We start from the raw sequence: 72089 nt of genomic DNA, 5'->3' as shown, positions 1-72089 counted from the left end.
CATCATGAAGACATATATATAAACTGTCAAGTAAATTCTGCATCTCTTATACTTTCCAAAAACACTTACAGGGGACCTTGTGACATGTCAAATCTGTCTGAATGTGTAATAAGGTATTTCCATGTTTGGGTCAGGTTTTAAGCCTCACAGAGGCCCACATATGTATCTGAGTCCATAAGTGTAGCCTTTGAAAGAACTCTTGTGAGAGGAAGTATTAAAGTACTTGAACATAGGGCTTGTCACAAGGCCCATCACAAGTTCTTACAAGTTTCCTTATGACAAATGTTGCAACCTTTTTCTACCATTCACTGGAGTAGGAAGGGCAGGGCATAGGGGGCAGGGCGCCCCGGGCAGCGAGATCCCAATAGGGTTCCATCTCGGCGCCCCCTGCCCCCAGAACGCGCACCACGCCCCTGCGGGTGGCGCCCCCGCCCCAGAACGCGTGCCACGCCCCCAGAATGCACGCCAGCCACGCCCACGCCTGCTTCCTGCCCCCAGTGCCGGAGCATGAAGCTCCACCACTGCTACCATTCCTTATTCATCAGCACAATAGAGCTATTGCATTAGCCCCAATATTTTTAATCCCTCAGTGTGGAGTGTGACAGGCATGATTGTAGCAGATCAGGATATCACCACAACACCCAGATCAGGATATCACCACAACAACCAGATCTGCAGCAGCTTCTGAAGGTTAAAGGCATTTGGTTTACGTCAGTACATAGTTTAAAGCACCGTCAGCAATAAAGTAAATGATTTAAATTTAAAATAAAAAGTAGTCACCCCTCACAGTTACAATGCCTAGCAACCCTTAACAAACGACAGTCCCCAGAATTCTTTGAGGGAAAGAATGTGTTTTAAAGGTATAGTGTATACACAGCCAAAAGCATAATCTCGGCTCAATGGGGGACCTTTATTGCTTTTACAAATAAGTTGGACAATGACAGACATGTTCCTAAGGTGTTTTCTAATGTATGGATTTTGCAAGCCCTTCGTTTTACATTCTATTCAGTTGTATGTATTGGCCTGCCACTTGTACAAAGGTTGTACCTGGTTGTGTTTCATTGAATTTTATTTGTGTTTTCTTCTTCTTTTCTTGTGTTCTATTTTGGAAACCAATAAAAATTAATTACCAAAAAAAAGAAGAAGAAAGAAAGAAAGAAATTCAGCCATAAGAAAATTACACAGCCTTATAGATTTTGGAAATTTAAGGAGCACATTGTTTCTCTTCCCCCACCCTCTAAAATTGTTTATATAAAAAACACAGGCAAGTAGAGAGAAAATAACTCTGTAAATTATCCCCCCCCCTCTTTTTTTTCTTTTTTTTTTAGATATAACTAATGAACACAAACTTACTCTACACTGTACCTTATTGTGATGGGGTTTTCTCTCTCCTGCTCTCTCTCTGATCTTCAGCAGCTAAGTGTGTTAAATTAGGCCAAATATTTTGCTCTGTGTCTAATGGATTAAAAAAAGCTCCAAAGAGACCTTCATTCTGCAGTAGACATAAAACAGCTGATAAGGATGGATTAGAGAAAAGCTACTTTATCGGAAACTTGGAATCATGCCATTCTCCATCCTGAACAGGAAATGCAACAAAAAGCCTTACTTTTTGTTTACTAACAATCTTCAGGAGAGCAACTACCATCCAGTAAAGTAACATTTTCATCTTCGCTGCTACATACGTGTCCCGATTTAAGGTGTTGATTCTGAACTATAAAGGGCTATCACAGATTTGGACCATGGTACTTAGCAGAATGGGACGCGGGTGGTGCTTTGGGTTAAACCACTGAGCCTCGGGCTTGCCGATCAGAAGGTTGCCGGTTCGAATCTCTGCCAAAAGGGTGAGCTTCCGTTGCTTGGTCCCAGCTCCTGCCAACCTAGCAGTTCGAAAGCACGTCAAAGTGCAAGTTGATAAACAGTTACCACTCTGGCGGAAAGGTAAACGGTGTTTCCATGCACTGCTCTGGTTCGTCAGAAGCAGCTTTGTCATGCTGGCCACATGACCCACAAGCTGTACGCCAGCTCCCTCGGCCAGTAACGCGAGATGAGCGCTGCAACCCCAGAGTTGGACACAACTGGACCTTGTCGGAATACGTTTCACGGATCCGCCATGGATTCATATTTATGTAGTTATTTAATGAGGTTTTTCGAGATCTATTTTTTGTATAACTACGCACAAAAGCGAAAGTGAAAGCATGAATGAATAGTGTGGTTCACTTATGAGATTAATCCGCCTTTATTTTATAGTTCCGGTCATGTTCAAAGTTGTTAATGAGCGTTAAACTTGCTTCCCGCCTTTTTGGAGGGCAGCGACAGTGATTTTATTGGTTGAGGCATTGATGATGATGTCACGTTTGTTCCTTAATAAAAGGCAGAGGCACCCCCGCTTAGGCACGTTTTTCCTTGGTTTCTTTGGTTTTAGTCAGTCGACGTTCTTTTAAGTTCAGGGTTTAGTTTAAGGGTATTGGGAGCGGGCTGGACGGGTTGGATGGGTTTTTCTTTAGTTAGAGTTAGATCGCGGAAGATCATTCGGTTTAGTTTTAGATAGGTTCCTTTAGGTTAGCCTAGGGTTAGGCCCGCGGAAGATATTTCGGTTTTAGTTTTATTTAGCTAGCCTCGCGGAAGATTGGGCGCGCAGGGACTTTAAGCTTAGGAGAACTTAGCTTAGGGGACGAGCCTATGCGGGTTCTGCCGAAGCCACTAAAGATACAACCGGTGTCTGTCTTCCTTTGGGGTTAAAAGGGGGAGTAAAGTAAAAATTTCAATTTCTTTAAGTTGGCCCGTCTATTCAGAGTCAGGGTATATATTTTATTTCACGAGGCAACTTTTCATAAGAAGGCAATTAGGAACTCACACACCTTCGGAGTCATCAATTGGCTTACTCAACTTCCTTCAGATTGTGAGACTTGGCCGGCGACCGTGCTCAAAAGCACGCGGAACGCTGGCCGCTTTCCCCGCAACTGGTACCTTGTGCATAACCAGTCCAAGGCTGTGCACGAGGAGCTCCAGCACCCAAACCCCGACAAGTGGTGCCCCGTGTGAGGCAAAGCGTAGTCGAAAATCGCTTCCACGAAGACTCCGGTTAAAGGCAACATATCGGAAGTGGCTCGGAAACAGACGTTGAGAGGTGAGGTATAACGGCCCGGTTTATCCAGGATTTCGCTGCAGTAGCGCGAATCCACCGCTTGCCCAAAATAGAGTAAAATTTGCCCCAAGGGGTCCCCGGGTAGAGCGGCAAGGAGTTTAGTGTAAGCCTACGGGCAGGGTAAGGTCTTCCCGAAAAAGCCTACGGGTGGGAAGGGTTTCTGGCAAAAGCCTACGGGTGCCAGGGTTTCTCGGTCAAAGCCTACGGGTAGGGCCGGTGTCTCCCGAAAAAGCCTACGGGTGGGAGGGAAAGGTTTTCTGGCTAAAGCCTACGGGTGCAAGGTTTTTCGGTCAAAGCCTACGGGTAGGGCCGGTAGCCCCTAGTAGAAGCCCACGGGTGGGGGTGGAGGTTTTCTGGCTAAAGCCTACGGGTGCCAGGTTTTTCGGTTAAAGCCTACGGGTAGGACCGGTGTCCCCTAGTAGAAGCCTACGGGTGGGGGAGGAAAAGTTTTGGAAAAGGTGCTAAAAATGGGCTCCTCACTCTCAACTGCTCAAGTTAAATTTTGTGAAGATTTATTGTACCTCTTGAAAAGAAATGGTCACCCTGTCTCTGAATCAGAAGTAGAGCTTTTAGTTAAAACTATTGGGGAAGTTTGCCCTTGGGTCCCTAAGGAGGGAACGAAAGATCTAGCTTCATGGGAAAGGATCGGGTTAGAATTTATGGCCAACCCGAAAATCGGAATTCCTGTACAATTGGTATGGAGCAAAGTAAGAAACTGCTTTCAACAAATCGCTCCAAGAAATGTTTTGCTTAATGGAACAGTGAATTTAGGAAATACTGCTCTTAATAGTGCCCCTGTGCTGCCGCTTGCGGTTGTGCCATTTTCGGCCCCCTCGCAGCAGCCAGTTCAGGCCCCGTTGTCGTACACGCACTCGCCCTTGTCCAATTTGTCATTGCCAGATTCATTGCCGCCTGTGCCGGTGCAGCAGACGCCGTCGGCCTTTCAAGCCCCGCCGCGGACTGCCCCACCGCCAGTCGCTCAGCAGTCATCGCAGGCCTTTTACCAGCCAGCGATCTCAAGTCAGCAGCAGCCGCGGACCTCGCTCCAAGCAACGGTCCCGCTTCCTCCATCGCAAGCCGCGCTTTTGCCAGCGATCCAGCAGCAGCAGCAGCAAGCAGCTTTTTTGCCAGCAAACCCTGCTGCCCTGCAGGCCGCGCTCAAGCCAGCAGCTCCAGTTTTGCAGCAAGCTGATTTCCAATCAACAGCAATCCAAGCTTCAATGCAAGCAGCACAACAGCAATTTACCAACCCTTCAGCACCTCCGATGCCAATGCAGATTCCAAGACAAGATCAAAGCCAAACAATGATGATCTAGATGCCAGGACTTGCAGTACAGAGCCAACAACCTTATGCTCCAACTTCAAGTCAGCCATCTTGTCTTCATCCAACTTCAAGTCAGCCATCTTGTCTTCATCCAACTTCAAGTCAGCCATCTTGTCTTCATAGTCAGCCATCTTCAAGGCATCCAGATGTCAAAGACTCTTTAGCACCATCTAGTGGCTCATCATTTGGAAAGCATCAAGAAGATTTAAACTCACTGATGCCACCTACAGATCCAACAGCAATGCAACCCATCTGCAGAACTCAAGCTTTGGAAGCAGCTTTGGGACAAATAGACTTTAGTGCTGATCCAATGCACATCTTTCCAGTGATTCGTGCCAATGGAGGACAACCTGCAAGATATCAAGCCATCCCTTTTGAAACACTACGTGAACTGCGAAAAGCCATACGCGAAAATGGACTTCAAGCTCCTTATACTAGAAGTTTACTTGAAGGACTGTCCACTAGTAGACTTCTGCCATCTGATTGGAAGTTGATACTTCGCACCTTCCTGTCGCCTACAGATGCTCTTCTGTGCCTGCAAGAGTGGAAAGAAGTAGCAGCCAGACGTGCAACGCCACTCGCCACAGAAGATATGCTCACAGGATCAGGACATTACTCCAATCTCAATCAACAGCTAGCCATACCTGATGCTGCACTCGTCACCATAGCAGACATCGTAGTCAAAGCTTGGCGCAGATTACCCAATCGCACAGATGCCAGCTCAGTATCAGGATTCGCTGCAGTTAGGCAAGGTCCAAAAGAGCCTTATGGGGACTTCGTGGATCGCCTGATTGTTGCAGTGGAACGCCAGATAGAAGATCGTCATGCCAGAAACATGCTGACAAAACAACTTGCCTTTGAAAATGCCAACGATGACTGCAAGAATGCCCTAACAGCAGTTGCAGCTCGTCCAGATGCCACATTGACTGAGATGCTACGCGTCTGCCAGAATGTTGGTACCCACTCCTACAAAGCACAACTCTTGGCAGCTGCGGTACAGATGCCACGTCAAGACAGCTCTACGCCAGTCAAGAAGTGCTATGGGTGTGGAGGCGATGAGCATTTCAGGTCGCAGTGCACGGCAACACCAAGGCCTTCTGCCAAGCCACCAGAGAGATGTCCCATCTGTCAAAAAGGATTTCATTGGGCGAATGATTGTCGTTTGAATCCACAAAATACATCACCTACCTCATCTCCAGTTCAGGGAAACGGTTCTACGGGCCGCGCCCCGGCCCCGGTAAAACAATAGGGTGCAAGCTCAAGAACATCATGAAGGTCAACCATCCCAGAAAGATGAACAACGCTACTCCTTATCCAGGTCATCAGGAAAAGAGAGTGATCCAGAGGGATGTCTACTCTTCAGATGTCCAGAGAAAAGATGTGACCTCATCAGACATTCAGGTTCCAGAGGTTTCATCGTCTGCCTTACCTATTCAAAGGGTTCCAGTAGAGAACACAGCATTCAGTTCACCTCCTGCTAACCGCCTTTCAGTTCCTACTGATGTTAACCCCGCTTCACAGCAAGCAATCACAGTCAAGTCTCTGATCGCAGAATTGCCTTCAACGTTGAGAAGACATCCTACTGAAGTCAACCTTGCAACACCTGAGCTTTATTCACCTTCAAATCAAGGTCAACCTATCGTTGAAGAACATTTGCCCTTGGTGAAACAGCAGTGTTCAAGTTGCAACCCAGCTGATGATCACTTTCCATGTGGCCAAAGAATACAAGTGAGTGAGCCAGCTCCCTCTTGTGGAAGCTTAAACATCACTCCAGTTAACAATGTCCACACCTTTGTGTCACCTCCAGCTTTTAAGCTCAGCCTGCCACAACCAAACAATTATCATGAACAACAACTTCGACTGCCTTGTGTCAAAGAAGAAGTTCCATCCTGCCAGTTTGATGCACAACTGACTGAATGCCAGCAGGTTCAACAGCATCAGCAACTCTTACCAACGGAAGAACCTCAAGTTTGCCAACTCAACGCCAAGCAGCTTCAAAGTTGCCAACTTCAGCAGTGCAAAAAACCCGAAGCCAAAAAGATGTCTTCAGACACTGCCAATGAAGAACAAGAAGCTTCTTCTGTCCCAGGTATACCACTCTTCTTAACAGAGGACTGTTACTTTTCAAATCCATGGTTTGCTCAGCAATTGCCAACATCTATTCGTGGTCCATTCCCAGACACTTCGATTTGCCTTATTCTGCCTAGGATGGATCGCCTCCCTGCCACAGTCACACTGACTGCAGGCCTAGTTCGAATCACAGATTCATCGCAGTTGCTGATTCCAGGATTTTCAACTGTTCCTTGTGTCCTAACAAAAGGTTTGGAGATTGCCAGACTCTATTTGCTTACTTCTACGCCTACAGCTCCTGTAGACTCTTTACCTCCTCAGGCAGCAATGGCGCTAATCAAGATTACAGAAGAACGCCCTCATCTCGTCTTAGAAATGGGTGGACGAAAGATCAAGGGTCTTCTTGATACAGGCGCAGATGTCACAGTGATCGCCAGAAAGGATTGGCCTGACCAGTGGGCAACGACTGTCACCCAGGAAGTCTTCGGAGTCGGAGGTTTCGAACCCGCCCACCAAAGCGTGCATCCGATTACCTTCCAGTCAGACTCAGGCTCCATGGTGCAGCTCCGTCCACTTGTTATGGATGTGCCTATCACCCTTTGGGGTAGAGACTTATTGTCTAAAGCAAGAACTGTTGTCCATACGCATTTTTGATGTGGGCCTTTGCATCAGCGCCAGTACATGCTCTTCCACTCACGTGGAAGGAAGGACCCCCTGTATGGGTCGACCAATGGGCGCTGACGTCAGAAAAGCTCGCTGCAGCAGAGGCCCTAATCAAAGAGCTGCTACACCAGGGTCGTGTGCAACCCTTTACTCTCCGTCAGTACCTCATGGATAAAGCTCCACAGTCATTGACCTTAGAGCGTTCCCTTGATAGTCTTAAAACTGTCCTTTGCAGAAAGCCTATTGCAAAGTTCTCCTGGAGAGTTTCACTGCTTGGTAAGGTGAATTCTCCTGTCTACAAGTTCTGTTCAGCAGCATCTTCAAGCGCTCTCACGCCGTTGAAACTTTCCTTTGTTTCAGTGATCCAATCGCCAACCATGGGACGTTCCTTGCTATGTTCCGTGCTGTCTTTCGCATGGGCATTCTGTTGGCTGATTTTGAATGGTACTCACCGTGTCTACAGATTGCTGCCATCACTTCTTGCAGCATACCTGTTTCCAACCAAAACCGCAAACCCTTTTCACCTGCTTTCTGTTGCTCTCTACCTGATTGCAAATATGCTCCGCATCTCCCCAGGTATTCTTTTGGAGTATCTTTTCCTGCATCAGCCAAGAACTCTACTACAGGCTCTTCAGGCGGTTCCTCCTTGTGCTCAGGAGTACTGTCTTCCGCAAGGAATTCTTCATCTAAAAGTCAAGTCAGGTAACCCTTGCGTGGTACTTGCCAACCTGCATCTTCAACGGTAGCCCCTTGTTGCTTAATCCTTCTCAGCGGAGGACTGTCCTTACTTCTGCGGAAAAAACCCCTATTTCCCACACCTGTTTGTGTGTTCAACTCCCATTCTTCATTCAAGAAACACGCTGGACTAACCTTGCGTGAAACTCGATATTCCCTTTTCATCGCAAGCCGTGATGTCTAACTCTGGTTGTTAGCTACTCGCTAACTTCTCAACTTCCTGTCAAGTGCAGCAACTCTTCAAAAGTGCTCAACAAACAGCACCAGTTGAGTTCTGGGCAGTTTGCCTTACCCTCCTACTGCCTAGGCCTTTTGTTTGCTTCTGGGCGGCCTCTGGTTCCTGGCTGCCTGGATTTGTTCCAGTTTCACTCTTTCTCACACTCACTAGCAGATCGCTATGATTTGCTTGCTTAACCTTCTTTCCTCTACAGGTGTTCCTGTATCCCTCGTATGCAGAACTTTATTCAGGAACTTTTCCTGTGTTCCATGAACTTTTCCTGACTTCCAGGATCGTATATACCTGAGTAGAAGACGACCGGCAACTCATTCATCGTCTTCATCTTCCTCTCCAGTGTATTTTGCAGTTCTAAAACTGTCCTGTACTTTTATTGTATTTACAAAATTTGTATTTTCAATTTTGTATGCTTTTTGAAATATCCGCCTCGCGTGTTACATGTGTTTTCCTTATAGCTTGGTAATTAATAATATGGGTGTTTATGTATACAAAGCTTTTCTGCAACGGTTTCCATTTAGAGCGTCACAATTTTGATGATATGGAAATGTTTACGTAAGGTCAAAACATCGTCTTTGTGCAGTTCTAGTCATAGACATATTCATGCATATATGTTCAATTTCAAGAATCCTGAATCTCCACGTTGTGCTTACAAGAGTTGTAGTCTAAATTGTGTGTTTTGATATTTGTATACCTTATTTGAAATGCTTTCCTTTGGTCAAAGAATTGGTCATTCTCGGATTTGTTCAAAGTATATATGTCAAGTCTGGTGACATCCTACCCTCTTGGTACCCCTTTTTTCTTTAAAAAATCCCCCTCTATATGCTACCTTTGGCAGTAAACCAGGTTCCCAGCTTTTCCCTTCACTCTGTTTCCTGCTGTTGATGGGAGACCCTTATGTAGGTGGTTTAAATCCCATCTCGTTTTTGCTGGAAACCCTTGCGTAGATGGCTTAAATCCTTTCTCATGGCTGGGAGACCTTTACTTAGGTGGCTTAAATCTCAACTCATGGCTGGAAAGCCATTACTTAGGTGGCTTAAATCCCCTCTCTGGAATCGGACCCTAGTTCCCCGTTACCTGTGGTCGCTGTGGTAAGTCCAGAATCTATCTCCCTGAAAGTTCCCTCGATTCTGTAGCCTCAGAGCCACAACCCTTTTCTGTTACCTTATCCATTTTTCCTCAGTTTTCCAAATAAAAAATAAAAAATGGGGGAGGGGTCTGGGTAGGCAATGAAGCCCCAGCTCTAGTTATATTTTATTTTGGGTCCCGGATCGGGACCTCTCTTATGTTTGGGCAGTCGTTATCCGTTATTTTTAATTTTGGACCTGTATCAGGTCCTCTCTTGTGTTTGGGGAGTAATTTGTTGTTTTACGCTGCACGCGAAAGTATATATGCTTATGAGGTGATTTGTTGTTTTATGCTGCATGATATATATGCCTAAAAGGTTTATAGTGTATCGGATCGATCACTTTTTATGTTCAGCCAGTGGTTTGTTATTTTCATGACTTTATTGCTACATTATTGTACAAGTATTTCCTCCTATGAAAAGGTGAATGTTGATAATGTTGGTAGTGTTTATATCAAAGTCTATATCAAAACAAATGGTAATGTTTATGTCAGGACAAATGCTTATGACGTCTTTAACTTTTCTTTCTTTATATAACTAAAACAAAAATAATTTAATTTAAAACAAAAAAAGAAAGATGATATGTCGGAATACGTTTCACGGATCCGCCATGGATTCATATTTATGTAGTTATTTAATGAGGTTTTTCGAGATCTATTTTTTGTATAACTACGCACAAAAGCGAAAGTGAAAGCATGAATGAATAGTGTGGTTCACTTATGAGATTAATCCGCCTTTATTTTATAGTTCCGGTCATGTTCAAAGTTGTTAATGAGCGTTAAACTTGCTTCCCGCCTTTTTGGAGGGCAGCGACAGTGATTTTATTGGTTGAGGCATTGATGATGATGTCACGTTTGTTCCTTAATAAAAGGCAGAGGCACCCCCGCTTAGGCACGTTTTTCCTTGGTTTCTTTGGTTTTAGTCAGTCGACGTTCTTTTAAGTTCAGGGTTTAGTTTAAGGGTATTGGGAGCGGGCTGGACGGGTTGGATGGGTTTTTCTTTAGTTAGAGTTAGATCGCGGAAGATCATTCGGTTTAGTTTTAGATAGGTTCCTTTAGGTTAGCCTAGGGTTAGGCCCGCGGAAGATATTTCGGTTTTAGTTTTATTTAGCTAGCCTCGCGGAAGATTGGGCGCGCAGGGACTTTAAGCTTAGGAGAACTTAGCTTAGGGGACGAGCCTATGCGGGTTCTGCCGAAGCCACTAAAGATACAACCGGTGTCTGTCTTCCTTTGGGGTTAAAAGGGGGAGTAAAGTAAAAATTTCAATTTCTTTAAGTTGGCCCGTCTATTCAGAGTCAGGGTATATATTTTATTTCACGAGGCAACTTTTCATAAGAAGGCAATTAGGAACTCACACACCTTCGGAGTCATCAATTGGCTTACTCAACTTCCTTCAGATTGTGAGACTTGGCCGGCGACCGTGCTCAAAAGCACGCGGAACGCTGGCCGCTTTCCCCGCAACTGGTACCTCGTGCATAACCAGTCCAAGGCTGTGCACGAGGAGCTCCAGCACCCAAACCCCGACAGGACCTAATGGTCAGGGGTGCCTTTACCTTTACCTTTATGTGACCATTTTAAATAGGATGTAAGTATACTGAGCAAACAAATGACATGAGGCATCTTCAACAGCCGTGATGTCAAAAAATCCTCGCACCAGATATCTTCCTGACTCTGAGACAAGTTGCATAACTTTTGTCGCTAATGTTAGAACTGGTGGACTGTGGGATTATTTCACACACACACACACACACACACACACACACAAAAACCCCAGTGGTTTCTTGCTTTATATAAACACTAATCCCTGTTGGCAGAGCTCCATTTAAAACCAGATTGTAAGCAAACACAACTCATCTCAAATACAAAGTGCAGGGCTATTACGTGACATCTCTGACTTGTCATAGACTCAGAAGAGAGCAAGCACTGCAGTGACGGCAAGTGCACTGTAAACAATGGCTGCAGTCTGAATAATGTGTTCGATCTGTTTCTTTGAAACACCATTTAGTGGAAGAAGGAGGGGATCTCCCAACACATAAAGACCACTTTAGAAGTGCTCTCCACCTTTTCGAATGTGAAACTAGTAGTTCAGCCTTTTCCTTTGCTTAATTTTTTATTAGTACCGTGCTTTTGTATGCCGATGTTTTAAATGACCGAAACAATATCCAAATGCTTCAGACTCATAGCAGACCCACTGAAATAAATGGATCGAAACACAGTAGCTAAATCTATTGGTTCAATAGGTCTGCTGTGAATACAACTAATCTTGGGTCTTATTCCAGCCCACAAGTTAAGTGTGGCCCACCAGTGTGGCCCACCAGTCTCCTTCCATTTTTTAAAAATAATATTTATTAAGAATTTTTCCAATTAAATCCAAATTACAATACATGATTAAATTTTTCCAAACTCCCCTTTCTCTCACCAAGGGGAGCATACAGTCTCCTTCCAGGTCATATTCCTCACCAGCTGTGCTCCACACCCTTGAGCGCATTTGCCTGGTTGGAATATTTCCTTGAACTTTGATCATTCTTCTTGCTTAAGTAGACTGAAACCTCCAGCTTTTGCAGAGCTGGAATGGAGCCTACTGTACAAAGGTAAGAGTTGTGTTTGCTGCTCCCCTCCCCTCTGCCTCTGATCCCTACCTAAAACTGGCACTCAGTCCCTGGGAGGTTCCCTCTGGGGAATGTGACCTGTATTCTGAAAAGGGTCCCCTGCAACATTGTTATGGTGTGCCTCCCCCTTGTATCAGTAAGGAGGAAGACTGGTCTATTAATATTTTTCAGTAATGAACAAGCACACTAATGCCTTGGAACCTGTACTGAATTTTTTGTTCCTCTCTACAGAAACCGGGAATAGCATTTTTGACTTTTGTAAAATGTAGAAGAGGCAAAACAAGACACAGGGTTTCCCTTCTTACAGGGAGACATGACTGAGAAATGAATGCCACACTCGGAAATATGAATTCACAAGATAGCTGACCAGTCAAATAACTCCTGCCAGCCACTTTAATTCAGAAGCATCATACCACGGTTGTTGGCATCTGTCTCGGGAGACAATGAAGCGTGTCTCCGGGGGTGGAATCAAACCACTGGAGAATCACAGCACCTGCTGTGGCTGCAGAGACTGGTTGCTTATAACTGCTGCATCCCACATTGTTTTTGCTGCATTAGCAGCTCTGAAGAGACCTCTCCAGAGGAGAAGCCTTGATTGTGTGTATGGAGGTCCTGGGATGCCCAGACAAGACCTCCTTCTTGGCCTCACTGATGTAGTCCAAAGGACAACAGAGCAATACGTTTGGCACCAGCTTGGCTGCAAGAGTTGCCAGAAGGAGGCTTACAAGACACCATCCAACCGTCATAGCAGGGCCGTATTTAGCATGTGTGCCGCTGGGGTGCAAAGATCCGCCCAGCAACCCCAAATTTAGTTAATTTTGCATGCATGGCATTATTGAGAATGACAAGCACCGCCGTTGTGAATGAGCACACAAAGTCAAAAGTTCTTTAGTGAAACAGTAGGTATACATTTCGGTAATACCTACCAATAGGTATATATGTATTTTGTTTTTCTAGCTTGATCAAAATTACTTATTATTTCATAACAGGTAGATAGTTAAGAGCTTAGGTGGCTTCAGCGGCAGGTGCCTGGTGCCCACCCCCCCACGAATTCAGTGCCTGGGTGCCCCACACCCCTTGCACCCCCCGGGTAAAGATGGCCCTGTGTCATAGGGACTCCACTTTGAATATGTGTAGGGTTTACTCCTTAGCCTTTTTTTTCTCATGAAAGTGTCCCACAAGGTACAGTCGTTTTCTCCACTGTACGTATAAGGTTATTATTACCACTGTCTAAATTTGGGTGGTCATGTGCAAATAGAGCACATGGATACAATCAAGCCCACACAGCCCCAGGACTGCATTAAAGTGACTGGTGGTAATACACTCTGGTGGTTCGGAGAAGACTTGTCTGTAAACTGTTTGCATCTTCTCTAGTCTTTCCAGGGAGGTATTTCAGGGAGGAAAAGATTATTTTATTGAGTATAGTTGTTGTATGTATACATGCAATAAATTACCTTGTGTCATACACAAGACCTCCCCTTGTTACATGTTGGCCCTTGTCCCATAAAACTGTTTACTCCGTAATTTTGTCTAATGGTTTCCATAAAAATGGTTTATAACACACACAAAATCAATAAGTGCACAAGTAATTTGTGTTCAACAATAAACCATTCTGAGAGCTAATGGATTCAATTGTCTCCTATGTACAAACAATCATATTTCTTCAGATTCTCCCACTCCCCCTGAACTGACTCCTGTATAAATTGCTTGGTAAGCTATAATTTCCACGTTTTATATCTTCGGCTGTGCGCTGCAAAAGTGTAGAAATTACTGACATTTAGCCATAGTATTTTGAGTTGCATTAATGAGTTACAGTGATACAAGGGTGATTTGAGGCAGGGGGATAATAAAACCAGTGCTACCTTCAGACAGCACTAAATCTGGGAAATAAATATAGTCAGATAACATACCTGATCCACTCTCCAAGGGGGGAGTGGCGGGTAAGGCCCGCCCCACATAATTGATCACATGACATGGCACACACACACTCACACACACATTGAATGGGATTTCCCATCAACTTTGGAGGGGGCTCGGCCCCCTTAAATATTTTATTGGGGAGTTGAAGGGACCTTGGCCCCTAGGAGTTGGCTCCTATGTGTGTGTGCATATGTTTTTTAATTTCCCCATAACAGTGAATAGGGTAAGCACTAAATCTTTTCCTGAAGCAAGATTTGTCCCCAAACCAAACTGGGCAACCTCTGAAGCACTTTAAATTGAATCAAGATGTCCCCTCAAAGAACTGGCATCCAAACTAAATCTTGTGATCAGTGCACGCGCCTAATATCAACCACATATCCTAGAATTAGCTTCTGAAATACTCCAGTGGATGAATGAATACAAGATCCATTCTGTTAAGCTGGCAGCTGAACCATTTTTATATATCAGATGCATATGGACTTTGATTACTTGCTCAATTTCATTCATGGAGGGGGGAAAGTGCTCTCTCTCATTGCTACTCTCTATAATAAAAATATCAGTGGATGTCATAATTGATGAAAGGGTTCTCTCTGTCCAGCACTCAAGATGCATGTAACCAGGCTGGACTTATCCCAATAATAGAGATATCTCCCACTGAGGGACATGTGAGTTGCATACCAGCTAATGGCATGAGCAAAGATATTTCTACTGAAAGATTAATCATTTGTTTTAAAAGGCACGCTTCCTGCATAAGACAGAATTTAATTTAATTGGAACTCCTAAAGTACTCATAGTACAAATGCAGTAATTCCATTCCCATGCTTCACACGAGTTTCTGGTTTTCCCTTTCTATGGTTATTGTTTGATGTTAACAAAGTTGGAGAAAGGAAAATTACTTGTCACGGTAATTGCTGTCACATGTCCATTTCCTGAAGTGAGCTTGAATGAGGTCACTTGGAAGTTACCTAGAATGGAACCATTTCGGCAATGCATACTGCAGATTGAGGGAGCAGCAGTCAGGATCACGTCTGCAGCAAGACAGGAAAATGTTTAAAGCCCCTCCAGCTCCTGAGCCAGGGTCCTATTCTGGATTGGTGCTTATACGTTGGCTGTTTGTGTCAGGCTTCAGGGAATCCTATCCCTCCCATGGTGGGATGCCAAGAAGTAGATAAACAAGAAGAGTTATTACCAGAAGTTTATTCAATATTCACAGAGAGCGAAACAAAGGACTGCGGTCTCTCTTAGATAATGGCATGCTCCAATTAAAGTCCTACCCCCCCTCAGTCCCTCCTATTCTGCATCACACCTGCATCGGCTAATCTGAGCTTTCTGCCTCTGGGCTCTCTGTTCTACTACCCTTAATGCCCGTCTGGTCCTGGGAGAGGGGGGCCAGGAATGCTTTCTAGAGACACTGATTCTGTTAGCTGTCTCTCCCCTGGTGCTTGTTCTCCCTCTTGCTCCACTCCCAATATTTCCCAGCTTCTCCCCACTGCAGCTTCTGAACTATGACCTTCTGCAAACCACTGTTCTAAATCTTCCTCTTCTTGGGAAGGGGCAGGAAGGGGAGACAGTCCCCACCATTCCTCCTCAGTCCAGCCCCTGACATCTGTCACAATCAGAAAACTCTTGCACCTAAGGCGAAAGTTGCAAGACTAATGTGACATATACTTCGACTTGGATTTGTGCCCAAAGTCAGAGAGTTCCATGACTGAACACGGAGCTTAACCTAAATCTACTAAATCTCCACTCCTTTCAGTTGCGTTGTTAGATTGATGATGATGATGATGATTTTATTCAATTTATATACTGCCCTATACCTGGAGGTCTCAGGGCGGTTCACAGAAAAGTTCAACGTAAAAACCACAATATATATAATCAAAATAAAAACAACAACCAAATAACAACCCTCTCCCCAAAAGAGTCACATTTTAAAAGGGCATAGGATCTACTGCTACAATGTCCGTCAAGAAGGCTGGGAAGAGAACAGGTCAGGGCTTAATCATAGCATAGTGGAAATATGGTGCTGGAGGAGACTCTTGAGAGTCCCATGGACTGCAAGAAGATCAAACCTATCCATTCTTAAAGAAATCAGCCCTGAGTGCTCACTAGAAGGACAGATCCTGAAGTTGAGGCTCCAGTACTTTGGCCACCTCATGAGAAGAGAAGACTCCCTGGAAAAGACCCTGATGTTGGGAAAGATGGAGGGCACAAGAAGAAGGGGACGACAGAGGATGAGATGGTTGGACAGTGTTCTCGAAGCTACTAACATGAGTTTGGCCAAACTGTGAGAGGCAGTGAAGGATAGGCGTGCCTGGCGTGCTCTGGTCCATGGGGTCACGAAGAGTCGGACACGACTGAACGACTGAACAACAACAACAACAACAAGTGGAAATATCCTGCCACTCTGGAACAGCTGTTGTAATTGAGTGGATTTCCATAGGAAACTCTGGAGTACAGCTGACCCCTACAGAAAGTAGTGCTAAAAGTCAGCACTGCCCAAGCGATCAGTGGTAACTTCAAGGCCCACTTGGATGTGGTTGGATTTCCTTTCTAGCACAGCTTTCCGCACTAGAAAAATGGGTCACCTGGTGCCATAATGGTGTGAGGTGAATGGGTGATGCCTCCCACCTGTCAAATGGGAGCTGCTTTCAAGAGGTAGAACTCTGAGGGAAGAGACTCTGTTTGCAACCAGGGGGTTATATGGTGTTGGCAGGGTGCTCTCAACAACCTGCCTTCTATATTCTGCACCAGCTACAGTTTCTGGGTTCCTTAACCAAGGGAAGCCACACACACCCCGCCCCGCCAACATGTTGCAGTAATCCAGTCTTGAGGTTGCCAATGCGAAGATCACAATAGCAACATTACAATAAAGCAGTAATATCAAAGGCAGGCCTACCAGATAATCTTCAGACAAAGCATTATCCACCTAAAAAGCCTTCTGGGTTGAATAAATAAAAAAGGTATTTGCTAACTGGCAGAAGACAACCAGAGAAGGGGTCACTTCAAGCTTGGTTGGGAAAGGTTATCCATAATATGGGATCAACCAATGAGAAAGCCTAATAGATTGTGCTTTACTGCTTACGAGATCAAGTGGGGGGGGGCAAACTGTATTTTTCTTCCTGCTGTGAGAGGTTGAAACAAGAGAGCAGCTACAGGTAGCAGTTGCTGCCAACCACCCTAATCAGTACATTTCCATTCTTTGGCAAGCTGTGACCTGCATTTCTCCCTCTGGCAGCCAAAGCTTATTAAAAGGGAGCTTGATTGCTGCGGAATCCAAGGAGCCAAAGGCAATGCAGGTAGCATTAACTGTTACTGGCTACAGAAAAATACCCAACCCGATACAGCAGTGAGTTTTAGAGAAGAAAGAATGTCATTTGTTTCATTATTTAAAGAATTCTGATCCAGTTCTTCAACCCACAAAGGTCCCCAGAGCTGCTTGCAGATCACTAAAAGAGAGACTGCCTCTGTCTTCAGGTGTAATATTTAAAAAGGCAGGACAGAAAGGGAAAATGGATTGGGAAGGAGAAGGAAATAAACAAACTTAGGTCCAAGTTCTTAGTTACAAGTTTATATTTATTTATTCATTCATTTATTTAAAACCATTTCCGTACTACGTAAAATAGAAAAATATCTAAAAGCAGTGTAGAGGAAATTCAACCAGTAACAGGTTATAAAAAAATGACCTGGGTGGACAAAGCCCAAGTAAAGAGGCATCAAAAGTTGCTCAACTCTCAGCTATGCCTATGTAGTGGGTATAGGTTTTTATTAAATGATAGTGCAGAGATATTGCTCAGAGTATGCAGCTTTTATTATATTCTAATGCAGAGATAAATTGAAGATGTAAGTAAATGGATGTAAGACTTCTAAGTCCATAATGAATGGATCTGTGTCATGATTTATTGGGACTGAACCAGGTGAGTCCACTTGTGAATTTCAGTTCTGCATATTCCTCCTCCATTGCTAGGTGAGAGTCATTCTGGGGACTTTCTGCTGGCAGGAGCCAGTGGGGATCCTGCTACTAACATTTCCAACATTTGACGAGTAGAGGGGTGTGTGTGTGAATTTCTCTGGTGTCACTCAGCAGGCAGGAGCTGGTGGGAGTCTGGCAGAGGTAGGTAGGGACACACACACTTCCCAACCTGGTGCAAAGAGGGGTTGGGTTGTTCTGCCAAGTGAGCAAAATACTAATGAGAGTTGTGCATGGCAGAGCATGGCCTAGAAGGGGACTGCAGATGCTTCACTCCAATCAGAAAGGATGCATCCCATTTCACCATTTGAGGCAAAATGGGAAGCTGTCAAGTATGGGAGTTCCCCTCTCCCTTCTGGTAGCTCAGAGATAAGAATTAACGAGCATTTGCTAGTTTTACAGTCCTTTTATTACAGCATTATGTTGCAAGCGCAAACAGGCAGCCCTCCGCAAGGATATCAGTTGCCTACTCTGACTCCCTCCCCCACTTCCGCAGCAAGAAGCACGCCAAAGGGAAGTCCCCCCGCCCTGCACATCTCCTTTGTTCTCTAACATGCTCAGACCTCCAAGTTCGGGGGGAGGGAGGGGGTTCTCCCGCACTCTCGACTGATGTATTGCCCAGCTGCTCCCTCCCTTCTGGTTGCTTAGCTACTATTTCATAGCTGGGTAGCTCCTCTCTCAACTGAGCAGCTTCTGTGGCTGCCTGTCTCTCTGCTTCTAGAAACAATGGAAGCCCGGGGGAGGGGGCAAATATTTCCCCTCCTCTTCTGTTAGGAGCTGATCTCTCTGCGATTGCATTTCCCAATCTTCCGTTCCAGACCAGCCCCTGACAGAAGTGCTGCTTGTGCCTCTCCCACCACAACCTATCTGCCCCTGTGACCACCACATGCGCTGCCGCATCCACCACAGGATCTCATGTGATTTCAGACCCCAAATTGGTGCTGCTGGTGGAGGCAGCAGGGTAGACAGGGCACTCAGTTGGGGGGCGGGGCACATTTCTGCCACCTGAAGCAGCAGCCTTCTCCTGCCTAATGACTGGGCCGTGACTCCAATGTTCTAATGGCATCTTGCCTGCCACAGAACCAGCTGCCTAGCAGGCAAAATGAGACCAGAAGCATTATAAAAGAATGGTGAAATCCTCAGAAGAGAGGAGCCTTTAAATGTCACTGTTCACTTTTCATTCATGTCTGACTGTTTAAGGTTACTCAATTTCTGCTGAATACTAATCTATAGTAATAATAATAATATAGTATGGCTTTCCTCTCATTTAATGGTGATGCAGTTCATTGGAAAAATGAGTTCCGCATGATGTTATCTAATATTGCACAGTGTTTCACTTTGTCCTGACATTTGAAACGCTTTTAGAGATATTTGAGGCACATGCAATGCACCCAGACTCTTTCAAAACCTATAATTGGCTAATGCTTGTGCTCACATGGAAAAACAGTATTAACATCATATCCAAATATGACTGAATGTTCTGATAAGAGGACAAAGGGTGACTTTTTACCAGGAATCTTTAGGTTTCTTGTTTGAAAAGAGACTAAAGATGAGCTGCACAACATGTAACAATGTCCCAACTTTGCACTGAAAAACAGCTCAGTCAGAAAAGTACAGTTGTACCACTGGTTACGATTGCTTCAGACTGCGTTCGTCACAGGATACGAACGCGCCAAACCCGGAAGTACCGGAACGGGTTTCTTCCGGGTTCGGCAATTCACACATGCACAGACGTGCAAAATGATGTCACGCCCATGCACAGAAGCACCAAATCGCATTGCGCACATGCGCAGATGTGGTGCTTCAGGTTGCGGACCTTTCAGGTTGCGAACGGGGCTCTGGAACGGATCCCATTCGCAATGAGAGGTACCATTGTAGTGGCAAGCAGAGGTGCTAGAATGAGAGGGGGGTAGAATCATAGAATTGTGGAGTTGGAAGGGACTACTATGATCATCAAGCTGGACCATCAAGAAGGCTGATCGCCGAAGAATTGATGCTTTTGAATTATGGTGCTGGAGGAGACTCTTGAGAGTCCCATGGACTGCAAGAAGATCAAACCTATCCATTCTCAAAGAAATCAGCCCTGAATGCTCACTAGCTCAACATCAAAAAAACTAAGATCATGGCCACTGGTCCCATCACCTCCTGGCAAATAGAAGGGGAAGAAATGGAGGCAGTGAGAGATTTCACTTTTTTGGGTTCCACGATCACTGCAGATGGTGACAGCAGTCACGAAATTAGAAGACGCCTGCTTCTTGGGAGAAAAGCAATGACAAACCTAGACAGCATCTTAAAAAGCAAAGACATCACCTTGCCGACAAAGGTCCGTATAGTTAAAGCTATGGTTTTCCCAGTAGTAATGTATGGAAGTGAGAGCTGGACCATAAAGAAGGCTGATCGCCGAAGAATTGATGCTTTTGAATTATGGTGCTGGAGGAGACTCTTGAGAGTCCCATGGACTGCAGGAAGATCAAACCTATCCATTCTCAAAGAAATCAGCCCTGAGTGCTCACTAGAAGGACAGATCCTGAAGTTGAGGCTCCAGTACTTTGGCCACCTCATGAGAAGAGAAGACTCCCTAGAAAAGACCCTGATGTTGGGAAAGATGGAGGGCACAAGGAGAAGGGGACGACAGAGGATGAGATGGTTGGACAGTGTTCTCGAAGCTACTAACATGAGTTTGGCCAAACTGCGAGAGGCAGTGAAGGATAGGCATGCCTGGCGTGCTCTGGTCCATGGGGTCACGAAGAGTCGGACACGACTGAACGACTGAACAACAAAGCTCACTAGAAGGACAGATCCTGAAGTTGAGGCTCCAGTACTTTGGCCACCTCATGAGAAGAGAAGACTCCCTAGAAAAGACCCTGATGTTAGGAAAGATGGAGGGCACAAGGAGAAGGGGACGACAGAGGATGAGATGGTTGGACAGTGTTCTCGAAGCTACTAACATGAGTTTGGCCAAACTGCAAGAGGCAGTGAAGGATAGGCGTGCCTGGCGTGCTCTGGTCCATGGAGTCACGAAGAGTCGGACACGACTGAATGACTGAACAACAACAACAACAACAACAACAACAACAACAACAACAACTATGATCATTTAATCCAACCCCCTGCAAAGCAGGAATCTTTTGGCCAACATGGGGCTCAAACCTGTGACCTTGAGAGTCTCATGCTCTACCGACTGAGCTATGTAGTTTACTAAAAATGGCCTCTCCCACAGCTGCTTCCTCTGCCTCTGAACACTTTCCAGTGATGTGTTTCTTGGTGTGTGCTTTTACATTAGGTACATATTAAAAAGTACATCAAATTATCCTCCTAAAACACAGTATGAGTCCTTGAATTGTGCCTGGAAGCAAATTGGCACCTGACACATCTAAAGCGCAATGCCTTGCAACAAGGCAATCTAGATATAATTAAGGAATGTGTCACCATGGGCCATGGCCGGCATCATCCAACAGATGTAGTTGGTGCACTAGTCTACAAGCTGGGCAAAGGTACACCTGGCTGCAGCCGCCACCTGAGCACCCAGGTGCAAAACTGAGTCCATATCTGATGAAGTGTGCATGTACACGAAAGCTCATACCAAGAACAAACTTAGTTGGTCTCTAAGGTGTTACTGGGAGGAATTTTTGTTTGTTTGTTTTGTTTCGACTACGGCAGACACAACCTTGATGGCAGAAAGTGAGGAGGAATTAAAGAACCTTTTAATGAGGGTGAAAGAGGAGAGAGCAAAATATGGTCTGAAGCTCAACATAAAAAAAACTAAGATCGTGGCCACTGGTCCCATCACCTCCTGGAAAATAGAAGGGGAAGAAATGGAGGCAGTGAGAGATTTTACATGCTTGGGTTCCATGATCACTGCAGATGGTGACAGCAGTCACGAAATTAAAAGACGCCTGCTTCTTGGAAGAAAAGCAATGATAAACCTAGACAGCATCTTAAAAAGCAGAGACATCACCTTTCCGACAAAGGTCCGTATAGTTAAAGCCATGGTTTTCCCAGTAGTGATATATGGAAGTGAGAGCTGGACCATAAAGAAGGCTGATCGCCGAAGAATTGATGCTTTTGAATTATGGTGCTGGAGGAGACTCTTGGAAGTCCCATGGACTGCAAGAAGATCAAACCTATCCATCCTGAAGGAAATCAGCCCTGAGTGCTCACTGGAAGGACTGATCCTGAAGCTGAGGCTCCAATACTTTGGCCACCTCATGAGAAGAGAAGACTCCCTAGAAAAGACCCTGATGCCGGGAAAGATTGAGGACACAATGAGAAGGGGACGACAGAAGACGAGATGGTTGGACAGTGTTCTAGAGGCTACCAACACGAGTCTGACCAAACTGCAGGAGGCAGTGAAAGACAGGAGTGCCTGGCATGCTCTGGTCCATGGGGTCACGAAGAGTCGGACATGACTGAATGACTGAACAACAACAGCAGCAGACCCACATGGCTACCTACCTGTATCCATAAACCCTGTTGGACTGATTTATTTCCCTCTCCTGGCTTCACATTCTGTACCATATCAACACTTCTTTAACTTCATCTCTGAAGTTCTACATGTCCCGTGGTTCCATCGAGGCAGAAATTTGCAGAAGTCCCCCAGCAAGATGAGACAGACCCCCAAACAAAGGAAGGCTTGGCTCACCCCATTTTAACGTCTTACTATTTTAGGGGGGGACGCGGGTGGTGCTGTGCGTTAAACCACAGAGCCTAAGGCTTGCCGATTGGAAGGTCGCGAATCCCCACGATGAGGTGAGCTCCCGTTGTTCGGTCCCAGCTCCTGCCAACCTAGCAGTTCGAAAGCACGCAGTGCAAGTAGATAAATAGGTAAACGGCGTTTCAGTGAGCTGCTCATGCTGGCCACATGACCTGGAAATTGTATGTCAGCTCCCTTGGCCAGTAAAGCGAGATGAGCGCCGCAACCCTAATGGTTGCGACTGGACCTAATGGTCACGGGTCCCTTTACGTTTTATCTAAAGGGGGGCATAAGACCATTTAAAACACCATCAAAACTAAAGAGCCCCTCCCAAGTCCATTTGACGTAAGTCTAGGTTGGCCACTTATGGATCCCCAAACAAGAGGTACATAGTTATGCCAAAATTTGATTATACAGTACTGGTTGAGATGCACTGGTAGAGATGCACATTTAAAAAAATCATCACCATCATTTAGATAGAGTTACAATGCTGTACATCTTGCCATCATGGGAGAGCCTATGATCAGGTGATCTGTGTGCCTAAAGGAAGAGGAGGGGATCCTGGATACAGATGACGAGGAAGGGAGAAGCTCACTCTGCAAGGCCCAAACAAAATAAAAAAATAAAAAAGCCTTCCAGTAGCACCTTAGAGACTGAAGAAGTGTCCATGCACATGAAAGCTCATACCAAGAACAAACTTAGTTGGTCTCTAAGGTGCTACTGGAAGGATTTTTTATTTTTTATTTTGTTTTGACTATGGCAGACCAACACGGATACCTAACTGTATCTGCAAGGCCTGTGTGGTTTGGACATGAAGTGGCGCTGTGCCGCCTACCGGCTTGCGAATGCTGAATCAAGAAGGAGCTGAAGCATAAAGGGTTGCTGCTAACAGAAAAAGCAGGGTTGGTGAGAGGGACGGTGGCAGGAGGATTTGCAAAAATGGCACACATGGAATGTGTGTGTCTGGCTCAGGGACAGCCGTCTGGGACCCGGGGAGCTTTGAAGAGTCCCGATTGAAGAGTCCTGCTGCAGAGCTGCTGTGCGTTGCCCCCACAACGCGAAAAACCGACTGCGAGGTGCAGGCTTTGCAGGAGAGACATTATGAGAATCCCGGGTTCCCAAATTTTGTCCTGCTCCTGCCTCTTGGTTCCATCCTCAGTGCCCGCTACCCTCTAAAAAGCCTTATTCAGAATCGCGGTTTGTACTAGGGAAGGACCACAACAAAATTCGAAACAGTAACAATTAATTGCCCGTCTCTTCAAAATCAAATTAAAACTACAGGTAGTTTTAACAAAGTGGATGAACTTGACCCCGTGGTAGCCGCTTTTTCAAAGGCCGATAGTACACCTTCAGCGCCCCCTCCAGGTAATCCCACTGCGCCCCTCCAGGCGGCGCTACTGCCCACTTTGGGCACCACTGGCAGTTCGTTAAAAAGCAGTTCCATGAGCTCAGCGTGGAATCGTTGTTGTTTTTTTAAAGCTTTATTATTCGCCAATACAACTATTAATACATTCGCATATTACAAACAAAATAAACTAACATTCACTCATTATTACATTCACTCATTTTTACAAACAAAGTAAACTAACATTCAATCATTTACAGAAAAACAACAACAACAACAAAAACAACAGATAAAGAACAGAAACGGAAAAAAACAAAAAAATCGACCAGTCTTCCCTTGCATCCTTACATCTGTTTTCCCCACCACCTTTCAACACCCCCTTCACCCTGTGCTTGACTTCCAGTCAACTCAGCTGCAGTTCATTTCCACTTATCCTTTTTCTTTCAACACACTGTTATTCCCATTTCTTATTTCTTTACAATTCTCCTTTATTATTCAGCTTGTTTAATATCTAATATTTATAACGGAACCTGTTTATTACAATAGGAGATCCGACTTTTCAACATAATTTTGAATCGTATACAGTACTGTAGTTGAAAGAGGCCCCAAGTGTCATCTAGTCCAACCCCCTGCAATGCAGGATTATTTATTTATTTATTTAGCCCAATGCTGGGCACAAACCCACGAGCCTGCGCGACGGAAAGAAACGGGGGGGGGCTGGGCAGATGATCCGTAGGTTAGAGCCTGCTATTGCACGCCCCTTTTGCACGGGCCTTCATCCCTACTTTTAAGCATGGATTACTCCGTTGGAAAGCGCTCGCTCTTCGTCCCGCAGAGACGCGCCGAGACGCGGTTCGCTCCTCGGCCGGCAGGTGGCGGCCGGTTAGAGCCCCTCCTTCGGCGCTGCGCCATTGAGCAGCCTCGGAGAAAAGGAAGTGCGCTGCGCCGCCTCGCGTCCTTCCCTTCCCCGGCCTCCCTCCCGTTTGCTGGGGACGAGAATGAGAGAGAATGAGCCAGAGAGACACCCTGGTGCATCTGTTTGCTGGAGGGTAGGTGCGAGCGGGCGGGGGCCGCCGGGGGCGCGCACGGGGGAGAGGGAGGAACGTGTGAACGCAGCGCCTCTGGCTCTGCATGAGCGCGAGAGAGAGATCCGCTTGGGGAGCAAGCGGGCCACATCGATTTGCTTGCACAAGGCCTGCCGGGGAGGAAAAGGCGACTGGCTGGGGGTGTTAAGGGGACTCCCGGAGGAAAGCTGGCCCGCCCGGGGAGAGACCCGAGACGGCGTTCCGGAGAAAACCTTCCCTTCTGCTCCTTGGTTGGGCTGCGGCAGCCGCGGTGGAAATGGAGTAGGAGGCAGCAATTGCTGCTGCTGCTGCAGGGTGGGGTAGCAGCTAAGGCTTGCAATCCTGATCCCTTTGAAATCTGGCAGGGCTGATTTCCTGACAAAACAAGAGACGCTTTTCACAGGCACCCGGTGTGAGAACAGGGCCTGATCCAGCAGCAGCGATCTTCTTGTGCCCGAGTGGGGTGGGAAGGTAGCAAAGGATCAGAAGCTCTCGGAATCTCTCGCCTTGTGTTGACTTTGGGCGGAGGAGCCTCTTCCTTCCGTATCTCTCTCTTCCCCCTCCCCCGCCTTCGCATCCTTAATTGGGAAGGCCGTGACGTCACCTTTTTGGGGTTGCATGTTGCGCTTGGGGGAAAGGGGAGGAGACAATGGCTCTACACCGGTTGGTTTTGTGTGGGACTTAATTTAGCAACATTCTGCAATCCTGACCACAACTACTCAGAAGCAAGTTATGCTGAAGTTAGTGGGGTTTACCTCTAGGCAAGTAGGGTTAGGATTGTGCACAGAGGTACCCTGAAGACAAAGGTGTAAATATTTGGACTATTTAAGTAGGACCCCTTACTTCATGGTAGTACAGGAACAACCATTTAGGAAAAAACCAAAAAGCAATTTTTTCAGGGCATGCTGCTGAAAGTGTCATAGAATAATAGAGTTGGAAGGAATTGTTTTGTTTCAGATTACTTTATGTGGCTTTCAGCTTTAGAAACCCACATCAGGAGTGTGGAACCTCAGGCCTGGGTAGTGGGAGGCAAATGTGGCCCTCCAGGTCTCTATTATTCACCCCTCTGGATTCTCTGCAGGCCACCCCCCCCTGCCACCCTGTTTACTGACTCTGCTTCGTGTTTTTGCATGGTTTAAAACATGTCTTTTACCTCTGACAATGCTGCTTAGGTCACTGGATGGTAAATAAAGAAGGGAGTTCGAATGCATGTGTGTAGAAACTTGCCTACTGTATAATGGGAGAATTTACATTCATTCTTTATTATTTGTGTACTGCCCTTCATCCAAAGATCACAGGACAGTTCACCACATATATTCAACATTCATCAGGTTTTACATATGTGGCGCCCAGAAAGGAATGTGGCCCTTAAGCTGAAAAAAACCCCAATTACCTATTCCTGGGCTAGACCCAACTTTTATACCTATTCAACTTAGTTTCTCTTCTATACTATGGTCTATTTATCTTGTTTCTAATTCTGCCAATTGATTGAAGTGATGTGGTCATCTGCTTCCCTCCCCCCCTCCCTAAATTATCCTAAGGACACTTTTCTATATCCAGAGCCTCTGCTTTTCTATTTAGGAATAAATCCCTCTTGATTCAATGGGGTTTGAGTTTGTGTAAATGTGCAGAGCTGGAATTATACAAGACGTATGAACAATGAAAGGCTTTTCTTCATGAGATGTTGCTCTTGATTAAGCCATATTCCATTTATTTATTATTGTTATTTATTTATTAAATTTGTATTCTGTCCATCATCTGTAGATCTCAGGGCAGTTCACAACATAAAAATACAAGATAGAAGCACAAATGTGTCTGACTTAAAGAATTTCCATTCTCATAATTACTGGATTCATTGGGGTTCAGCTAATTCAGGCATAGGCAAACTCGGCCCTCCAGATGTTTTGGGACTACAACTCCCATCATCCCAAACTAACAAGACCAGTGGTCCGGGATGATGGGAATTCTCAAAACATCTGGAGGGCCAAGTTTGCCTATGCCTGAGCTAATTGATAGGCAAAAAGGACACAAGAATGTATTGGGTGTGTGAAGGTGAAACCAAAGGAGGGAGGAGGCAATTCAAATGTTAATGTAATCCTATACATGTCTAAAATATACTGAGTTCAGTGGGGCTGACTCCCAGGTAAGAATTGTAGCCTAGCAATGCAATCCCAACCCCCATGTTGGTGGCTGAAGGAGGGGTGTAGAATGACACCTAATGTTACTTTTATGATGCTTGTGCAATCCCATTCAACACTAATCACTCCTTTGGAGCGTTAGTGGGGGAAACCTATTTCTCCAATACCAGGGACCAAAAAACATGCTTAAAGTACAGTACAAGATCCTGTGGCCCAGTAAGAATTACTAAATATTTCATGAAAGAAGCAAGTAGTTTGGAAAATGCAGGGGTTGGCTGGCTGCTGAACACCATTGGGGCAGGAAGGTTAAAATGGTGGGGAAACTAGAAATCTCTAAAAGTGAATGTAACCTTCCCCCACCTCCCTCACCTTTAGTATTCATCAAATACTTGCATAATCTGACAGAACTAGGCAGAACAGTAAGCTGGAGAAGGGTACCATTTGCTTTTCCTCCAAGTCTTAAAGATCCAGTTTTCTACCAAGTTTCTTCTGATCTTGGTTTTGAGGGAACCAATCTGTAACTTGGGATTTGTTTATTAAATTCACACCTAACCCTCCCTCCCTCCCTCGGTAGCCCAGGGCAGTGAAAAAAAAAGGGGGGGACACAAAATAAAAACACATTAAAAGAAATTCCAATATAGATGCTGACTGGTGTTAAATAAGCAGCGGCCCCCACCCCAGGACAGAAAACCCAACAAAACAACCCTGTTTGCTTACAGATCCTCTCCTAGACAGATGGAATTGGCTTTGGGGCATAAATCTTGTAAAGCCTAGGAACGATTTGAACAAGGCTCACTTCCTTTCCCTTTCCCCCTGGCCCAAGAGGACAGGCAGCCGAGTTGCAAAAGACCGGCGGCATGCACAGCCCGCCCGTCCCCCCCCCCCCCACCTGCAAGAGCCAAAGGTGGAGAGATAGCGCTCTAATCCGGGCAGATAACGCTTGTGCGGAATCCGGGCTAGATAACGCGCTTAAACTTTTCCCTGTGAACTGCACGTCTAAAGCGCTCAGTATTGGGGGAGGGGGGGGTAGGTAGCAGCTCCCTTAAAAGTCCAGCGGGCATTGCTTGCTCCCAAGTAAGCGCGGGCATAGGAGGATTAGAGAAGCACGTTGTCTCTATGCTTTTGCAAATGCGTCGGGTTCCTCCGCCCCCGCCTCCTCCTCCTTCCCTTCTTCCATTGATGCGCTCGCTGCGCTGAGTGCCTCCGATCACGTGCGCAAAGCCTGATTAAAGCTTGGGCCGGCGACGTCACGTCCCCCGCGAGCCAATGGCGGCGTCTGTTTATATTGGGCTTCGTTTCGCGTCGGAGAAGCGAGCAGGCCTGGCCGCTCCGTCCCTTGGAAGCTGCCTGTCGCTGCTGCTGGTCGAGGAGGAGGACGGAGGACGGCGGCGGCGTCGTGGGGTGGGGAGTTCTCTGGGGCCGAGGCAGCAGGAACCGTTTCGGAGAGGGTCGTCTGGGGCCCCCTGAGCGCGGCAGGGCCGAGGCTTCCTCCCTCTCCGAGGCCGATGGCAGCAGTGCCGGCCTCGCGCCCTTTTCTCTCCTCAGGCTGCCCAGGAGCGCAGGGCGGAGGCTGATCCTCTCGCCGCCTTCTTCTTCTTCTTCCCCTCGAGTGTCTTCCTGGGACGAGCATGAGAAGATGAGCCAGAAAGACACTTTCGTGCACCTGTTTGCTGGAGGGTAGGTGGGAATTATCACTGGCCCTTTTGCCCTTCTCCTCCCCCCCCCCCCGTTTTCTCTCCCTCGTTCTCTTTTTTTATCCTTCCTAAACAACTCATACCTTCTCTCTCAGCATCCAAGTGCCGAGGGAAAACGAAACTTAATTCGGTTGGAGTGACTGAGAAAATGTTAGTTCTGCCGGGAATATGTAGGACGGGATAGAGGAGACTCGCTTCGGGCGCTGGGAGACAGGACTGCTGTTTTTATTGGCTTGATTTTGGCCTGCTTTATCTAGATAATCTTTATGCATCCACAGTCAGCATTTCTAATAAATAGTTGCAAGTGGGACCTGCAGGGAAATACAGTACTGTAATGTATCTCCAGAATACAGTCCTCTATAGTGTTGGGAAGGGAGTGTTTTTGGTCAGATTACAATCTCCCTTCTCCAAAATACCTCCTATAATTTAAGGCTTTAACCATATTTTTCTAAATTTGCACCTATGGGTTTCTTTTGACTCCCGGCTCAAGTGATTTTGACATTATGTAAGATGTGGCAACTCACCCATCATCGTGAGGCTGTGTTTGGGATTTTAAATTTGAAAATGTATTAATGTCCCTAGGAAGTTTTCTGGGTATGTAGAAACTGCTAGGTTTTTTTGGGGGGGGGGTTGTTGTTTCCAGAGTGATAGGTGTTCAGCCACCCAAGTTTGCTGTGTTGGAAGGAACTGTAATCCTAGCAGAGCAGTAACATAAAAGTAGTAGCTTTTATTTTGATAAGGGAAAGGGATCAAGCATACTTCACATTGCCTGACACAGTGTTCTTCCTTCTAGATTGGCTTCATGGCACCTTGCAATAAATTTACTGTAATACTGTTGTCTTCATAGCTGTCAGCTTTCCCTTTTTTGCGGGAAATTCCCTTATTCCAGCATCGTTTCCCATTGCAAAAAAAAGGGAAAGTTGACAGCTATGGCCGTTTCCCAATGCAAAAAAGAAAAGAAAAAAAAGGAAGGTTGACAGCTCTGGTTGTCTTCTACATAACTAGTAAATAACCGGTCACATATACCTGGAATAAACCCATTAAACTCAAGGTGACATACTTCTGAGTAGGCATACATAGGATTATACTGTTAGGCGGCAATCTTGTATATACATACATATCCTGGATATATGTAGGAATAAGCCTCATAGAATATGTCTGCACTTTTTTTAAAGGATCCTTTCTTTTTAAGGATTAGTGTGTAAGTATCTTGCTGACATTTTTCAAATAAGTAAAGGCTTTGTGTTTTATTGTGCACTAAAAAGCAGATATTTAAGTTGCTTTAAAGATAGGCCCTCTTGTATCCAAGTAACTTTTAGGGTAGAGTTCAGGAGCTAGCTTACAAAAGAATCCACTGTGACTGAATCTTGAAGGCAATGGGATGAATATGTGTGGTTTTATGTCAGTATGGTAGGACTTGTTAGTTGTAAATGGAAACACTAGCCTTAACCCTCTGGAAAACTGCTTGTGTTGGGTGAATGACACTGTGCTGTGTGGCCTCAGTTTTTCCAGGCAGCTCTGAGTAGCAGGAGACCAGTGTTATCTCATCTACTTTCTTGGGAAACACATTTGTTGTCCCTGTCCTTTTTCTGATAAGAGAAAATAGTATCTTAGCCTTCCTTTTCTGAATTGTCACAAGTTTTACTATTCATCTCTTTTATTGTGCTGCTTTTGAACAGACCAACTACAAATATTTCTTCCCATTCTGTCTCCTCCACAAATGCACATTTTTCTACACCCCTTTTGTTTTGTGTGTGGATGAAAACCAGTGTTGTATACCTAGCTAACTGGGATCAGTTAGCTTGAAGCTAGTAGTTTTCCACTTTTTTTGGAAGGTGGCTGAGCTAGAATCTGTTTTCTGCTTCAAGGTCCCATGGAATTGGCCAAAGTTCATATTGTGTAGAAGATACGGTAGAGACCTTGAGATTCTTGTTTTAGGAGTAGCAGCTGAACGTTTATCCCCAAACCCTGGATCGGCAGAGCTGCAAAAAATGCATATAGCCACATGCATAGCAGAGTGAAAGTAACTCAGGGTCATCCGTCTCAACTATTTTTGTTACCTAGCTGCTGGGGAATGCTCTCTGGCATCATTTCCTGAGTGGCATGCTTCTCTCTCCCATTTTATCTTGACTACTGAATACACATAGCAGCAGTATTCACTTATTTTGATCATTACCATTGACTACACAGTGGTACCTCGAGTTACAGATGCTTCAGGTTACAGACACTTCAGGTTACAGACTCCTCTAACCAAGAACTTTGCTTTAGGATGAGAACAGAAATCGTGCGACGGTGGCGCGGTGGCAGTGGGAGGCCCCATTAGCTAAAGTGGTACCTCAGGTTAAGAACAGTTTCAGGCTAAGAACGGACCTCCAGAACGAACTCTTAACCCGAGGTACCACTGTATATATTTGAGATAGACAAAGGAGTTGATAATACCAAAACAGCAGCACCAAAGGGAAACATTGTTTTTTTCAAATCATATTGGCTTGTAAATATGTTAATCGGATAGTTTTAAATTTTGCTTGGGTGGTGCTGATCTTTTGAAGCTTGTTTCAGGGAATTATTGGAGAAAGCTCCATTTTGAAGAGTATTCTCAGAAAACCTTACTTACTGCAAATATTTTTCTGACAACTTGTTCCCAATCTTTATTGCCGTCACTTTCTCTGCTTTCCCAAGCTTTCTTGTCAAGGGAAAGGAGAAGAAGAAATGGCTGTAGGAGAGACTACCTTGTTCTGGTGTAGTGGTTAAGAGTGGTAGACTCGTAATCTGGGGAACCGGATTCGTGTCTCTGCTCCTCCACATGCAGCTGCTGGGTGACCTTGGGCTAGTCACACTTCTCTGAGTCTCTCAGCCCCACTCACCTCACAGAGTGTTTGTTGTGGGGGAGGAAGGGAAAGGAGAATGTTAGCCGCTTTGAGACTCCTTAGGGTAGTGATAAAGCGGGATATCAAATCCAAACTCTTCTTCTTCTTCTTCTTCTTCTTCTTCTTCTTCTTCTTCTTCTTCCCCCATGCAACTCCTGTTGAGTCTGGGGAGGCTTTCTTCCCTCACCCGTTTTCTTTGCCCAAAACTTAACTTTCAGTAGCAGCAATGGCAGGGAATGTACAATATGTATGGTTGGAGGATGGCTGGCTGGCGGCTAACAGATTGAGGTTGAATCCTGACAAGACTGAAGTACTGTTTTTAGGGGACGGGGCAGGTGTGGGGGACTCCCTGGTCCTGAATGGGGTAACTGTGCCCCTGTAGGACCAAGTGCGCAGCCTGGGAGTCATTTTGGACTCACAGCTGTCCATGGAGGCGCAGGTTAATTCTGTGTCCAGGGCAGCTGTCTACCAGCTCCATCTGGTACGCAGGCTGAGACCATACCTGCCGGCAGACTGTCTCGCCAGAGTGGTACATGCTCTAGTTATCTCCCGCTTGGACTACTGCAATGCGCTCTATGTGGGGCTACCTTTGAAGGTGACCCGGAAACTGCAATTAATCCAGAATGTGGCAGCTAGACTGGTGACTGGGAGTGGCCACCGGGACCACATAACACCGGTCCTGAGAGATCTACATTGGCTCCCAGTACGTTTCCAAGCACAATTCAAAGTGTTGGTGCTGACCTTTAAAGCCCTTAACGGCCTCGGTCCTGTATACCTGAGGGAGCGTCTCCACCCCCATCGTTCAGCCCGGACACTGAGATCCAGCTCCAAGGGCCTTCTGTCAGTTCCCTCACTGCGAGAAGCAAAGCTACAGGGAACCAGGCAGAGGGCTTTCTTGGTAGTGGCGCCCGCCCTGTCGAACGCCCTCCCATCAGAGGTCAAGGAGATAAACAACTACCTGACATTCAGAAAATACCTGAAGGCAGCCCTGTTTAGGGAAGTTTTTAATCTGTGATGTTTTAATGTATTTTAATACCTGTTGGAAGCTGTCCAGAGTGGCTGGGGAAACCCAGCCAGATGGGCGGGGTACAAATAAATTATTATTATTATTATTATTATTATTATTATTATTATTATAAAGGAAGGGTGGAATTTTGAGTATCCATAGGTCCTAAATGACTTACAAATAGATCCCTCCCCCCAGCAATACCCTAAGTTAAAAGTGGTAGTTTACTAGGACTTATTTCTTCATTTATAATATATTTATTACACTTATATTTTATTATTTATTTATTTCATATACGCTCATTGATTGCAAAAAAACCCTCAAAGTGGTACCGGTATATCCTACCTTCCTTCTAAGGAGCTCAAGGCTGCTTGCATGGTCCCCTCTTCCCTCTTATGATCTTACAACAACCCTGTGACACAGGTTAGAGTGAGAGCTTAGGTCACCAGTTGAATCTAGGTCCCTGCAGTCCTAGTCAGATACTCTTGACCGCTACATTTCCCATTTATGACAATGTAGAAAATAATTAAGACCTATTATTGGGGCGATAAAATAGGTGATAAATTAATTTTAACGGGTTTAAAAAAAACTAGTTCAGTTGGACTACTCAGATCTCAGTTTGACTTAGATGGAAGGGTGTAAATGGGTTGTTTTAAAATTGGTTTCGTACTGTATTGTTTAAATTTGTTAAATTGTTTTACTCTGTGTGTATTACGATGAATGTGTTTTGCGATGTGATATGGGCCACATGGCCGAAATAAACCTACGTACCTTGACCGCTACACCACCGCATGCTCTCTCTCCCTGGATCATCACCTTGTCGTGGTGAGTGGGCTTGCACGTTCCTGTGACCCCTTGTGAGTGAAGCCATTGTACTCCCAACAGGGTCACCCAAGGCAGTAAGGTCAAAGGGGAGGAGCTGGACAAGGAATGATCCAATAAGTCCTCAACGGCAGAACAGGCGGAAGATAACAAGTGGTATGTTGTTACAACGGCTGTGAAGGTGGATGAAGACTGCAGCAGATAAGAATCTACCAGTCGTCATGATACTCATGCATAGAGCCTTACTGCGAAGACTCTGCATTGGTCAGCATGCACTGATCTACACACAAAAAACAAATTCACGCACAAGTGTCTTCCAAAAACCCATCCCAAACCCAAACAAGTCCCATGGCGAGTGGCAAATGGTAATGGGAGCAGGACCATGAAATTTGGAAGCCTTTAGTTATGAACCGGCACATGGGCGGTGGATACAGATTCAGTTGTTCTGATTCAAGGACTGCAGCAGTTGAGTAGCTCAGCAGCTGTATCCCATGATTGAACAGTCCTATTTAGGATCTACTCTGCTCACCATGAATAGGGGAGGGGCTAGAAAACATAGTCTGCCTCCCTTTTTCCCCGACCACATCCAGTGGAGTCACCACCCTGTGGTCGTAAAAGACAATTGAACTTGGTAACATGGAATATACGAACTTTGTTGGATAACACAGATAATGAACATCTCAAACGCAGGACTTCCGCCATCGCAAGAGATTTGTGACTTTTTAACATCGTTATTGCAGCACTTCAAGAAACTCGAAAAGCAGGTGAGGGACAACTGAAGGAAGAAAAAGAAGGCTACACATTCTTTTGGAAAGGTCTACCTGAGCAAGAACATTGAATACATGAAGTAGGCTTTGCTATCAAAAACCAACAGACTACTATTTTAAGCGCTTATGCACAAACACTGGATGCCGATGAAGACATTAAATAAATTTTTTACTCTTAGCATGATACCATTCTATCAGAGGTGCCTGAGGCATCCTTCAGGGTGATTTTAATGCAAGAGTTGGGCGAGATTTTGATCTGTGGCCTGGGACTACTGGGAAAGAAGGACTTGGCAACAGCAACAAGAATGGAGTCATACTTTTGACTATGTGCAACGCACAATCTTGATATTACTGAAACACTCTTTTGACAAAAAAACAAATTTAAAACATCATGGAGGCACCCTCAATTGAAGCACTGGCACCTGACATAGACTATATAATTGTCTGAGCTGAAGATCACCGTGATGTGCTCCTTACCAGAGCTATGATGAGTGCTGATGATTGCTGGACAGATCACCGATTAATGCATTCCATGATGGCTATCAAGATTATACCTCAACACAGGCTTCAAGGAAGGAAACCAAGGTGCAAAATGAACACTCAAGCCCTTCAAGATCCTATTAAGCGGGATTGCTTCCAAACGACTCTTAAAGATCATCTGCTTTCAGAGTTCCCTGACAACATCAAGGAACACTGGACCAAGCTAAAAACATCCATTGGCTACCAAACCAAGAAACGCCAGGACTGGTGTCATCTGCAAACTTGATCAGGATGCTCTCAAGCCCATCATCCAAGTCATTGATAAAGATGTTGAATAAGACTGGGCCCAAGACAGAACCCTGTGGCACCCCACTAGTCACTTCTCTCCAGGATGAAGAGGAGCCGTTAATGAGTACCCTGTGGGTTCGGTCAGTCAGCCAGTTACAAATCCACTGACACAAAGGTCATGGACTTTGAAGACGCTCAAACTTAGGACGAAAGGGAGAAATGTGCTAAGAGGAAGGCACGTTTGGCAAACCCTCACTGTGATCAACTCCTGCCCAGAAACCTATGTCCCCACTGTGGGAGGATGTGTGGATCCAGAATTGGCCTCCACAATCACTTACGGACTCACTGTTAAGACCGTGATCATGAAAGACAATATTACTCGGCTACAAGTGATCACCGAAGAAGAAAGAAGGCATGTGTGCTGCTTGACCTGTGAGTTAAATGTGTATAGGATTACTGTATGCAACAAAAGTAACATTAAGAAATTGTTTGTAGTGGTCACATTGCAAAACGTTTCTCTTTTCAGCATGGTGGTATTATGCAAAGGTTGAACGTTGTGATGTTGCTGTGTTCTGTATATGTGACTTCCTCTCCTCATAATATAACTGTTCAGTATAAACCACTTTTCCCAGGTGTGTGAAGTCAAACTGCAGGTATCTTAAGCCTTAGATTTACAATTGAGGCACATTTTCCTAGAAGGGAAACTGATGATAGAGCAGATATAATCTAAGCCAGGCCTGAGGTACAATGGCTTCAGACTTCTGGAGAAATCAAATTGTGCCCGCCCACCATCTGAATAAGACACTGTTGGTGGAACAGATTCCTCTTCTCTACTGCAGATGTTCCACCAATATCTGTTCTAGGGGGCTCAGGGATTCTCTGCAGTAGATTTGGGGTGCTTGGGGAGTTGCAGTGGAGAAGAGACAAAAGGAAAAGTCCATCATGTGACATTTTAAGTAACCCTTCATTTAGAGCCAGTAGGTAAAAGTATTTAGGACTGGAAAGCTGTGTTGTGGGGCAGGGGACCTTCATCTTCTAAATACCTGTCTCTGTGTTATTTATTTTTTTTAAAAAAACCTGTATCTTGACAACAATAGGTTTCTTCCTGTGTTGCTGTACAAATATGGTATTTGCCTGGGCTTTCAGCCGCTTGTATGGCTAATCATTTACTTGTGGATTTCTGAAGCTTGACGGTTGCCTGGTTGTAGTAAATTTCTTACAGCCCATTACTATGGCCTGTTGCAGGAGGTTGAAAGTGAGCTTGGATGCAAGCAGTTTCTGCCAATAATGTCCAGAGCCTGGCACCTGGATTGTTTCATTATTGTAGCAATATAGTACGTGATGTGGAAAGTCTTCCTTGAGTGGGATGTGAGCAAAGAGGGAATCCTATAAGAATACTGAGTGCTGTGTTCAATTCTTCGTAAATATCAACAGTGCCTCCTCTCCCTTATGTGTATGCGCAAGTCTGCAATTATGTAGTTGTCAATGGGTGAAAGTGCAGATATTTTGCACCAGGTCCTCCTATAAGTGTAATTTGGAAGTGTTGGCATCTTAAACTGTGCTCAGTAGCGGATTGGCAACCAGAATATATATATATTTCAGTACCAGCAGAATGTATGTATTTGGCCTGACATACAATTGGCCTTGTTGCTGCATTCTGTACTTGTTGCAGCTTACAAACAATCTGAAAGGGCAGCCCCACTTTCAGAAGCTCATATATTTTAGAGTGGCTTTGAGTATTACACAGAATATGGGAAGGAGAGCTAATATAAGAGTTTATTTCTTTTCACTTGATATAGGAAACACATAAAATGGACGCACAAGTTGACCACTACTCTGTGTGACATTCAAAGCCTCTCCCTTCATTTTTGTATACTCATTAATTTTTTAAAATAAAATATCTGTCCCACCCACAGTAATTGGTTTTGAACCTGACTGATTATTGACAGGCTAAATAATGAAGACAATGTGTATGCACACACACTGATTGTAAAGCACAGGGTAAAAGAGCTGTAAAGCAGAGAATAGGAAGAAGTGCATCCAATGACTCTTTTTATGCATAATTGATCTTTTAAGTTTCAGCTCTGCAAACTGAACTTGAAATGTGGAAGTTAAGCTTGTTTCCTGAGATATTCTTACTCATAAGGAGTTCTGTTACCTGTTTCAAAGGTTTTGTTAGATGCAAGAAAAGGTATAAAGAATTGAGAAAGGGAACTTGTTATTTTGTTTTCTCAGGTACTTTTAGCTGTTCAGCTAGCACAGTTCATATATTTTATCTGTGGTGGTCACTGAGCTAAGTCAAACCCAAATATTATTATTAACACTTCATGTTGTAGAGATAATGCTTTGCTAATGCAGCTAAAATAGCTTAATGCTATGTGATAACAGAAACCAGGAGTTATTGAACATTTTAAACTGACTCCTTATTCAGAGTCCAACCTATAATAAAAAGTATTTGTGGCTGTATATGTATAGTTTTTGTTTGCAGTACAGTACTGCTAGTACCTGTTCCTCTTAATGACCTTCCAGGTTGATGCAGACAAATCACTTGTTGCTTCCTTTGCTATATTTCTGGTAACAAGCTTGGTAAATAAACAGTCCAGGTAGGAAAAAAGAACCTTTCAATACAGAGTCCCCCATGTTCTGTTAAGACACTTTAGTCCCATTTTAAGCACCTGGCTGTCTGACTAATTTATACAAAAATAACATTTGTTTTCTTTTAGAGCTCTGTTGAGCACTTTCAGTTTTTGTGTGCAGATCTTATTTTGGGAAACTTTATTTTAGAAAAACATGTACCTGAAGTACAAATTGCTGGGCAGTAAACATATGTATATATGTGTAAAATGTGTTTAGTTCTTTGTACCAAATGATTCTAGTTCAGGCATAGGCAAACTCGGCTCACCAGATGTTTTGGGACTAGAACTCCCATCATCCCTAGATAGCAGTGGTCAGGGATGATGGGAGTTGTAGTCCCAAAACATCTGGAGGGCCGAGTTTGCCTATGCCTGTTCTAGTTCCTTGTAGCTCAGACAGAAAGCAGTGCATTCTGTGTTGTTGAAACTAGCAGCTTCAGTTCTTCTGATATGGTCCATTCATGAGGCTGTACCCCCAGAGAATGGCACCAGAAGCTGTCGTTAAACCAGATTAACCTATTTGACTACCTAGTCCAATGTTTCCCATTTTGGCAACAGTGTTTTTCAGTGTTATAGATTCTCACTTCTTTAAGAATGGAATGGCCACATTAGGATGTTGCTTTAAGCTAATGTAACATGAGCAAGCCTAGTTAAATCTCTGGCTTGTGCCCCCCCCCCCTTCCCTTCATCTTCCCTAGTTTGACTGACAAGAGGAGTGAAAGCTTCCAGATTCCTCCTCCTTCCAATCACACTGGGGAGGAGGAAGCATGAGAGCCCAAGGCTTCCTTGCACTTGTTCATGCCTACAGCGGCATGCAAATGTGACGTTTTATCTAAGCAGGCAGCCTATAATTTTGATCATTTGGGAGAAAATTAATGTAACAAAATAGGATTGTTTTGCTGTGAATAAATGGAGGGTCCCAGGCAGGGTTCAAAGTCAATTCTGAAACATTATTCTGTGTAGATCACACAAGTAGTTCTTAATAAAAGCATCTCATAGTCAGACTAGTACAAAAATGTTAAAACATTGCATTACGTGGTATCATTTGCTGTCATTGAGAGAATGTCTCTTTACCAGATGATAAATCACATGAATGAAGTTGAAAATGCACATTGTAATTCATTTCTATTTATAAACTTGGAAGCTTATTTGATGCTACTTTGGTGTTGGTGCAAAGACAAGATAGTTGAAAGGGTTGGCAAAGTGATACATCTAGGTCACTGGCTTGAAACGTAATCTAGATGAGAGCTTATTGTTGTCTTTATGCCCCAATTAACTATGCTTGACTATTTGCCTGTAGACCTAATGACAGACCTAATCACAAAAGCCTAGTGCTCCTGTGCTGCTCACAAACAAGTGTTATCTCTTTAAAAATGCAGAAATTTAATCTACTTGGTTTTCATGAGGAGGCAGATTCCAATTTGAAGGACACTTGACAAGCAAAGAGCATTTGACTGATAGCATTCTGCAACCATTACAGGACCAGCTTTTGCCTAGGCTCGATAGCCAAGCCAAAAATTGTGGTCACCAGGTTGTTTCCGCCTTCTCTACCAGCTTAATTTAGATTGCCTTTGCCAAGGGAGCTAGTCCACTTTTCTTTCAGGAAAAGGGGCAGCGAGCATAGAAAGTACGGCTGCTTTGACCACTGCTTAGCAGAGGTGCCTATAGTGACCTCACCAAGCTGCAGTCAAAGAGCAGGATCCTTGGCCACACATTTGCCAAATAACTTCTAGCCTTCCTCTGAAACTTGAGCTGGGGAAAGCAGCAAGGACCCACTGCACAGCTCTTGGGATGATTCCCATCCATCTTTGCAGCTTCACACTTGGGAGGGACAGTGGTTGCTTGCCAGTGAGCTATAGAGCATTCACCATGATGGAAGGTGGCAAGCGAAAAACAGGGAAGCCTATAGTTTCAATGTGGCTGGCCCTTTCAGCACCAAAGGCCTCAAGGATTAGAGCTTTCTAAAAATATAAGAATAGTATTGAATATGCCTCAAATTAAGAGTGCACATTTTATTTTTGTAGCACAATATTTGAAGATGTCCACTGTGCTTTGTTTACTTTCTATTTTTGCTTATTTTCTGGCAGGTTTTCATGTGCTGCTGTGGTGTATTTGAACATATGCCAAGTTTGTTACTAGAATAACTAGTCCAAGAAACTAAACATTTACACACCAGGCAATTTTCAGCATTCATGTGTTGTACCACCCCTCCTTCTCTGAGATGCTCTGGCACTCCCCATTCAGTCCTGTACCACTTTTCCATTCTTAATAAGATGTACAGCTATGAGCTGGGTTTTTTATGGGTATTTCACTCATCCTTCTTTATTCCTGCTGCCACCACAGATAATATTTATCTAAAGACTTCACTTTTGAGAGAGCCAAGTAAGAGACATGCAGTGTAATGACAATTGATTTGTTAAAGAGAAATAATAAACAAAGGTGGTATGATTATTTGAGGCATATGATTTTAATTGTTATCTTATCCATCCCTTTATTGCAGTGACATGCATTCCCTGTAGTTCTTAACTAACAAACCCTGCTTCCCATCCACCACCAACTCCCACACCCTTTCTCAGCTCCACTGTCCATTCCACTGATTCTCAAGTGTCATACCCCTAACATTGAAAACCCCTTTCAAACGATCATCCAATTATCACTCATCGCCAATATTCAAAAGTCTTTCTCTCCCCCTCCCTAACACTATTGTAATTCTGCTAATATAGCACAGTATTGCATGCAGAATCATATAGGAAAACACTGGAACATTGTATGATGCAATTTTAAACAACTGAACTAGAAACTCTAACTGTATACCTTGGGTAACTTAAAAGAAGGTTGAGAGAATGCAGTCAACTTCAACTTGAGTTAGCTCTGATAACAAATATTAGAAGCCTTAGCTATTCAGCTATATTTACAAGATTAAGCTAATGATAGAAATTAAGTACAGGTACTGAATGCTTATGAAAGGAGCTGTCAACAAAGAACTTTTTTAAAAAAAAAATGAGTTGCAATCTTTAGTTGTTTCGGTACAGAAGCAACACTATGAAATCCATATTATCAAACAATTTGCTGAGGATTTCTTACAGGAAGTGCATGTCTCTGTTAAATGTCGTACATGCATGCACTGCCTACAGAGAGTATTACACAAGGGCAATACAGCATCAAAGCTTTGCTACTTTTGGAAGGAAGTATTCCTCTGCCAAGAATCTTGCCACAGTTCCTGGCTATCTTATACCATCTTGAAAAATTGCTTGATTGTAGACATTCCGCATTCCTTGATGGCTTACTATTTTTTTCTCCTTCTTTGCAGATGTGGGGGCACCGTAGGTGCGATTCTGACATGTCCACTAGAAGTTGTGAAAACACGGCTGCAGTCTTCCTCTGTTACACTCTACATCTCTGAAGTTCAGCTGAATACTGTGAATGGTGCCAGTGTTAATCGTGTAACTAGAGTTTCCCCAGGGCCTCTCCATTGCTTAAAGTGAGTATCAACCCTCCTTGAGTTTTCCTGTTTTTAAGTCTGCTGAAAGGTGCCCTTTTGCTACATACCCTTATGCCCCTTGAAAAAAGAAAATTATATAAGGAAAAATTCAAATAAGACATGCTGGAGATGCACTTCATCTGCTGTAGGTAGTCTTCCTTGACTTATCCTTACTCCTTTGACCAGCAATGTGAGGTTCTGCAGGATTTTGATATTACTGTAAAAATGTGACTGTCTTGGGTTATATGGTAAACCAGAGTACTGTACACAGGATCTTACGTTCATTACTTTATTTGCTTTATATCCCACCCTTCCTCCTGGAGGAAGGAGCCCAGAGCAGCAAACACAACAGTCATAAAAAAAGATTAAATACTAAAAACAATTTTAAAACATTCTAAAAAGCAGTTTAAAACATTATCAACCAGTTATCTCAGGGTTGCTGAGAACAATGTCTTTCAGCCATCAGATGCCTGGGTAAACAGGAATATTTTTAAATTTCTTTGAAAGCCAATACTGAGGGAGACAAACACATTTTACTAGGGTGGGCGTGCCACAGATTCCTGTCATGGGTCATTGGTACATCACAAACGAGCAATAAATGACTTTTCTTCTGTTATCTTTATGGCACCTTCTTTTGAAGTTGTTTGCTTCTGTGCTTGAGTTTTCAGGTTTTAGAAAGTAAGCTGCAGGTCAGTTTGTGCACAACCTCCCATACTTAAGACAAGGTGCAATCCTATTTGCAGACAAGAATGTGCCCTGCCAGCTGAAACCCACCATTTTGATCCATCTTTAATGGCTACCAAAAGCAAAAGTGTCTGATTACTGTGCTCTGATATACTTGTCATGGATAAAAGGGGTCTTGCCTTCTTCATTTCTTCTTGCACTGATATCTGATTGTTGACAATAATTCATACTGGATACCCTGGAGTCTTTGGATGTTAGCGTTAACTATTAATCTATATTTCATAAACTGTTTTGAAGGTTAAATATTAGTTTTGGGGGGAAATGGTTGTCTTCTGGCTCTAGCGAATTTATATTTCTTGAAAGTCCTTGAAATGAAAAATAATAATGGCCTGCTGCACAATCCTTTGCATTTTGGCTTCCTGTCTTGAGATACAATTGGCCTCTAGAAAGAGTTCTGTAATAATATTTCGGAATTATAATTCTATCTCTTCAGTGTGACAGCTGTCTGGCCATCAACCTAGTTTAGAGCATAGCATCCTTCCTACATACATCTTGGGTGTTAAGACTACCTCTTGGTAGTTCTATCATCCTCTGAGGATGAGGGAAGGAGTGACCCAGGAGAAGGCAACCTCCCATACTTAAGACAAGGTGCAATTTTCTGTGACAGCCCCTAAATTGTGGAATTCCTTCCCCATAGGTGAGCATCTGGCACCTCAGGTCCCACTTATCAAACACAATGCGTGCGTTCCCAGGTGATTGTTGCTTAGGCGAGCATTTGCATATTAAGCTATTCCATTGCAAAGCTAGTGTCATAGTGGTGGGGACTGTGCTGTGTCCCTCCCTCCTTGGCAGGGCAATTGGTTTGTTCCACCCTTTCCTAGCTTAGTGCCCTCTATAAGTTTGGGGCTATAACTTACAAGGTAGGTGTTGTCTAAAATGTCTGGAGGGCATCAGGCTGGAAAAGTCTGTTATATAGGCTGCAAACAGTTTCTCACTTTAGTTTAAAGGAATCTGAAGTGCTCTGTGGCTATCAGACAGATGAAAGATTGCTGCTGATTTGAGTTAAGGTGCGACAACGAACAACCACTGCTTGAAGAACCCTAGTGTTGCTATTTTTGAAATAATACGTTTATTAATTTTTGAGAATACAACGTTGTGTTCTTGAGTTTTCTTTGCAGCTTGCAGTTGTAGGATCTATAACATGGAATGATTTGGGCATCTTTCAATATGAACTGTGAACAGTTTATGTTTCTGTAGTGGTTATGTAAGTAGGATTACAAATTTAGATCTGAGTCCAAAGGACAAAACGGTTCTGATAGAAAAGCGCAGAGAAATCATTTGGCATAAAACCCGTAAAGAAGAAGTAGATTAAAATGTATTTTCATCAGTATTTCTCAGACAGTAAGTAACTTGTACAAAGTAGTTGCTTTTACAGATTTGTTTTTAGCTAATAGCTGTGGTGAGCTAGGAAGTCCTACTTTGGGCATTCTGTCTTTTCAGCCCCAGCCACCACATCCCATTTGCAACATGGATAGGTAATAATGACCTGTCTTGCACTATCACTGTAGGAAGAGGGATCCAGAAATGTATGATGTCCTAAGCATCCTCCAGTGTCTAACAAGGATGACAAACTCCAGCCAGCCTCCTGTGCTGAGAATGGGCTGATGCGTTGTCTTCAGTCATGCTGCCTTTTCTAAAATTTTCTAAAAGCATAAGCAACTGTGGGGTACTGAGCCATTCATACTTCACTCACTTTAATAATTCTTCATGCTTATGGGACTGAGAAATGTTAAGGAGCGCCAGCTAAAGTACCTGGAAGGCTGCTGTTTTCCTCGTGGGTTTCCCCCCCCCCTAGTTGTAGAATCAGGATCTGCACCTTGTGGGATACTTAATGGCAGCATGTTTGACAATTTCAACCTGAATGAAAATTTGCCTTTTAAGATTAAGAAAATGCTTTAAACATAACAATGAAATTAACTACAATTCCTGAAGTGTCTTTCATGTATTGCTTGCTGTACTGTTTGTTGTTGGTGTTGTGCAGTGACATACGCCATAGTTAAGATTGCAAAATCATACCTTACATAATGAATCTTAGATGCATTGGCATTCAGGAATCCAGCCGTGCAACATACCTCAGACCTCTCAGTGGTGATTACAGAAGGCACAGTGTAATTTACAAGCAGATCCTTTTTTAAAATTACATGCTTCAAACGTGACTTTTGGTCTTGCACTTGGATAGAAGAATGAGACAGAACGAGACTTTTATTCTAGTGCAGCCTGCATAAATAAACTGACTCTTTCAACCACTGTGTTGAATTGAATGTAGGTACTTGGATCAGTTCAAACAGTTCCAAGTGAATGTCTCTTGCAACATTGTTTGTAGATTGCTTAGTTTTTTTATGTCATCAACCTGTATTTCTGTTTGAACAAGAAGTGCTTTAAAGAAATTTTGACATTATTGGACACTTTATCTCTATTGATAAGCATAATGTGGTGCATATTGCAACATGCTGATTAGATAACAAGTTTGGCTTTGAACCTAAAGTTACCTGAATTCATCCTGAATTCCTAGTGCCCTTGGAGCACTATATTTTAAGGGTTATAGTTTAAATACCCAAATGTTAAGTGCAGTGTCTTGTTCCCTGATACGTGTATCGTCTAACTCTTCTCATCCAGCTTTAAACAAATTCTGTGCTGACTTCTTAGGAAATGTGATTTCTCTTTAAAGGCACTTTTTGATGTGGCCAGTTTTTATTTGTATTTAACAAAATTTATATACAGGCGACTTCCCGTTTACGCAGGGGTTACGTTCTGAACCCCCGCACACGTCAGTGAAATTGTGTGAAATGAGGAGCTGCCTGTCAGCTCAACAAAGCTCTGCTGATGCACACAGAAGAAGATTCCCCACACATCATTTGAGCTGGTCAGGGAAGCCCTGCTGTCTCTCTTACTCACCAGGAGACTCTCCCTGGAGCCTAAAGAGGATGTCCACTTCAGACTCTGAGGAGGGTCTACTTGCCAGCTGGTGGAGCAGTGGGGCTTTGGTGAGGCTCATCAGGTCTCTTTCCCCCACTTCTGGGTTTCTGGGGCTACGTGTGAACTAAATGATGCTGTGTGGGTGGGTATGCCTGTACTACTTGATTTTTTTTTTAATTAAAAAAAAATCCTCTAAGCAGTTTGCAGTAATAAAAATAGTTAAAAACAGGTATTAAAAATAATAAAAAATATTCATAAGAAGCAGGAGCTTCTCCTGTTTCTGTAAAAAGGTTATGCCTTAGGGCAACCAAGGGAGACTAATTCCAGTGGCTGGGCCTGAACCCAGACTAGAACACGTCTAACTAACATGTGACATTCAAGAACAGTTGCAGCTGCCCCAGCTCTCTGCCAACTGCAAATTTAAATTATTCTTGTATCCCACGTTTCCTCTAGTTAGGAGCACAAGGCAGCCAACAACACAAAATTTAAACAATTGTGCAAGAATATAATCACCAGAACCATTTGATCATAAAATCACATTAAATTCAGCAGTGACATTATGTGCTGTAGTTTTAGCCCTGGTTCCCTGCATGCGAGTAATTGTAGGGTAGACTCAAGCACAGTTAAGTCCGCATTCTCAAACTGTGGGCCAGAGGCCACCAGTGGGCCTCAAGACCACAGTATCCTGTGGTTGGACAGATGCTAACAGCAGCTGCTCTCTGCATGCACAGTGCAGATAGGTACACACAGGAATGGTTGTTGCTTAAGGAGTGAGGCGGCAGCAATGCAGCATGCAATGTAGGAAAAAAACAAGTGAATGGTGTGGGTGGGGGTGGGGGTGAGAGTGGAGGAAGAACTATGGAAGGTGGTGGTGGGGAGTAATTGCTCACAGTAGTTCAGAACTCCTTGTAGACAATATCCCCAGTCAGACAGGGGTGGAATGCTGATGTGGCCCCATGGCAGGAAGTTGTGCTGGGCTGGGATCCTGTCTACAAAAGAGTCCTGCAAGTGAGGATGGGGCTTTCTTTTTTTTAAAAAAAGAAAAATGTACAAAAAGACAAAAGAGCCCCCAAACATTTGTTTAGTTCCTGTAGTGTAGAAAAGTGCAGCGTATACACATGCCTGTTTGTATATGTTTAGTGCTTCGAAATAAAAAAAATGATTCAATATAACTTCAATGTACCTAAATATGTATTTTATTACATGTGTGCTTCTTTTGCAGGATGATTTTACAGAAGGAAGGCCCTCGCTCACTTTTCCGGGGATTGGGTCCTAATTTGGTAGGCGTGGCTCCATCCAGGTAAAATGAACCAATGTTATCATAGCTTATTTAGGATTAGGAGATGTGCAGAGTTTTCCAAAGTAATTATGTTATCAGACAAATAAATCTTCTAATACTTTCTCCTCTTTTGAAGCGAATGATTTGCCTCCAGATTTTGCTGGAGGAGGTGATTCCTGCCATTTCCTTCCCTACCAGCCTCCAGACAATATGTTTATTGGACCAACAACATTTTCACAAAATGAGCGTGCTTTTTGAGTTGAAACTTGCCCCATGGTTGTCAAATTTATTTTTTCTTTTCTTTTATGGACAATTTTAACTTTGCAGTGTTGTTCCCCCAAAGCATAAAGGGGATTATATACCATTTTTGCCAAAGACAGACTGGCAGAGCAATGTAAACATTGGGCTTGGAGGACCAGCGCATCAAATTCGTAGTTTCATTCAAAGCTCTGTGAGTTTGCACTGACCAGAAGCAGAAGTGCAGGGCAGTGCTTCCTTCCATATTGCTATTCCTGTGTGACCTAAATTCTGGGTCTATTGTAGGATCCATGGGGATTTGAATCCAAAGCCACTAGTGCTTGTCCCCATTTCAGGGCTTTCTACTTACTATCACCAGTGATAGCTTTCCACCTGTTAGGCTGCAGCTGTGATGTCTGCCATGGTGAAGCCCATCACCACTCTTCCTCCTCTGCTGGTGGAGGCCAGCACAGCGGCACCTAGTCGGCATTCTAGCCCCCCCCCCAAGCAATCAGCAATACAGGGCTAGGATTACACTGTGAAACTGATGTAATTTCATTTGGAGATCAATAACAAGTCCTAGAGGTTTTCTGTTTTTTATACTGTACAAAATACTCAAGTGAAACAGAAGAATAGACTTAATGCAGATAATTTGTTGCTTTGTTTCTGTAGAAGACAATAAATGTATGGTCTGAGCTATGGAAAAAAATCATTAGATTGTAATGTCAAAAATGGTGGAGGCATATGCCAAGAAACAGCTGTTCTGTGCATGAGTCACAATGGCTGCACGCCCAGTTTTGAATGCTCACTAAGACACAGTGATCTGTTTCCTCTGAATTCACTCCAGCCACCTTTTGTACGAAATAAAGATTTGATTCCGGCAGGTCCAACTTTCAGCCCACTCTCACTTGACTGTTGGGAAGCCCTTTAGACGCCATGGATGTGTTCAGACATGATACTATTATTCTAGGTAGTTTTTTGCTTTGTGTGCAACATTTTGCTTTTTCAGTACTGTGTCATTTCCATCTTGGATATTGCTCTGCTTAAAGTTTCCATAATACTAAATACTGTTTCCTTTTGTTCTGCTGTAAGCTGTTGCCACGTAGGCAAATAATTGTAGTTGTTTGGTAAGCAGAGGGAAGAAGGACCATTTGTATATCCTTAAAACAAAGTGTACATTACAATAGTGGGCAAATACAGCAGTCCCAGGCATTTTGTGTAAAAAAAAAATCAGTATGGCTGGTTTTAATGGAATTGGGTCTACAAAATAACACTGTGAAAACTTTTTTTTTGTCTTGTTCCTCGTTCAGAAATCGCAGCTGTATCTGATTCCTTCACAGCCATTCTCTTTGCTCCTTAATATTAAAACCCTGACTTTAGGGTTAGAATTCAGCCAAAGTTAATTTCTGGCTGGTTTGTGCCTCATATAAATCACATTTATTGTGCAAAATAGCAGACAATACAAACCACAGCAATATAAAAATGAAATAGTAGGTTTCTGTCTTGATGATAGATCCTAGTATTGCAACCTCCGCTCCTTACTAAAAGTTTCTGCTGAAACAACATTTTTCTTTTTTCCTAGCCCTTTTCCATTTCATAAATATTTGGGGGTGCTGTTGTGTGCACAGTATTTTTTAACATTGTGGTCCAGAAATTTGTGTCTGTAATAATGCTCTGTAATATGAGTGCAGCATTAGAGCTGGAAGAGGCTTGAAGGCAAACGGTTCATTTTTCCTCACCCACCAGATGCTTTCCTTTTAAACTTGACAAGAAGAGATTATTCTGTAGTAGCCATCTTGCATTAATTTGCAAGGAAAGTGGGCAAAAGTAAGGTGTATCACATAAGATGGGAATAGTATTCTAATAAGTTTAATGCAGTAGTTTGGTGTATAGCTCCTTAAGCCATAGAAAGGCGCAGGCAGTCTTGTGTGTTTTGTGTCTCAGATTAGCCTCAGGAAATAATTTAACCTGTTTCTCTCTCTTTCTCATTAAAATGTGGCTGTGGACTTTACCCAATTTTCATGCTAGGCTTGTCCATTTGCTAATGTATTCTCAGGCTTATGAATGAACATAGCACACTTTTTCCAGTCATCAGCCATGGACAAATACTTTTGTGTTTCATTTAAACATCCACTAAGTAGCTTTAACAGCTTCTCTCTGTTTGAATAAGCTTGTTTCTTAACATGCATAGCATACACCATTGATTATGGATTCCATTTTGTTCATTACATCACGTAAAACAACCACTTTATCAGGTCCTTGTGAAAGGCTGCATGTTTGAGGAGCTAATGATGTTAACTTAATGTTCTGTTTCATGAAGACTGTTCATATAGAGGCTGTTCATATAGCAACCTCTGCTGATTGTATGTGGTTTTTTTTTGTTATAACATGTAAAATGTTACTACCATTCAAAAGTCAATGTACTGTACATCAGTTAAATTTTAGAGTATTACAGAATTATTCCTTGGTGTGTGCTTAATTACTATGTGTACATTAAATATGTTTTAAGTGACTTGTTAGGTAATGTAGAGTAGCACAAATTTGAAACAAAGCTGTTAAAATAAAATATATAATAAAGATTGTAGAAAATTCTCTCCTGCCCCCTTGTGGCAAGATTATCTATGTTGCAAAAAGTTGATTATATGATTTATTTATTTATTTATTTATTTGCAACAAATATATACCAGTATTTACTAGGGTAGTTTGTTATCTGCTTTAAACATTTAAAACTAAATATATATACTTGCCTATCAGGCACTTTAAAACATCTCAACATGAAAATGAAGTGAAGCACTAGTTTTTGTGCTGGATCTAAATAGCTTCTTCGGGAATGGCTTGAAAGGCTTGGGTGTGCTCTGTGGCAATTTTAAATCCCTATTTAAAAAAGTGGACCACTTTTTTTAAAAAAATTGCTGGATTTTTAAAACTAGCTCAAGTGTTAAAGAACTTTTTACTACTTAGTTCTAATTAATTAATTAAATAAATTTGTATACTGGCCTTCATCTGAAGATCACAGGGTGGTTCACAAAATAAAAATAACAAGATTGCATTCACCAACTGTGTTAGCAAGTAAACTATGTGCTCCTACTACATGTAGCTGTTGCCTGGTCAACTTTCTTGGTTTTCAGTGACTGTGGAGAGAAAAACTATGATAGTAGGTGATTCATAATGCTTTTGAACATCCAAAACATTTCATTGCTTGTATTAACTTGCAGCTGTAAGCAAGGCCCCCTTGTGGGTGTCGTTTGTTTGTTTAGAAGAATATTTTTTTCCCTATCTTGCAGCTTTAAATGTGGCTGCATTTTGCATTTGATTTTTATTTGTAATGTTCCATTTGACAATGTAAGATAGTTTCTAAATCTCTTATTTATTTATTTATTTTGTAAATATAAAACTGTATTGAAATGACTTCATAATACAGTGGTACCTTGGTTGTCGACCTTAATCCCTTCCAGGAGTCAGTTCAACTCCTGGAACCGTTCACAAACCAAGGCACGGCTTCCGATTGGCTGCAGGAGCTTCCTGCACTCAAGCGGAAGCTGCATCGAACATTCAGCTTCCAAAGTACATTAAAAACCGGAACACTTCGGGTTTTCAGTGTTCGGGAGCCAAAACGTATGAGTACCAACACGTTTGAGAACCAAGGTACAACTGTATGGCAGCATCTCAATACAGTGGTACCTCTGGTTATGAACACTTCAAGTTACGAGCTCCGCTAACCCGGAAATAGCTGCAAACTAGGAAATGCAAGAGGCGCACACTCAGCGGGAGGCTCCATTAATGAAAGCGCGCCTCAGTATAAGAACAGTTTCAGCTTAAGAACGGACCTCTGGAACTAATTAAGTTCGTAACCAGAGGTACCACTGTATTGTCCTTGCTTGGTGCTCTTGAAGGATCCAACAGAGGGTGAAACATACCAACTTGCCACAGTTCAGACCTAGCCATTTTGTAAGTCAGAACTTACAAAAGTCACTACAGTGGTACCTCTGGTTACATACTTAATTCATTCCGGAGGTCCGTTCTTAACCTGAAACTGTTCTTAACCTGAAGCACCACGTTAGCTAATGGGACCTCCCACTGCTGCTGCGCCGCCAGAGCACGATTTCCGTTCTTATCCTGAAGCGTTATTTCTGGGTTAGCGGAGTTTGTAACCTGAAGTGTATGTAACCCAAGGTACCACTGTGGTGTATTCTTACCACCACCCAGTAGTTCTAGTAATTCATATGATGCAGATCTAAGAGGAATTAGAAGTTCACAGAGTGTGGTGAGGTTGAGGATCCATGCTTGGGTCTTTCTGCAGAACTTCTGAAAGAACTAGCACTGCTTCCTTTTATTGCTTTCAATGGTACATTTATATTTCAATGGAGAAAGAGACCTATCTGCTTGGAATGCACTTCCATGCAACTATCATCACCGTTACTAGTTTTAGTACAAAGCTGTATTGTATTGATCATATTTAACTTGTTTTCTTTTCAGAGCAATATATTTTGCTGCATACTCCAATTGCAAGGAAATGCTGAATAATATATTTGAGCCAGAATCTACGAAGGTACACATGACTTCAGCTGGAGTAGCAGGTAAGGATCTGTAACTTTGTGCTTTAATTATGTGGAAAGCCTTTTAGTGTTAGAGTGGCTATGGTGAATGGGGAGCTGCAGAAATACAGGAAATGGTTGGTTCGGGGTATAGTGGCAGAATGGCTGGGCAGACTGTCTTCTGTTCTGAAATGCTACATATGAAAGTTTATGGCTTGAGAATGAATACAGAATTTATGGTATATGAACAGACTTGCTTGCTGTCATTCCAGATAACGTAAGTCATGGGGACTTAATTTCCAATTTGCTAAGCCAATTTTATAGGAACTAAAGAAGCCAGCAATGAGACCACTCCTTGCCCCTTCATTTTATTTTGCAAACTCCTTCCTATGTTAAGACAACTGCTCTGACTTTCTGTAATAATATACCAGCAGATTTTGGTCACCCTCCTATGCTTGAAATATTTAAAATTTGCTGCAGTATTAGGAAATCTGGTTCCCCTCCCCCCCACTTTGATAAGGTGATAGAAAGCCAGTAAATATGTTTTTCCTATTTTGGAGGTGAATAAGCCTCTTGGGGAAAGAGTGAAATAAAAATGCAATCCAGCACAATTCTTTGCAGTACTGCTGACTTCATGAGCTTTACTCCAGAGTCATTGTGCATGGGTTTACAGCCTGTGGGTGCAGTGCCGCCTACCCTTTCCCCCAAGAGTAGCCCCACCGGAACCAGGGGGATTTACTGAATGTTTCAGTTCATGGCTTAAATGTAGATTCTTTTTGTGTACTTCCTCTAGCATAACAGCCATGGCGTGTTTTGTAGAGTTTTTTTTTTATTGATTTCTGTTTCTTCAAAAGAAAAGAATGGGGCTAAAGTGGGACACAATAGTTCTTAATACACTTGCAGGGAGTATGATAGCTTCTGCTGTGAATCTTCTCTATATAGCTTACAAATATTTTAGACATTTTTAGAGTAGCTCACAAATAGTTCTGATGAAAGAAAATTATAATGGCCCAATAATTCAACCAACCCTGTAGCATAAGGTTTCTCCCGAAGTGGGCACTGTGGCCCAAATGTTCTTTTTTAAAAACTAAAAAATGTTAGATCTAAGAAATAAATAGAAAAGAAAACTGTGTTCTTAAGATAATGGTCTGGCATGCTTAGAACTGTACTTCTAATATAATTTATCTCTTTTTACACTCCACTGAAGGAATCCATGGGGGATGAAATGGGTTGGGTGGGAGAGGGATAACTGTGTGGTTGGCTATTCTTTTGAAACTGCACCTCAATTAATTGCTTCAGAGGCTTTGTTAATATGAAAGACTATTCTGTTACCTGTGTTTTTTTTTTCCTCCAGAGAAATTTCTAAAGAAATATTATTTCTCTTGACAAAAGAGCAGAGCAGAAGATAAGAAAATGGATTAGTAATCTTAAGATTATTATTTTTTAGTTTATGCAATGTATATTGCACACAGAAGGTTATTCAGAACTAACTTAAAGGTTCCTTATCTGTTTTTCGTAAGAGATGTGCATCTTTACCCTGTTAAATAAAGATGTGAAAAACTGATTTGTTGGCAAGTTTCATATCTACATACTTGTCCAGTAATAATTTCTGTATTGGTATTTGAATTTTTGCTATTTAAACCCTGGGTTTACGAAACTTAAATTTTGAATCGCTTGAGACACTTAGATATTTCTGTTTGTCATTTTAAGACCTGTACATATTTTATTCTACTTTTAAAATGCGAAGCTGCCTCTTTTGCACTTCTGTGGCTTTGATCTTACCACTAGAAATTATTTTGCTCTTGTGCTCATGCAATACTGACGGAGCATTAACGTTCAGCTTTGCAGTTATGCACCTAAACCACATGGTTGGTGAAAGAATGTCCCATGCAGATTGGCTCGAAAGGTAGCTATTTTTTTCCTCTTGAACTAGCATAGCTTTAGGATGCTAGAAATCCCATAGACTCCATTTTAAAACCTCCGCTAAAGATGCATAAAATACTGATTCATAGTGTTGGCTGTGTAGCCATACAACTAATATAAAGGGCCGTTAACATAGCTTGTAAGAAAAAAATGCTAACCTTGTCACTTTTCTAATTGCTTCTTAAAACTTTCATTGAATGCACTAAATTATGCTATTAACAATTGTACCCACAAGGTCTGTTTTGGCTTAAAATTCAAAGTTGCTTGAACAATTAAGAAGTATGAGGCGTTTTTCTGTCTTGGCTTCTCAAAAAAAATATTTTATTGAAACCTTTTTTAATAGATGTTTTTATTGTGCTTTCATATCACTAGCAATTGTAAATATATATACCATTTGATTTGAGTCACTTGACACCAAAACAGTCTCCAAATTACACACTCAGAATATTGCTATACTCTGTTTCGGTTGTGGAATATTTTTTAAATTAGCTTTTATTTGAAACCTTGTAGACAGTATTTCTTTTTAAATTTCTAAAAAAATCTTTCAAAATCTGAAATGTTTAAAATTCATGCTATTCTGTACCTAATTTTTATTGTACTTTCACTCTCTAATGAAGAAGAAGCATTTTTGTCAGACATTTTTTTCACAACCCTTATTGGAGTTGCTTATCATCCTTCATTCTGGAATGTATTTGGGGTTAAGTTAGACCAGTATGCAGGGCCACTTGTATTCAGCTATAGAATTGCTGCAGAACCCAGGGGACCCTTATCCAGCCAGACTGCCATCATGCTCTCATTCCACCCTCAATATGTTGCCTAGTGAGTTCAATCAACAAAATGCCTTATTTTTAAGCTCCATTTGCTTTGCTGAATAGAAATAGCAAAAATAAACTAGTCTAAGAATGTAAAGAAAGCCTGATTGGATTTTTTTTCCTTTGCAAACTATACTTGTACAGGGAAATTAACAGAACTCCTCAAAGATATTTAGTTGCCTCAGTTACAAAAAAAAGCTAGCTCCAAAATGAGTCTATCATCTCAGTCTAAAGCCTTGCATACACTCCAGTGTGTATACAGAATGTCAGGAAGCCAGCCAGCAATAAATCACATGGAGTATGTGAAGTTAACTATTAGCAGAAACAAAGCCTGCTCAGAGGAGCCAGGTCTAATTAGCACAGCAACTCTTCCTGGTAGATCTTGTCCCTATGAGGCAGTTGTGGGGACTGAAGATCCCTACCTTTCCAAAGCTGGCTAAATCTCCTCTCACGAGTCCTTCCCAAGCAATCTGAGACTCCACCGACATGTCTGTCTCTGCTCTTCCCTCTTCATACCACTTTGGGTCCTGCGAGACCAGGGGAAAGGGAGCTTGTCACAGCAGGAGGGGAGACACCCTGGCTTCTTTACCAGTCTGACTCATCCCTGTCTCTTGGTCTCCATCTGCTCCTGCTTCAGATTCTGGACTTATCTCTGCTAGACTCTTCCTGCTCACTAAACCCTGTTACCTCTTCAGCTTCCAACAGCACCTTCTCCTAGTCTTCTCTCTCTTCTCCCTCTGACCACTCATCATCGTCCCACCTGGGCTCTGACATGCCTTCTTCCTGGTGCCTCCCACCATTCCACTGTGTCCAGCCAGTCCATGATACAGAATTACATGATTCAGTTTAGTATAATATACCCTCTTGAATGTGTGGAAGCTGGGCATTTCATTCTACCTTGTCCTTTGAGGTGGTGTTGCGGTGGGGTAGTGCATTGTGAATTTCAGAGTTTCACATGTAACGGAGAGCAATGCTACTTTGGGTTAAAGAGCAGTGACACTTTCTTTTGTGATTTTGTTGACACTATACACCAAACTGTTTGGTGGAACAGTTGGAAGCTATTGTGTTCTAAGGAGCATTCCTGTTCCATCAACTACAACATGCTCTGTAATCTTTGATAACCTCATGCCCTTTACTGTTAAGTCATTTGCTGTTTTCATAGAACGAACTCATAGACACAAGTTTAAAAAGTTGTATGGAAGACGTTCTGTCAAGTTACACTTAGTCCTGCTTTCCATTATAACCGAAGAGAGAAGTTAATGGCTTAATTGAGTTATGTGATCTGTTCTAATTTTGCCTGTCTTCCCCTTGCTTTATACTTCCCAAAGACTCAAAATTAGCTTAATCTATAACTTCAAACATTTGCAAAATAGGTACAAGTTATTCAATTCAGGCATGTCTCAAATTTTAAATTAAAATGGTTTCAACGTGACTTTAAGGCTTGTTTTTCTGCCCATTGTGACAAGGTTAGCATTTTTATTTGACATTTCGCACATACACACCCAGCACTTTGGGCTTTTAAAAACAAGTATAGGTAAGTATTTTGCAAGCTATTAAATGGTTAAACTGCTGCAGATGGCAGAAATTTCAGTACTCAGTGCATTTTGCAAAACTTTTTTTTAAAAAATACCTGTGGCCTGTACTACTTTTTTCCTTTTTTATTGTTCTAAACTTTTTTAAAAAGTTAGATCTCACATTTACTAATTCACAAATCCTTCCATTGGGATTCAGTTTTGTCACATATGTCTGATGAGGTCACTGCTTGTTGTTATGATACAGAAAAGCCTGTGTCTATTTTAGGCATTTACTGTACATTTCTCCCGTGAAAAGAGTGAGATCGTGTCATCTCATGCTCCCCATCCGCAGGTCACTTCCTGCAGAAATATGGACTAACTTAAACCTCGTGAGTACTGAACTGAGCGTCTCTTGCAGCCTCTAGCGTAAGAACCACACCTTGGGTTTGTAACCACTCTTAAACAAACAATGTAAGAGGAATATTTTTATTTGAATTCCAGTTGTATACATTGTTTTAATACATCACCCAGCTATTCCTTCCAGTGCAGCCTGGGGAAAGGTGGAAAAACAGTTTTATGGACTACTGTTGCGTGTTTAGCCAAGTTGGTGAAATTACAGTCCTTATTGACAATCCGTAGGATTCCTATCTTTAATTTATATATTTCTATTTTATTTAGGCAAAGTATTTCAGAACTGCCCTTAAATAATAGTACAGTTAACTATATGTGTCACCACAGTCTTTCCTTTCTATTTAAATTTTGTTGGCATAATATGTATTCACATGCATCTATCAATACATTATCCCTTGTGAACAGAGACAACACAGATACATACCTGGGATCTTAGCTGTTTTATTTTTAAGCTCCTTATTTGGTTAGAGGTTCACATGAATTGCTTTCAGAAATAAATAGCAGACTAAAATAAGGCCTATAATTCCCATTGCATACTAGGACTTCTGAGTCAAATACACACATACTAGGACTTCTGAGTCAAATACACACATACACACAGATTGCACTGAGCAGCTTTTTGTTTTGTTTTAATTGAGCCATATAAATGGCCTTAAATATTTTGCATTGAATTCCAGTATTTAAAGATAATAATTAACTAAAACATTACACATTTACACAAACTAAAGGGCTTCTTCCATTCACATAAGGGACTCTGATCCAATGGAGGCTCCTACTGGAGGATGGAGAGTGGGAGAAGGTAATTTTTTCTGATTTCCCACCCCCTAGCACCATCCCCATGCTGTTCAGATAGTCTCCTACCCCATGGAGCAGATGTTCAGGGAAAAGAACGAATTGGCAAAAAAAATTAAAAAATCTTCACTTTCCTCTGATCATGGAAAATTTGGATCCAGCCCTATAGATATGCAGCTGGGTCAAAGCTGAAGTCATATATAGTCACAGTTTAAATGCATTTTGGTATGAGACATTCCTATGAGCAGCATTTGAACCCTCATAATAGCTTGTAAAATTTAGCCAAGTTTTAAACGCGATCTGATGGATTGATTCAACAACTGCCAAAAGATTAACCCCTCTTTTGTAGCATGTGCATTTGTTTTAGTGAACTTTCCCTCCAGCAGTTTTTTTTGTGTGTGTGTCCAAGCACCTTGGTGCTTTTAAATTTGGGATTGCAGTATTATAAAGCTGAGCATTGCTTAAGTCTTAAAAGTAAAAACTGGGCACAATCTGCCCAGTGCTAAATACTCTTCTGAGTTGCATTAAGTACATTGTTACTTCCTCAGTTGTAACAAGGGACATAAACATTGTCCAACATACGCAGTGTCTTGATTCTCTTCCTTTTTAGGCTTGTATAGGTTCCAAAGATGCTAAGTATAAGCATGTTTGCTTGCATTTATACCCAGGACTTGAAATTGGGTTCATGGAATGTTGTACCCATTCTCTTCTCTGCTTCTGTTCCCCTTTATATTACCAATTAGAAATACATTAAGGCTACAGACCTTTACACACTTACCTGGAAGTTAGCCGCATTGTACTCAGTGTATTTGCTTCTGAGTAGACCTGTGTCTACATGTGCTGTAAGCAGTAAACATCACTGGCAGGCAGACAATTTAGTTAACTCTCCATAAAACCATTTCATAGTGATTAATCTAGGGCTGCTAGGGCACAGTTCCTTTTGTGTCCTGTATTATATCCCGTATGCATTGGCAATATCTAAACCAATTCTCCAGGTTTGTTGAACCATTGGCCTTCCTCTTCAAGTACGAAACCAAAAAAGAACCCTTCCACTATTAATGCACTTATGCAGTATTTCTGTGGCTAAAAGCCAAATATGATGCCTGTGTTTAGGAAGAACAATGACTTGAGGGATGCAAACATTAAAAGGAGCTTAACATTAGCTAGGCATATTGCCATTTAGCCAAACAATATTAATTACCAGTTCTGCTTCTGTGCAAGTAATTAAAGTGTGCTTTTTATGACATGAAGTAAGAAAAAGTTTTGTAACATCAACTAAATGTTAAAACAGTTAAGATCCTTTGGCACTTCTTTTATTAACCTTTTCAGTTAAACTTATGTGCAAGTTTCCAGCCGATGTGAATACCAATAGAAATTATCGGGGGGGGGGGGACTGGTATGCAAACTTTCCTTTTTGTCTAGTTCACTAGTAGGCTTTTCCATTCTGTTGTGAAATGTGCATGGGAGATGCACCGCAAAAGGTGTTCCTGAACACTCACTTCTGCAAGAGGAGAGCAGGATTTGCATGGTTAGAGGAATGATTTGCATGTCATTCCAGTTGAATAAATAGTAATAAATTGGGTACTCTGAGCACAACAAATTCCCAACCTCCCTTCTGCAGACATTTTACCGGATATACAATGCATTTTATATTATAACTGTACAGTTCTCAAAAGCTGCCCTCCTTCCTGCTTTTCTATTCTTTATGGTAGTGTAGTGTAGTGAGAGATGTTATTTGCAAGTGGCAAAACAGTCACATTATTGGCTGTTAATCCTGTTTAGATTTTGAGTAGCTACTTTCCTTTCAAAACTCATTTTTGTATGTTTGTACAAGTATTCCTGGGACCAACCAAAAACCCTTGCTTTGAATGCTAGTGGAACTCACTGGCACAATTAATACAACATCCTGCTAAATTATACTGTATAAACTATGCTGTGTTGATGTACAGTAACGTGTCTCTGAGCTGTACAACATTAAGTAGTTAACATGTTTTTATGATTTGATTTGTAGTTCTGTTTTATAAATTAAATTTGCAGAGAACATTTTAGACTCTTCTGGCATGATTTAGTTTCACTGCAGTTTGCTTTTGTTTGGAGTGCATTTAAATTCAGTTAGCCTAGTCTCACTCTGGCTGTTTGAAAGATATTTTTAATGAATAAATGGGCAGAAATTGGGTTCTAGATGTACTTATGGCTAGTTACTAAGAAAAAATAAAGAGGCTTTATTTTATTGAAATCTTGCAAAAAAAATATTGGCTACGTGGACTGGAAAAAACAATAAAATGTCAAGATGCCTACTTTTGGTTTTTAACCATTAGCATAGCACAAGTCAGTTTGTATCAACTTGTGTCTTTATTCATGTTTTAGCTTTGCTGTTTTTCATTATGTTTGCAAAACTAATCTTTCTTTTTTAATATTTATTTAGGTTTCACTGCAATCACCGCAACCAATCCAATTTGGCTAATAAAGACACGATTACAACTTGATGCAAGGTATTGAACTCCTTTTAAAAATGTGAATATTGTCCCCAATGCTATTTAATATCTATATGAAGTTGCTGGGAATGGTCTTTAGGAGATTTGGTGTGAAGTATCATCACTCCCCGGAAAAGACCCTGATGTTCGGAAAGATTGAGGGCACAAGGAGAAGGGTACGACAGAGGACGAGATGGTTGGACAGTGTTCTCCAGGCTACCAACATGAGTCTGACCAAACTGTGGGAGGCAGTGGAAGACAGGAGTGCCTGGCGTGCTCTGGTCCATGGGGTCACGACACGACTAAACAACAACAATCATCAGTACCTCTTATGATTTCTGTAACATCTGAATATATAACCTGAACACCTGGGCTAGTTTTAGATGTCATTTCAGTGTTCATATGAAAGGTGTATGTTTTCTGTAGCTTGCAAGTAGACTTACAAAATGAAATAATGAAATGGGAAACTTTTACAGATATGGGGAGTGGTGTCTGCATCTGGCAAAATATATTAAAGCTCTTCTGAGTGTTGAATTTCTCCCCCCTCTTTCAGGAATCGTGGAGAAAAACGGATGAGCGCTTTTGAATGTGTGCGCAGGGTTTATCAGACAGATGGAATTAAAGGGTTTTACCGAGGAATGTCTGCGAGCTATGCAGGCATATCAGAAACTGTTATTCACTTTGTTATTTATGAGAGTATTAAGCGAAGACTTTTGGAGTATAAGTCTGCTTCTGCTATGGATGAGGAAGATGAAACTGTCAAAGAAGCATCTGACTTTGTTGGCATGATGATGGCTGCAGCTACTTCGAAAACTTGTGCTACATCCATAGCCTATCCACATGGTAAGGGAGGCTTTTCTTAAGCAAATCAGCAACCAAATATATATATTTTTTCCAATGCAAGAGATAAGTTACTTTTGTTTTGGTAAATATTTTGCTATTTTAAAAAGATGTTTCCCAATTGCCTATAACCCAATACATTTATCACATTTTGCCTGTGCACAGGTTTTAGTATTTTAATACCCTTTTTTTTCTTTTTATATACTGCTCTATTGTCTTATATGTTGCTTTTGAGTACTGTTTTGGCTTAAAAAATGTGTCCTGCAACGGATGAAATAAGTAATGCATTGTAGAAGTAGGCAACACTGTGATCCTTCCAAGATTGTGGAAAGCTGTCCTCAAGATAAAATGTTTTCTCCTTTTTTGATGCAGAGGTTGTGCGAACAAGACTACGAGAAGAAGGAACAAAGTACAGGTCTTTTTTTCAGACACTGTCTTTGCTTGTGCGAGAAGAAGGCTATAACGCCCTATACCGTGGCCTAACAACGCATCTGATTAGACAGATTCCAAACACAGCTATAATGATGTCTACGTATGAAGTGGTAGTCTACTTACTGAATGGATAGCAATATTACCAGCTGTGTTCAGGAAGATGAAAGACCAAAAGCTTGCAGTGGACCATGAACTCTCAGTGTGGGTAGGTAGGAGTAAAATCTATCAAGAACATGCAGCTATGGACAAAATGGAAGGCTATTAGGCAGTCATGCTGCCTCATCATATGGTGTCTTTTGCAATGTGGTGATCTGAAGCTGCTCCTAAAGGATTGCCTTTAAACTCCTCATATTTCAACGTTGCAATTTTCTCCTATTGTGTCAACTTTTCTAACGCTATGCAGTGAGCATCAGACACTTGGTTGTGAGCAAGGAAGGGAAGTAACAACATGTGTGTTCTCACTGGAAAGCGTACATCTCTTTTTCGACTCGCGTTCATTGCTGGTTTAAAATGTATTTTCTGTTACTGCACAGTAGCCAGTTTGAAGGGTATGCCTGTGCTCATTTAAAGCAGATTCATAAATGCTTATCTCTTGAAACTCCACTTTTGCAGTCTGAAATAAAATGAAAGACGAAGATTCACTAAGCTTCCCACTTTACTACCTCAGGGGATCTGACAGGGAACTTAGGTTTCTTACTACAGAAAAGGTGGCCTTTATTTGTAGAGGTGAAGATGGGCGACAGGCTGTTTGTTTTGTACTGAGTTCCACTTGCTTTAATATCAGACCCTAGTGTTGCAGCAGTATGCTGTTTTAATTGCCCTGAGTATTTTCTACAGTGGAAATAGAGAAGAGCCTTAAGATCCACCTGAAATCAAATCCTCCTGTCTCCAGTTTTGTACAATTTGTGTCCATAAATCCCTTTGGAACTTAAAACACCTCTAAATGTATTAAGGACCACAGCATTGTGGAGCAAACCACCAGCAAAGAGAAATTGGCTTGGTGTGTTGGAAGGGCTTTTAGCATGCTGCTTTTAAATCCTTGCAAACCGACAAACAGTATGTGATTAAACGGCAGGATATTGGGTGCTTACGCAGCATTGTGCTTGCTTTAAACAAACTTATGTTCATCTAGGGCTTTTACCTAAACTAACCTAATACTGCTGTAACTAGAATACCAAACTCTACTAGATTTCAGTAACACATAGGGCACACTTTAGCCATGTCAAAAATTGAGTGCTAAGATTGTGGCTTGGAATGAACCAGAGAAGATAATTGAATACCTTGGGGTTTAGGCATCGCCTTTTGCTTTATTCCTTGCTTGCTCCTGAAGCACTTTGCAGAAAACCACATAAGTGGTTTTCCCCAATGTTTGACTTTGAACATCTTAATGCTTCTTATACAGCATGTACTGCTGCATTTTAAGAGCAGACATTTGCATGATTCACATTATCTTTGAAAAGCAACATTGACAAAGCAGGCCACTCGAAATAATGCAGATAACCTGTTGGTTCTAACAATAAACACACCCTACATTTTTACCTTTTAACATACGTCCTGTCATTACAATGCAGCTGTGTTAAATGGTAATGACACCAGGGGAGAAGATTTGTAATTTAGAGCACAACCCTGCCACCAAGTAGTTTCAGAGTGCAATCTGATGCTTTTCTCCTTGGGAATAATCCTTGTTGAGTTCAGTAGGACTTATTCCCAGGTTAAGTCTTTATAGGATTCCACCCTAAACCAGATAAATGTTGAGTGTGTTTATATCTCACTCACTTATAGCAATTAAACATAAGTGCTTCCTCTTGGCAGTCCTGTACCCTAATCTTTGTAATGCTCAGCTCATGAAAAAGTTGTTTTTTAAAAAAATACGACATTTTATTCCTCTCTGAACTGTGCAGAAACAGGCATATCATGGCTTTATTTTGCTAGGCCAAATAATGCTGGAACTGTCAAATGTGTGCACAGTCCGAACAGCAGTTTCTTTGGGTTTATGTGTCCTCCGGCCTGTGGCAGAAATGTCTCAATGTAGGCTTGCAAACCATTGGTCTGAAGATAGTGTTCAGTACCACTCCTTGCTAGAGTCACTAATGAAGAACAGTGACCTGTCAGGTTTTTTCAGTAGGGAGCAAACAAGTCTATTTCTTTTCCTTAATGTTGTAAGTGATCTCATTATAGCCATTATACGCACATTACCATAAACTTGGCAAATGTAGTCATATTCCTTTAGTGATTAATATGAAAACCTATTTAAAGGAACTGTTCTTCAGTAACCTGTGTTTTAAGCTAGTTTCTTCCTGCATATAAATATTTGTAGATTTTGCTGCTGTCATCCATGGGTAAGAAATGGCAAATGTGCTAAAGGACCATATAAAGGCCAAAGTGTGAAATGTTAAATTCTTTAATTATAAGCCTGAGTTACTTCTGGGGGTGGGGAGTTTTTCTGTGTTTTTGGTTTTTCTAAAAGTCAACACTCAGGTAGATTCGGCCAGCCAAGAGTTCCCCCCCCCATTGGGTAGTCATTGTGAGTAGAATTCCAATGGTAATGAATTGTCTAAACAAGTTTAGAGAACCATACTTGTTCCACTTTACTATGAAATGTAACTTACCAAATCTGTCACAGGAATGGAAACCCTTTCAGAAGAAGCTACTTCAATGACTTTGAAATTGCATGCAGTCACACAAAGTCAACTACACGATCCCACGTTCTCTGTTCATTCAAAACAGACCACTCTATCCCTATATGACCACAACTACCCCTGGGCTAAATGGAGATGTTTTAGTGTCACTGTGGGAGTTTCACTTTCAATTATTACAAGTTCATGATTTTGCCTGATAATCAGAAATGTTACCTTTGCAATTGGAAAGGTCTACATATGTTGAATGAGGGTTGTAATAAGTTTACAACCCCCCCCCTCATATGTAATAAATTTATTACATATTGCATTTATCGTATGTAATAAATTGGGAAGTGGTTATTTAATGAAGAGAACAATTTTCTCTAAACCTATTTGCCATCACCACTATACTTCACTTACCCCATGAGCCTAATAGTAGCAAAATTCGAATCCATAAGAAAGTAATTCTCTTTACCGAAGTTAGTGTCTCTAAGACAGTTGATATTTCGTCATTTAACTGTCTTAGAAATAACACTAGATTGCAGACTCTGATATTAAAATCCTATCTTTTCAGTCTTCACATTTGGCTTCTAGCATTTCACAGGGTACTTCTTTAAATGCAGCTATTATTAAACCAATTATATGTTTTTATACTATTGATACTTCTGAACTTTTTCCCAAAACCTGTCCATAGCTTTCCTTGTATAATTATAACAAAAACATGGTTGAAATATTGTCAATGATCGGTGGGGAAGGAAATTAACACCATTTTAATTCAAGGAGAAATTGTTCCCGTCCTAATTGTGATTTGACTATGTTAGTAAAATATATCTTTGATAAAGTGGAGTTCAACCACGATGCCTTAGAAAATCAATATTTGAACTACTTCAAACACCCAGTTTACACACTATAATTGAAAACTTGCTGTGAGGCTGTATGTATACAGTATGCTTGACCAGAAGGTGGCACTATAGTACATGCCAATGCAGGAAGGATGCATCCTTGAAATAATATCTGGTGTGTCGCATTGTTTTGTGTTCTGCTCTTGAAAACTATTTGGTTGAGTGCCATACACATTGTGGGAATGAGCCATAACAGATGCTTTTAAACAAGTAAACTTGTACTTTCTAAATTTTTGTTCCTGTGTTTAAAATTCAACACAAAACAGCATTAAACCAAGGAATAAACATGCATATTGCACAGCTACAATTGAAAGAGAAACTTCCAAGTCAGCTTTGGTTTATAATTTTTAAATTCATTATAAGTAAACTCTGTTCTTGGATATACACAAATGGTTTGAATAAAGGTTTTTGATTTACATAACGAACAAGTAACACACATGACTAATTTATCATTATAAGGCACCAATGCAAAATACTATTTGGCTTCAAGTCTCTTTTATCAGAAAGGGATTTTCTGACAAGTGTCTAATCCAAGGCTTGTAACCAGAGCCCTACTTTAGATGTGCCCAATTCATTTATTTACTTTTTTTTTTTTGCAAGCTGTCTTGAAACTATCCTTAGTGTGAAAAGTGGTTTGCCACATGACATTGGGAAGCTGCATAAAGCCAAACCTGCTTGTGTATCTGTTTGTCTGAATCCCAGCCCAATGTTAGAATGCTCCACGCATATACTCAAATCTCAGATGTTGAATTTGTTTCTGTTTGTTTTCCATTCTGTTTGTTTTTCTCTTGATAGTTGTATTCTTTCTGATAGCAGTATTCTTAAAGAATGATTGGAGACTCTCTTTATCAAGTTTCTTTTTACATTCTTGAAACAAGCGGAACACTGGTGTGTGCCTATGTAAATGTATTACTCTCTTTTAAAAATGCTGATCTGTTTCTGAAAAGACCTGAAGTTCTGTACAATTTCAGTTTTATTTCAAAAAGTCTGCATACCCTGTATATGTGAACATACCGTGATGCCCTAGGAAACCATTGTTATTTACCAATATTCCAATATTCTGGCTGCTCCTGTGGTTTGCTATAGTTCTTGCATACCATGTAGTTGGCTGTCAATGATGTGCTTTAAATACTTTTGTATTTATATTATATCGACAACTTTTTGTTTGGACTGCTCAAAACTTCAAAAATAAAATGTGTTTATTCAGATCTGTTAGCCTTGCATGAGGTTTTTTTTCCATTTGTAATGGAATACTGGCCAAAAATATCTCCTCCATGCCCTATTTTGCTGTTTATTTGCCTTATACGGACTGCTTGATGAGTTTCGGTTGGTGTGGGGGATTCAGCAAAGGCTGAAACACTAAAGGGGGATTTTAGCTTAATATTTTTGTACCTTACTTACCGTATCTGGTCACAGAGCACCCAAAGCACTTTACACCAAAATAAAATAAAATAAAACAAGTCTCTCATTACAAAAAAAAAAAATTACACATTTTAAAAGAAGACAATTTAAAAGTGGTAATCAAAAACGTCAAGTCTAAAAATAGCGACACAAAGTCCGTTGAAATAAAAGAAACATGTTCAGTTTGTCTAAGAGACCGTGAAGAAGGAACTGGGTGAACTTCCATTAGGACAATATTCCAGATCAGGCTCCATATGGCTGACAAGATGAAAAGCATAAAATTAATACAAGGTTAATAAAGGGGGAAAGCCATGGTTTCAATATTTTATTTCTTTATTTTTAAATGGAATATTAAAATAGGAATAGTTTGTAAAATTTTGCATTGTGTGGGGAAAGTGGGCAAAAGTAGTAGGAAGTCAAAGGAGAGTGCCTGAACTTCAATGTATTGAGGTTTTATTAGTGAGGCATCTAGTGCCTTCCTTGTCTTGCAAGCTGTGTTAACTGCATTCCTACTAAACCCCGTGGAACTGTTCAACGGGCCGTGGGGTGTGTGTGTGTTAAAGTTTGCAATATTCATGAAGAGATACTGCTACTTTGCCCTTGAAGGATATCACACTTACTGATGACATTTTAGCAAGGTCATTAAGGTGTTTTTAATTGTTTATCCCAAAATAATAATAATAATCCAGTTAGATCAGTCTCGTGCCAGAAACGGGGGTCAAGAAGTCTCTAGTTCAAATGTCACCTTGGCTATGAATTCACTAGGTAAGCCACTACCTCTTGTTTCCATCACACAAGCACACACACCTCTGTACAATTAACTTTATTAACAGGAGTATTTTTAAACCAACATTCAGGGGGAAATGTGGTGGTGGGTGATGTAGAGTACAGTAATTAAAGCATTGCAAAAGAATAAGGTGCAAAACAAATGGCCAACTCTGAATCAGACTCATCCCCTAAAAATATTGGATGAAACAAGAAACTTTTTCAGCCAGTGGTAAAATATCAGAATCATCATTGGCTGCTGATTTCAATGAGAACAGTATTCCAAATACTGGCACCACTATGCCAAAAGCCTTAGTTTGCATATAAACTAAATGACTATGACATAATGGGACAACCGAGAAGGCTACTCCAGATGATCGAAATGATCTAGTCAATGTACAAGTGGCCTGGCATCATGTTGAGAATACAATACTGACCTACCTTATTGATGCCGGTGTCCGGATTACAATACTATTTCTGAAAAATGACTTTTAAAAACTCCATAAATAAATGCTAAGTAGCTTGGCATGGGATGTTAAATAGGTGAAAGATGCAAGCAAAAATGGATATAGTCAGCTACAGCTGCTGGGTGCAATACTCCCTAATATTTTATATAGAAATTCCTTAAGGGATTAGCGATGATGATGATGATGACTTGGAATCTGTTCCACAAGCAAGAGGCAAGCCCCACCAGATGTAGCATCTCTGCACCAGCAACAAAACATCAAGGTAACAAGTGACAAACAGCTGGGCAAATTCAGCAGCAGGGCAAACCAGACTGCATCTCCCATCAGTGACCTAACAACTCATAATGGGTGTGCAAATAGAAATACATGTGGGGTAGAAAGCCACATGTATGACTATCTGCCTGCTTGACAGAAGTCATGGGTGCAATGAGTTTCCAGCCCATGGTGAACGAATGCATTTCCTTGAGGCCAAGGCAGGTGATCTGGAGACAGGCAGAGAGGTGGTGGAATCTGTCAAAGTTGGCTCGGGCAGCGATGGAGATAAAGATCAGGCCAGGAAGGTCCATCACCTTGCCATAGGGCACTGAGGGTCAAAACCCAGTGTAATAAGGGGAATCCATGATTAGATCACCTGACTTCTTAATAAATAAGAGCATCTGCCTTGAATGCGAAGGTTTTAGGTTCAATTACTGATGTCTCTAGGAAGGGCTAGGAAAAGCTTGTCTGCAACCCGGGAGAATTTCTGTCAGTCAAAGTAGACAACACGAAGCCATGTGGTCCAATGGTCTGACTCAGTATAGGACAGGTTCCTATTTTCCGGTTATAGATAACATTTTCCTCCTCCATCAGGGCAGGCTGTTGATCAGAGACACTGCGAGGGTTAAACACCCTCCATCTCTAGTTCCACTGTTGCAGTAAAAATGGGGCACCATCTTCCTTCTCAGAGCTGTTTGTTTAAAAACAACCAACCAACCAACCAGTGAATCCACTCTTGGAACATCCATATCACTGAGAAGGAAGGATGAGAGTTACACTGGAGATCTGAAACTGAGGGAAAGAGGTGTTTGAATTAAGGGAATGCATCCAATTTGAGAACAGCTGTGAGGAGAAGCAGCAGTAAAGGCAGGCCTGTAGACACGGCACAGTTGTAGAGCACATGCTTTTCATATAGAAGGGTGCCAGGTTCAATCCCCAGCATTTCCGCATTGGGCTGGGACAGATCCCTGCTTGAAACTATGGAAAGCTACTGCCAATCAGTAGCTTCCTGAGCTCGAGGGACCAATGGTCTGAATCAAGGTATGGCAGCTTTCTGTGAACCAGAGTTGAGGAACCTGCGGACTATCAGATACTGCCCAGTCTCCAAATCCCCGGCATCGTTGCACAGTGATTATCGGAATTGTGGTCTAGCAATAAGTGGAGAGCCCACAGATTCCCCATTCTTGCTGTAAGGCACCATCCATGGCCTATTCTTTCTTGCTCATCGTTCCTACAACCTGTTTGCACCTTGCCAAGAATCCTGACACAGTGATCGGGGCATTCAATTTTGTTTATCAGGAAGGGTTCAGTTTCCATGGAGAAGCAATGCATTTGTTACTTCAATAGATACCTTCATGTTGGCCAAGGGCCTCAGCCTTTTTTTCCTTCTTCTTTTTTAAGACCCCATCCTATAAAATCTTTTATAGGGAACTGTCGGTCCATGGGGCTCACTTTCCAGTTTGGAGCATGGGTTATTTTCTTCCTGTCCAATTCACAAGCTATCTAATTCTTAACTAAACACAGCTTTGCACTAGTCTACTTTCCTGTAGTGAGTTTGCTTTGATGGATGTTCAAGTTAAATATAATTAGTTTTTTTTAAAGAAACATTCACCGTCCGGTAAAAGCAGTTGTGTAGGTTTTGTTCCCGTGGAAGTAAATTTTCATGACAATTTTGCTCAGCTATTTTCACAGGTATTGGCATAAACCACAAATCCTTCGTTCCCCAAGGTCTCTCTCTCTCTCTTCGAAGCCTGTTTAAAAATGTGTAATAATAAAAGGTTGTAAGGGATTTCTTTCCTAGTAGAAATGCTTCCAAGCCTTTTCGGTGATTGAATGACTCACAAGTTGCTTAGGGGATTTCCAGGCAGATAGATACTGGATATGCTTGAAGGCCTGGGACTGTGGCTCAAATTACTCACAACAAAAATGATATATTATGATTACCAAGGAGGTTAGGTAGGCTGCAAGATGACAGCCATCTCATTTTGCTGTAAGGGTGGTCTAAAATCTTGACATCCTTCCAGGGAATGGATTAAAAATTTAAGTGCCATTTTTAGCACTAACAAAATATTGGACATGTGTAAAAATATTGAACTTTTTAACTCGAGAAAGGAAAATAATGATTCAATGGACGGGCTTATATATTCCATGCAAACAGAATATATGATTTTCCCCTACAGCATATCAGGTGCTGTAGGAAAACTACATAAAGGAATTATCTAATCCTAGTATTCAACCCATCCAGTTGTATTCAAGCCAAGAACCTCTATTCAGGATTGCAGATGGTAATGCACACCCTGGATCTGCTACAGTCATGTATTATATCCGAATGCATGAAACTCTTGTATTATGGCCCAACTACATGTTACATTCATTGCATGGATTGTGGCCACATCAGGGGATCTATCTATCTATCTATCTATCTATCTATCTATCTATCTATCTATCTATCTATCTATCTAGATAGGTTTTGCACTCCCCAATTTCCACTGAGTCCACAGCACACAGGGATGTGAGGTTTAACCCTTCCCTGGAGATATAGGGTAATTGTTGCATGGGAGCACTTTTCATTGTGATCCCCATTGGGGAGGGAATGATTAAACCTCTCTTCACCATCAGCTGTGGTTTGAAATGCTTCTCTGTTGCTAGAGAACAGCAGCAAGGGAGTATGGTATTGTGTTCATTCATGTTCTGCTTTTGAGCTTCCTAGAAGCATCTCTTTGGCCACAAAATTTTGGGGTTGATAAGCCTTTGGTTTTATCCAGTAGGGCTCTTCTTGTGTTCCTATGGCTTCAAGGAGACTATCTGGTATTGAATAAAGGGAATTAAAAATCATGCAGAAGCTGAATAATAAAGAGAGGCAAATAAGTGGTGAAATAGTGCTGTAAAAACTGCTGTGTGTATTTTTGCTCTGTTTATTCAAGAGGAGCAAATGGGGAAAGAACACAGTTTCATTCTAGTGAGATTCAAATGGTTCAGTGCCTAGCCTAGGGCTGTTACCAAAGCAGAATCCTTGGGACAATGGTGTGTGACAGTTTCTTTGCCTATGATAAAAACAGAAGATGAGCCTGTTGGATCGGGCTAGTGGCATCCTGTTCTCACAGTGGACAGCCAGATGCCTGTGGGAAGCCTGCAAGCTGGGCACGAGGGCAATAACACTCTGCCCACCTGTAATTCCCAGCAACTAGTTTTCTGGCAGCGGAGGCAGAACACACCCATCATGGCTTGTAGCCGTGGATAGCTTTGCACTCCATGAATTTGTCTAATTCAAGTTGATGGCTGTCTCCAGTGGGAGTGAGTTCCATAGTTTAACTGTGCACTGCATTCAGGTAGGTAGCCGTGTTGGTCTGACACAGTCGAAATAAATTAAATTAAAAAATTAAAAAAAATTGTCCAGTAGCACCTTAGAGACCAACTAAGTTTGTTCTGGGTATAAGCTTTTGTGTGCATGCACACTTCTTCAGATACATATGTGCACTGCATGAAGAAGTACTTTTTTTTAATCTGCCCTGAATCTTCCAAAATCCAGCTTCATTGCAATGAACCATACTGGTTGCTGTCGGTGCTTCTTTCATTGGAAATGTAAGCAACAAAACTATAAAGAACTTTCAGGAATAAATGTTTGCCAAGACCCACTTTTGCGGCCATACCATATACCTTTGCCCAAACAAGTACAGCCAATGTTAGCCACTTTCATATCAAGAGGCTGTTATATAGATTCAAACCTAAATGGTTTCATTGAAACTTAGGCGCAAGCAGGTGTGAGCAAGGTTTGTGCTCTGGCCCAGTCAAAAGTCTGAAGACATCTGATATAGCTTTGCTACAGAAGCCATGTGGTCTTCTCTCTTAAAAGCTGCTTAGCTAGAAGACCTCCTAAGAGTCATACATAATCTGCTTGAGGCTTCTTGATAAAAAGGATATGTTGTAGATCTGGCTGTTAACTGGTTTTCTTCTCAAACCTGTCTCCCATAAAATAGCAGCAACATGAATAAAAAATAAGAGCAATTTAAAGCCCTCAATGCACGGAGGGGGACAGTCCCATGTAAAATAATTAACATAATCATATAAAGCTGCCTTAGACTAAGTCTGATCAATTGTACAGATAAGGAGTTGACACTATTATGGCAGAGGGTTAGCAAATGACTTGCCTGTCAGGGTAGATAGTACCCAAGGCCTGTTGAGTTATTCTGGTACCCGAGTCAGAAAATCCCATTGAAACCTCTCTCCCACACTGGCAATAAAACACAACAGTAATTAATAGCAACTTGCTGCCCTACTATGACACCCCCAAATCAGTTGCCTGAGGCAGCCGCCACCTCACTCTGCCTAATGATATCCAGCGCTGAGAAACAAACTTGCCTGAAGCCTCCCAGAAAGGTCCTGGCTGCCAACTGCTGCATATGGCAGGTGTAGTTTTCAGTCAATCTACACTGCTTCCAGCTATGTTGTCGCGGGTAAATGCCAGGTACACTGTCACAGGTAAATGTCAGTCATATTTAGGCAAATGGCATATGCTGAAGTAAGTCCGGAATATATATTATTGTGATAAGCTTTTTGAGGTCTCAATGCAGCATGCCAAGAGCCAATCCAGGTCGATTTCAGTGCGTTTTGTTGGATGCGTGCCATCTATTTCCAATCAGTGGCCTCCAGAACATTATGGCTTTGTAGTAAGGAAGTACACAAACTACAGTATTTTGCTGCAATCCCTGCTCCATTAAATGAATGGGAGCTTTGTCATTGATTTCAAGAGGACTACATGGCCTGTTAATTTACGTGCTGTCTATCCAAAGAGATTCACATTTTTCTGCTTCAGTAAATTGCCTTGCAGTTGACTTACTTCAGAATTAACTTGTCATATACTAATGTAAGTTATGCCACTGAAATGGATCGATCACCTGATCTCTTTTGCATTTTGATGTCGTGGTGGAAACAAACGGTCTGCTCATCGTTGCTAAAAATGAAGAAATAAAAGTAAGTGAGTATATTTTTGCACAACTGAGAAGTGCTAGAGAAATTGAAATATCCCCCCCCCCCCAATATTCCTTGGCCACGATTACTCTTTGCTGTGCCCACTGAAAATATAGCATACTTAGAACAAAGATAAGTGAAGAAAGGACTGTGCATTATTTAAGTTGTTTTAAAAAAATCAGTGCATATTTTCTTTCTTTTTCCTACCCCTGCTATGCTAGCTCATCGTGGAGTGAATGATGTGAATTCTACCTCTGGCAAAATTGTGACATGGTTCAAGCACAAAAATAATCCTCTCATTGGGAAAGTGCATCTATTCTATATAAAAAGAAACAGACTTTTATGTAATACCATTAAAAATGGTTTCTACCCTAATGCTTAACATTTCTCAGCAGTGTGGGGAAGAGGCAAAAGGCCACATTTCATGGCTCTTTACATAGCTACATTTTCTTCTATGCTTCCTGATGAATGTGTCAGGTTGTTCCGTCAGTAGCAGAATAACTGAAGTAAAAATGCCAGCTTAGGCAGCAACCTAAGTCTAAAATAAAATGTACCAACCATTCATTAAAGTGATTTCTCATCTTTTGTGAAAGATGTTTTTCAAGTCAGGTGAACTGGAACAAAGGGGTCGTCCAGTGAAATGCAGACAGTATAAGACACAGGTACATGCCTCAAGCTTGAGTCCCATGCACCCTTTCCTAGGGATGAGCCCCAATGTGCAAAATGGCGTAGACAG

General features: G+C 42.2%; 1 protein-coding gene across 3 annotated transcripts; it reads left to right on the top strand.

The window, feature by feature from the left end:
• Positions 1-24728: 24728 nt before the first annotated feature.
• SLC25A36 (solute carrier family 25 member 36) lies at positions 24729-61834 on the top strand. Of its 3 annotated transcripts, none has more exons than XM_033150244.1 (7): positions 24731-24877; positions 40898-41068; positions 45951-46028; positions 50721-50821; positions 58657-58723; positions 59259-59548; positions 59918-61834. In XM_033150244.1, exons 1-7 carry the CDS (start codon positions 24837-24839, stop codon positions 60109-60111), a joined length of 942 nt encoding a protein of 313 aa, XP_033006135.1. In that variant the 5' UTR covers positions 24731-24836; the 3' UTR covers positions 60112-61834. The 3 variants fall into 3 exon arrangements, with proteins under 3 accessions (XP_033006136.1, XP_033006135.1, XP_033006134.1); XM_033150243.1 differs by lacking the exon at positions 24731-24877 and adding an exon at positions 28587-28707 and having other exon boundaries at positions 59918-60111; XM_033150245.1 differs by lacking the exon at positions 40898-41068 and having other exon boundaries at positions 24729-24877; positions 59918-60111.
• The last annotated feature ends 10255 nt before the right edge of the window (positions 61835-72089 follow it).

The sequence above is a fragment of the Lacerta agilis genome, chromosome 5 (genome assembly GCF_009819535.1).
Source record: "Lacerta agilis isolate rLacAgi1 chromosome 5, rLacAgi1.pri, whole genome shotgun sequence".
Classification (NCBI taxonomy): Eukaryota; Metazoa; Chordata; class Lepidosauria; order Squamata; family Lacertidae; genus Lacerta; species Lacerta agilis.
The sequence above is the reverse complement of the archived record's forward strand: the minus strand, read 5'-3'. Positions and strand labels throughout refer to the sequence as shown.

Coding starts and splice junctions, on each gene's coding strand:
- SLC25A36 (XM_033150244.1), top strand. CDS start 24,837: ATGAGCCAGAGAGACACCCTGGTGCATCTGTTTGCTGGAGG. Junction 41,069..45,950: donor GGGCCTCTCCATTGCTTAAA/GTGAGTATCAAC, acceptor CTTCTTTTGCAG/GATGATTTTACAGAAGGAAG. Junction 58,724..59,258: donor CGATTACAACTTGATGCAAG/GTATTGAACTCC, acceptor CCCCTCTTTCAG/GAATCGTGGAGAAAAACGGA.